This window comes from Mustelus asterias, unplaced genomic scaffold, assembly GCF_964213995.1.
Source record: "Mustelus asterias unplaced genomic scaffold, sMusAst1.hap1.1 HAP1_SCAFFOLD_1244, whole genome shotgun sequence".
NCBI classification, from domain to species: Eukaryota; Metazoa; Chordata; class Chondrichthyes; order Carcharhiniformes; family Triakidae; genus Mustelus; species Mustelus asterias.
The window spans coordinates 16,019-88,107 of NW_027591189.1; the positions used below are offsets into that span (position 1 = coordinate 16,019).

The window sequence follows — 72,089 nt, forward strand, 5'->3', positions numbered from 1 at the left end:
CACCCAATCTGGAAGATCCGCCTGCAGTTGCAGTCCTCACCCGCTGCTGTGGTGTTCCATTTCCAGAGTTGCTGGTGGCCTCCATCCCAAACTCTGGAGGTGGCCCAGGCATTGTTCGGGTGAGTCCCGACATCTTTGTTTCGGACATGTTTCTCACCGGCGTGTATTCCCGCTGACACCGCGGAGAATCGGGTGTGGGTGGTTGGACCTTCATCTGCACCCCATTAGCGGGATGGAAATGAGTTTCACGTCGGACTCCAGCGGATTTCCTCATTCGTTATGGCGGGGCACCAGTGGAAGATCCTGCTGTAAATTCACACTGACTTAAAACTGACTTTTGGGCCTTCTGCTGAATTCACCCCCTCTCCTGCCATTGGACCCAGAATTCCACCCAGGGTCAAAATGTGCAATCTGTTGTTCAAGGCTTGAGAGTCAGCTCCACATCTCTCCATTTTCCTTTTTGGTTTCTAAAGCTTTCATCTCTCATTCCGGTAGTATGTCCATTACATACTTTCTATGTTTCTGGGGAAGAATTCACATACTATCTAGCAAAGGTACACATACATGGTATATATAAACCATATGCTGTATACATATTGCTGGGCTATAACCCACTCAGCAGGATATATATACACAGTATATAACCAACTCAAACTCGACATAGTATGGAAAATAACCCATATACATTTACTTCAATGCACTGAATCACTGTTGGATCTATGATCTGAAGCCAGAAGTCCAGTTAGGCCTGGCAAAGCAATTTGCAGAAATGTAGCCCTGGGTCTCAGTTTTCAAGTGAAGCAGCTGCGATACTGTTCATTGTAAATATCAACACCATGGCAGCGCTTATTACATTTAATCTGACCAATCTAATCACTTTAAATCTGTTCTCATAATTTCTACTTGGAAAGTACATGAGTACATAGATATGGTTGACTGAAAAAAATGCCTGCATAAATCCTATTCATACCAATACCTGGGGGATGAAAACCAGAAGGCACATGCCCTGCGGAACAACTTGAGCTCTCAAGTGACAGCAAGCATGCCTCCTCTAAGAGATAAATGACAAATGCAGCCACTGCCACTCCTGTGAAAGAGGCTGATGTTTTTACAGAATGAAGGTGCAGCAATTCCTGTGCATTTAGTGTAGTGCATCATCGCTGCACTCAGAGATCCTCCGAAAATCCGAAAACTCCTTTTCGACAAAGCAAAGACATTTACTGGGCGTTTGAGAACATGAAAAACCCAAGAGATACGAACTGGAAGGATTGCATTCTGGTGTCCACACTTGGGACAAACCTCGCCACTGGTCCTCGTGCTCTTTGTACCTTAAAACAGCCAACGCCGAGGTCTCATGCAGTCTATACCAATGCCTTATTTTGAGTCATGTGCAGGGTTTAAAGAGTCTGCTCCTCATAGGCATCAATGGTGAAACAGGAGGATATTAACTCAGGGCACTTTTACAAGAAGATAACGACACAGTTCCACGTTACTGGGGTGAGGCCACATAGCAGCCACTGACTAGTGTCAAAGTGACACAGATGCTCAGATATGAAGGCCCCAATCCTGATCTTGGAAAAAGCCTTGACCTCTACAGTTCCTAGTTGCCTCCCACTGACTCAAAAAAAACAGACTTCTGCTTGGAATTCCTGTTTCTGGGCCTTGTTCCTTGAGCTGTGCCAGAAAGTGAACAGGTTTTTGTGGAATTTCTGTTTTTTAAAAAATTATTAACAATTTTTTCCTGATGGATGGTGTTGGGTCCTATGCTATGAGATGGGGGCACTAAACACACAGCTGGCAGTCCAGTACCGAGCTATGGATATCTGAGGGATGCCGGAAGATGTGCAAATGGCATCATTTTGCCCGCAATGCCACAGCTTCGGTATGCTTACCACTGCAACCTCAGCGTTACACAAGAAAGAGATTGTTGATCTATAACTCTAGTGTTGCAATAAACATTTTTTAAAAAGGCTCAATGTTTGGAAGATATGCTACAGTGAAACAATTGTCTAATATAGAACCTGCAGAGGCCGACTTTGGTCCCTCCATAGGAAGTTATAGTGTGGTTGTGCCTCTTTGCCACTCAGTATTGGGTGGGTGCTGGAGATCTCTGACTCACGGCCTGTACTTCTCATTGTATCTGTGGATTGTCACACAGCCGTGGTAAGAGATGGGCCTGGGCATGGCAGCCATTGCTGTGATGATTCCTGTGGCTGGGTCATAGCACGTGATGGTGTCAATAGCCTCTCCAGTTTCCCTTCTGCCGCCCAGGATGTAGACTTTGCCGTTACACACAGACATGCCGCAACTCTCCTGTGTGACACAGTAAAAAGGAACTTGCATCAAGAACAAGCATATAGTAGATTAGAACCTTTGCTATCGTCATTATCTATTACTGGGGTAACAGAGAATGCATCAACAGGCAACACTGACACTGCATAGTCTGGTTTTAACAGCATTTCCTATCATTCCTTGGAGCAGTAACTAACCCACACTGGAGTTCCTGAAGCAGACAGTGTCAGTAGAGATACAGGCAGTAACACAGGGTGCTGGGGGAGTGGGTACTGAGTGACAGTGTGAGGGAACTGGATTAACATCAGTAGAGCTACAGGCAGTAACACAGGGTGCTGGGGGAGATTAGTTACTGAGTGACAGAGTGAGGGAGCTGGATTAACATCAGTAGAGATATAGGCAGTAACACAGGGTGCTGGGGGAGAGGTGTTAGTGAGTGACAGTGTGAGGGAGCTGGGTTAACATCAGTAGAGATACAGTCAGTAACACAGGGTGCTGGGGGAGAGGGGTTACTGAGTGACTGTGTGAGGGAGCTGGGTTAACATCAGTACAGATACAGTCAGTAACACAGGGTGCTGGGGGAGAGGGGTTAGAGGGTGGAAATTTATAGCCCCTCCTGCTGCCTGGACCTTCCACTCCCGCCAAATGCAATGGAGTTTTGAATGTCTCACCCAATAATCTAGCCCACCCCCACTGTGACAGGATTTTAAAATTCCACCCACAAAGTTATTCAATCTCAGCAGCCTCGTCACAACACTCAAAATAAATATACTGTAAGAAAATTGAACCGAAAGAAAAATACAGAGCAGAGGTGCAAGCTTTAATAATTTATGCAGCTCTTCAGAAGGATTCAAAAGCTTCTAATGAAGGTATTCCTCAGTGTCTCTCTCTCTCTCTCTCTTTCCCTTTCTCTCTAACCAGCTGTTTGTCCATTACCCTCAGCCTGTCTGTTTCTCTGCCCATTTGTGTTTCAACCTTATCCAATCTTGTTCCCTGTACCCTTGCACAAATGTAACAGATAGACAGCCAATAGTGACCGACTGCTCGTCCAGGGCCTGGCCTGGTCTTCCCCATTCGCCTCCCTTAACACGGATCCCATTTTAACAGGGCCATGGCTGAACTTCTGCTCCCTAATCCTGGAATTCAGGCTGGGATTTTCTGTTTCACTGACACTGGGACAGATATAGGGAAGCTCTGGAATGTACATCCTTGATAGACAGATTTTTAATCAGTCAGGGGATCAAGGATTAATGGGATAAGGCAGGAAAATGGAGATGAGGATTATATCAGAACAGACATGATCTCATTTTATGCTTGAGCAGACATGATGGGCCGAATGGTCTACTTCTGCTTCCAATGTCTTATGGTCTGATGGATGTTCTCTGTGTTGAAAGGAATAGTAGGAAAAGCAAAGGCAGGAAATCCTAAATGTCTCACTTTATGAGGGTGATCCTCCCAGCCCGCTGCTCTGCTAAAAGCTGACCTGGAACCGGGTTGTACAGCATTTTGTTGTGTTATAATATGATCACCAGGATCTAAAATGGTGGGATAAGTATTACCAAGTGGCAGGACACTGCTCAGCCTTTTGGGAGATGAGGTAGAATTTGTGTTGTGGTTCCTCACTGCCAGCATTTGGAATCAAAAATAGTTGATTCACATGTGGCTCATCTGCTGCATGCATGGGGTGCACACACTTCTGGACCACCTCAGCTGACTGTTTTTTTGCTAAACTAGCTCAGGACATTGAAACAAAAATGACAATAAGCCTCTTCTCTTCCACACCCCTCTTTAAAAGGATTGTAGAATTCCATAGAATCCCGACAGTATAGAAGGAGGCCATTCAGCCCATTGAGTCTGCACCAACAACCCTACTGAGCATCTTACCCAGGCCCTCTGCCCACCATATCCCTGTGACCCCCACTAATCCCCTAACCTATACGCAGAGCTGACGGCGCTGGAATTCCGGCGCCCGGAGACTCACAGAGGCCTACACCCAGTGGGAAAACCCACTGGGTGCATGGCCTCTGCGAGTCTCCAGGCGCAGGATTTCCAGCGCCGTCAGCCCTGCGCCAAAAATTGGCATGGAGTTGTATAATTTGTTGAAATTAGGATTCCCATCGCATTAGGGGACCCAGGACTGAAATCTCTGGGCCTGCTAGAGTCTCCTCCCCGCTAGGAGTAGTTCACTCCAGCTGGAATGAAGGGGGCCAAAGAGACCCCCCAAGACGTCAGGGTAAGGTGGGGGTGCCCCCTTGGATTGCCAGTCTGGCACCCTGGCACTGCCCAAGGGGGCACCTTGGCACTACTTACCAGGCATTGGGCACTGCCAAAGGGGTGGTGCCTAATGGTGGCAGGGCATATGGGGGAGGGGATTGGTGGGAGTGGGGGGGTCCCACTGCCAGTCTGCAGTCAGGATCGATGACAGAGGGAGGGAGGCCAGCAATCGGAGTTGGCAGGTGGGGGGGGAGGGGTTTCGGGGCTGCATAGGGATTGGGGGCGGGGGAGGGAGGGGGGCGGTTCTGGGGCTGCATAGGGGTTGGGACTCAGGGTGGACTGGAGCTGGCGGGTGCGGGGGGCCGGGACTGCGGGGGAGGAGATTGGGACTGAGGGATGGGGAGGGGGAGATCGAGGCAGGCCAGGGGGGCGGGCAAGTCTGGTCCAAAACGTCCGGGGGGACCAGCAAATGGGCCATGGGGGAGGTCAGTAAGCCAACGATGCGGGATCGTGGGTCTGGCCAGCGATCAGGAGGCTGACATTGCAGGCCAACATCTCGGCAGATCGCCGCATGCGCAGTGGCCCACTCAGTGCTATATTGCCGGCCTCTCCAGCGGGAATAGGCTCCACCCATTGATTTTCAGTGTGATTCATGCGAGGGCAACTCTGTGATGCAGAATGTGGGAGATTCATTTTGAAAATCCTGCTGAAAAAACCAGCAGGATTGACTCCAGTTTTTACGCAAATTCAACACTTAGAATTTGTTTGGGAGAATCCCACCCTATGTTTCCCAGCATTCACCAGAAGCACGGCAGCAAGAAATGCCATTTATTGAACCTAGTTCAGTTGCTCTACTCTCAGCAGGCTGATATCAGCTCATTCAGCACAGAAGGACGCAGACTGAGAGCAAACACCCAGTACAGAGCATCTGTACTCACTTATTTCTGCTCATTTCAGAAACAGCAAGATCGGCTGACATCATATTATCATAGAATCCCTACAGTGCAGAAGGAGGCATTGAACCCATCGAGTCTGCACTGATCACAAATCCCACCCAGACCTCATTCCCGCAACCCCCATTTTTACCCTTCTAATCCCCTTGCTACTAGGGGTAATTTAGCATGGCCAAATCAACCTAACCCGCACATCTTTGGACTGTGGGACGAAGCCGGACCACCCGGAGGAAACCCATGCAGACACGAGGAGAACGTACAAACTCCACACAGACAGTGACCTGAGGCCGGAATTGAACCCGGGTCCCTGGCGCTGTGAGGCAGCAGTGCTAACCACTGTGCCACCATGCCGCCCACATGCTGGTCACTTTCATAGTGGAGGTGCTGAGGAGGGTTTGACATCGGTACCTGTCTGCTGAAGGTGTGCACCACGTGCATCCAGTAGTCTTCCACTGGGTCATAGCAGAAGATGGACTTGGTCAGACCCCCGGCCACATATATAAGGTTGTTCAGGGACACTGCAGTGATGCACCGTTTAGCAACGGGAATGGGCGCTCGCAACAGCCAAACATTCGTGGTTGGGTCATAACACTGAACCTGCCAGAGAGCAGTGGGAAAGTCAATTAGTAGATACGGTTACTGTAACAAACATGAAAATACATATAACATACAACAAGCACACGAGCATGTAACCAGCGTTCAAAATACATGGGGACAGCGGGTGAATTTGTCCCTGAAAGGCCCCAAATTACCCGGGAGAATTCAATGATGGAGATGACCAATTAGAGAAGCATCAACCCCATATGAAGAAATGACAGAGTCTGTCAGGAGTTGCTCCTCCAATCAAAGGCTGCTCCTCTCCCATGCTTGCTGCTGATAGGCTTGCTAGTGTTTCCTGCAATTTTGTCTATATGGCACCGGTTTGACCAACATTTGTTGCCCATTCCTAATTGCCCCAGAGAAACTGCTGGTGTGCCACTTTCTTGAATGCAGCCAAGTAGCTTGCTCAGAAATTTTTAGACCACGATACTGTAGACTTGGCGTCACATGTAGGCTGCACCAGCTAAGAAAAGCAGATTTCCTTCTCTAAAGAACAATAGTAAAGCAGATAGCTTAGCAATAATCGATGGTAGTTTCATAACCACCATTACTGAGACTAGCTTTATGCGGTGGCACAGTGGTTAGCGCTGCTGCCTCACAGTGCCAGTGGGTTCAATTCTGGCCTCGGGTGACTGTGTGGAGTTTGCACGTTCTCCCCGTGTCTGCATGGGCTTCCTCTGGGTGCTCTGAGTTTCCGCTCACAGTCCAAAGATTTGCAAGCCAGATAGATTGGCCATGGTAAATTGCCTCTTAGTGTCTCATGATGTGTAGGTTGGGGGATTAGCAGGGTAAATACATGGGGTTATGGGGATAGGGCCTTGGTAAAATGCTCTATTGGAGAGTCAGTGCAGACTCGATGGACTGAATGGCCTCCTTCTGCACTGTCGGGGGCTCTAAGATTCTATGATCCCAAATTACATACAAATTCCACCAGCTGCCATGGTGGGATTTGAACCCATGTCCCAGAGCATCAGCCTAGGTCTCTGGATTACTAGCCCTGTGATATTACCACTACTCCACTGTCTCCTTAGACGTATGCAAGTCAATATTTGGGCATGAGATTTAAAAGTATCAACAAAATGACGATATATCAAATGCCTAATACGTGAGAGGCAAGACTCTTGAAACAGAGCAATCTCCCTGGTTGGTGCATACCTTATCAGAGCATGTGTTGTCATCAGGCCCTCCACCAATCACAAAGAGCTTACTGACACAGCTGACGACTGCCGGTGAGCTAACTGCCTCTTTGAGTGGGGCAACCTCGACCCAGCGGTTGGAGAAAGAGTCGTAACACTCTACGCTGTTCAATCGATTCTGACCATCATAGCCTCCCACAGCATACACCTGGAGCAAGGGAAAGTCAAGAAAAATTGCTCAAGTCAATGGAGAATGTTTCAAAGTCATTTTCACAAAGGTCCTTGAAAAAATCAGGAATACCTCCCCATGCTTCTGCATCTCAAACCCCAACCCCTATTTCATGCAAGTATTTAAAAAGGTTCTTCAGATATTAAGTAAATAGGCTATTAGTAAATAGACCGCACTTACTGCTGGGTGCACTCAAACACTTAGGCAAGAGTTTTTCACAGCTACAATAGACAGCTCCCAATTTTCCAGTACTATGGGAGAAGGAGTTTGTCTTCCAATATTACAGATAAAGGTTCCTGTTCTAATACTGTTGGGGAGGAGATTTGTGTTCCAGCAGTTAGGGAGGAGACTTATGTCTTGGTACAGTTGTGGTGGGGGTTCCTGTTTCAGTACACATGGGGAGGGAACGTGTGTGCTGGTCTTGTTGGGGAGGGCTCTCATGATCTATGAACCTTAAAGATTTTACTCTTTGGGACTTTGGCTCTCTAGATTCTCATGGCACAGTTGGCAGATGAGGATGTTATCTTGTTACAGTTTAATCTGCTAACTTGTGCCTTTTCCCACTGGGAAAGTTGGAGCAGGTGTGAGCATATCATCTTTCCCCCATATTAGAGATAGCTGAGGAGGGGTGCTTCACAGAGTGGATGTATTATGGGGTGGGGAGTGATGTTGCCATGGCAATGCATGCAGCAGCACCATATGCTACATCATCACGTGACTACATCACTATAGTGTCAAATATCCAATTATTTTAATTAAAAAGAAAACACAACCACATATGTCAGTCCTCGTGGCTCAATCTTAGTGATATCTGCTTTTATATCCCAGTGGAAAAATTGGGAAAGGGCAGGACAAACAGATAGCTCCAACTGAAGAGCGGAATGGCCTCCATCTGTAGTGTAATTTCTTTTTGACAGAGGCTTCCAACAGGAAGAGCCAACAATACAGTCACTTTAATAAGTTTCTTTAATCTTCAAGGTAAAGAAGGTAAGGGTCCCTCTCCACTCAAACCCATTAAACATTCCCTGGCCAGGGACAGCAGGAGTTAGATACAGGGTAAAACTGCTGCTGCGCTGTCCCATTGCTCAAAATGCTCCATGTATGTCAGGAAGTAGCAAATACCACAGGGCTGAGAACAAAGACAGGATCAACAGGACATGAGGGGCTAAGCGACGTACAGAAGACAAAGACAATCTATTGCCAAAACAGTGAGGAAGGAGACAGTGGACTAGCTGACAAACAGCCAATGTTGTAAGGCAGGTAAGGATAAATGTATGCATGCTATTGTTTAAACGGTTGTTACCCCGGTACTCATAAATCTTTTTCTAAGCCATGGTAACTGGTTTGAACGAGTTGGTGTTTCAGGTTTACATAACCCGTGTCACAGAAAGAACCTAGAATATTCCAGGTGATTTGACACATACGATTGGCTGGTGCAGAAGCCTATCAGGGAGCTACTGGCATACCTGTTGCTAGGTGTTGGAAGTTTTCCTTTCAAACCTTAATTAGCTCCTGCCTCTTCACTTACTGAACCTGCAGCAGCCTGTTCATGACAACTTGCCAGAACTTCCCTGCTGATTTTTAAACTGGGTCAGCACAGGGAAGCAAGTTAACCAGGAGTGGCCTGGGAGCAGTGGACAAGATGTGGAGATGCCGGCATTGGACTGTCTGCTTTCTTGCATCTTTGTAGAAACTTGATGTCTGTATCAATATGCGCGATCTTCTTGGATAACGCTGGCAACGCCGGTATCTCCACATCATGACTACCATCGACACCGCAAACTGCTGGCTCCAAGTGGAGAGGATCTCCAAGATCGCGCATATTGACACAGACATCAAGTTTCTACAAAGATGCAAGAAAGCAGTGGACAAGGCAGAGCTACTAAATCTATGATCAGCTTCGGGCTCCTGCTTCCCAACTGTGGGTTTTAACCCCCTAATGTCCACTTGTTCTCCCCAATATTATTTTCCCAACAGGATCTGGAGAGGAAGGGGCTGGTTTTGCAAGCAGTACAAGCTGCCTTAGTTTAAGTGGTCAGTTAATGGCAGCAACACACCCGGGCTTTTTGAAGACAGTATTAGCCAGTTAACCAGATAGTCAGGAGTGGAGTTACATCTCTGCCAGCCCAAGGAGGGGCTGAAGGAAGGACATGAGTGAACCAGTTGGGTTTTAATGATGAAACAAAAGCTTTCCTGATCTCTTTTTCCTGGTGGCAGCCGTGAATGAGTAGATTTACTCTTAATTTCATAATTCTGCAGGGTGATATTTGAAGCATCATCTTAAACACCCATCATCCACCTACATCCTCCTACATGATGCAGTGCAGCAACTTTCCAAGAGATCTTTGACAGCACATCTCAAACCCATCACTTCCGTTGCCTGTAGGGAACACCACCGCCTCCACGTTTAGCTCCAAGTCACACACCGTCCTGGTCTGGGACTATATCAACGTTCCCTCATTGATTTGATTTGATTTATTATTGTCACATGTATCAGTATACAGTGAAAAGCATTGTTTCTTGTGCGCTATACAGACAAAGCATACTGTACACAGAGAAGGAAAGGAGAGGGTGCAGAATGTAGTGTTACAGTCATAGCTAGCGTGTAGAGAAAAATCAACTTATTGCGAGGTAGGTCCATTGAAAAGTCTGATGGCAGCAGGGAAGAAGCTGTTCTTGAGTCATTTGGTACGTGTCCTCAGACATTTGTATCTTTTTTCCCAATGGAAGAAGGTGGAAGAGAGAATGTCCGGGATGCATGGGGTCTTTAATTATGCTGGTTGCTTTTCAAGACAGTGGGAAGTGTAGACAGTGTCAATGGATGGGAGGCTGGTTTGAGTGATGGACTGGGCTTCATTCATAACCCTTTGTAGTTTCTTGCAGTCTTGGATAGAGCAGGAGCCATACCAAGCTGTGATACAACCAGAAAGAATGCTTTCTATGGTGCATCTGTAAAAATTGATGAGAGTTGTAGTGGACATGCCAAATTTCCTTAGTCTCCTGAGAAAATAGAGGCATTGGTGCGCTTTCATAACTATAGTGTTGGCATGGGAGGATGAGGACACATTGTTGGTGATCTGGACACCTAAAAACTTGAAGCTCTTGACCATTTCTACTTCGTGCTCATTGATGTAGACAGGGGCATGTCCTCCCCTATGCTTCCTGAAGTCAATGACTATCTCCTTTGTTTTGTTGACATTGAGGGAAAGATTATTGTCGTCACACCAGTTCACCAGATTTTCTACCTCTTTCTTGTACTCTGTCTCGTCATTGTTTTGTCACTGCATCAAAATCCTAGAACTCCCTCCCTAACAGCATTGTGAGAGCATCATCAGAATTGACAGGGTCAAAATGGCGGTGCACAGTTAATTTTGAAAAGTATTTGTTGCAATGTAAATGGACCTATTCCCCTCTCCATATGACTCCACATCCCACTCCAGGATCTGAGCACAAATGTCAAGGTTAACACTCCAGTGCAGTAATGAGGGAGCGCTGCCCTATCAGAGGTGTTGCCTTACTGGTGAAATTTTAAACCGAGGCCTTGGCCGCCTGATGCGCTTCTCAATCACGAGGCCAGATGCTCGGTAAATGAAAGGCTTTTATTTACTGTAATGAAGCAGCCAGTAATTATATACACTATCCCAGACTGAAGGGGTCCCGGCCCGAGCAGGGACTTTTATACCTCTCCCAGGAGGCGGAGCCCGACTGGGATGTACCACAACACTACAGTACAAAGGTGTAACAACCCCACCCTAACCCCAACAGCAACAAGGAGCACAACCCAACAGTAACATATGTACATCCTTGTAGTACTGGCCAGGCCCTGGCTCAGTCCTATCCAGTGGGAACCAACGATGGTTCACCACATTCACCCCTCCTTTGAGAACAAAGGCCGGCGGGGTACAAAAAAACAGAATAAAGTGTCAGCAGTCTATAAGTTCAGACGGTCAGGGGGACCGCACCGTCGTTGTGACCTCCTCAATACCGGCGGTGACACCGGAGTAGGCATTTGCGGTGGCGTTCTCCCCAAGGCGGCGTCCAGCTGTTCTTCCACGGACTCACAGGCCGGTTGACCCTGAGGTGACGGTAGTCCATGGGATCCTGACACACCCTGCAGTGGCGACCATCTTCTGGGCTCAGGCAAGCTGTACACGGGAGTAAAAGGGTTAAGCAATGGTCCCGATGCTGCCCGCGCCGTGTCCGGGGAAGAAACAAGAGTTAAAGGGTTTGTAACAGGGGTTGCTACGTCCCCTGCTGGCGCCAGGTCTCGGATCGAGACCGTGTCCTCTCGCCCGTCAGGGTATGCCACATAGGCATACTGAGGGTTGGCGTGGAGGAGATGGACCTGTTCGACCAACGGGTTGGACTTGCCGGCCCTTACATGTCGCCGCAGGAGGACGGGTCCTGAGTACGTCAACCAAGACGGTAATGAGGTCCCCGAGGAAGACTTCCGAGGGAATGAGAACATCCTCTCGTGGGGAGTAGCATTGGTTGCCGTACACAGGAGTGAGCGAATAGAATGGAGCGCATCAGGGAGCACCTCTTGCCAACGGGAGACTGGAAGACCTTTTGACTTCAACACCAGTAAGACAGCCTTCCAGACTGTAGCATTCTCACGTTCCACCTGTCCATTACCCCTAGGGTTGTAGCTCGTGGTCCTACTAGAGGCAATCCCGTATGAGAGCAGGAATTGCCTCAAGTCATCGCTCATGAACGACGAGCCCCTGTCACTGTGGATGTAGTCGGGGTACCCGAACAGGGTAAAGAGATCACGGAATGCCTTGATAACCGTGGCAGCGGATGTATCAGAGCAGGGAACAACAAAAGGGAACCGAGAGTACTCGTCAATGATATTGAGGAAGTACACATTCCGATCTGTTGAGGGAAGGGGGCCCTTAAAATCGACACTCAGTCTCTCGAAGGGACGAGTGGCCTTGACTAAATGTGCCCGGTCAGGTCGGTAAAAGTGGGGTTTGCATTCCGCGCAAACCTGACAGCTTCTTGTTACTGACCTGACGTCCTCCACCGAGTAAGGCAGGTTGCGGGCTTTTATAAAGTGGTAGAGCCGAGTGACCCCAGGATGGCATAGGTCATTATGGAGGGCCTGCAAACGGTCCTCCTGTATACTGGCGCATGTTCCACGCGAGAGGGCATCCGAGGGCTCATTGAGTTTCCCTGGACGGTACATGATGTCGTAGTTATAGGTGGAGAGTTCAATTCTCCACCGCAAGATCTTGTCATTCTTGATCTTGCCCCTCTGCGTGTTGTTAAACATGAACGCCACGGACCGCTGGTCCGTGATCAGGGTGAACTGTTTTCCCGCCAAGTAATGGCGCCAGTGCCTGACGGCCTCCACAATGGCCTGAGCCTCCTTTTCCACCGCTGAATGCCGAATTTCGGGGCCTTGGAGGGTGCGGGAAAAAAATGCGACGGGCCTTCCCGCCTGGTTAAGTGTGGCGGCCAGGACGAAATCAGATGCATCGCTCTCCACCTGAAAGGGGATGGACTCGTCAACAGCGTGCATCGTAGCTTTCGCGATGTCGGCTTTCAATTTATCGAAGGCCAATCGGGCCTCTGGCGTTTAGGGAAAAGTCGTGGACTTAATGAGCGGACGGGCTTTGTCCGCGTAGTTGGGAACCCACTGCGCATAATAAGAGAAGAAGCCTAAGCATCTTCTCAGTGCTTTTGCACTAGCAGGCAAGGGAAGTTCAGAAAGGGGGCGCATACGGTCTGGATCAGGACCAATGACCCCGTTTTCCACCACGTATCCTAGGATGGCTAAACGGCGCGTACGAAACACACACTTCTCCCTGTTGTAGGTCAAGTTCAGGTGAGATGCAGTGTGTAGGAAGTTCAGGAGATTCGTGTCGTGGTCCTGCTGGTCATGGCCGCAGATGGTGACATTATCCAGGTACGGGAAGGTAGCCCGCAGCCCGTTCTGGTCCACCATTCGGTCCATAGCACGCTGGAAGACCGAGACCCCATTGGTGACACCAAAGGGAACCCTGAGAAAGTGATACAAGCGACCATCCGCCTCAAAAGCTGTGTATTGTCGGTCCTCTGGGCGAATGGGGAGTTGGTGGTAGGCAGACTTGAGGTCTATGGTGGAGAACACCCGGTACTGCGCAATCTGATTGACCATATCAGATATGCGCGGGAGAGGATACGCATCCAGCTGCGTATATCGATTAATGGTCTGACTGTAGTCAATGACCATCCGGGGTTTGTTCCCGCTCTTGACCACCACGACCTGCGCTCTCCACGGACTAGCGCTGGGTTGTATGATCCTTTCTTTGAGTAGCCGCTGAACCTCAGATCTAATGAAGATCCGATCCTCAGCGCTGTAATGCCTACTTTTAGTCGCGATGGGCTTGCAGCCTGGCACAAGATTCTGAAACAAGGAGGGTGTGGTGATCTTCAGCGTCGAGAGGCTACAGGCGGGGCGCGTTGGGCAATTTGGAGGCTGCTGCTGTTTTCCCACTGCCAGTGAAGGGAGTGGCCCACCGTACTGTAGGATTACACTCCTCAAGTGGACCATGAAGTTTAGTCCGAGAAGTATTGGCGCGCAAAGATACGGTAACACTAGGAGCTTGAAACGCTCGTAAACTGTGCCTTGCACCTTCAAAGTTACCACGCAACTCCCTAGCACGGCGACAGACCGGGACCTTGATGCCATAGAGATTGTCTGTTTGGCAGGTTGAATCTGGAGTCCACACCGCTTCACAGTGTCTGGGTGGATAAAGCTCTCAGTGCTCCCGCTGTCAAACAGACAATAATTCACGTGGTCATTTACCTGGATATTCATCATAGATTTGTCAAGTCTATGAGGCTTGGCCTGGTCCAGGATGATCGACGCCACCGTTGTTTCATGAGTGCCACTGCAGGCAGCAGAAATCGATGAGGAGGACCCCTGCTGGTCGTTCGCGGTCAGTGTCGACCAACATGGCCGCTCCCATGACTTGCACGTGGGTGAGGGCGCCAAACTCAGCGACCCCTGGTGGTCACACACCTCCGACTCCGTCGACCGTAATGGCGTCGTCCTGGCCTCGCACGTGGACGAACCCCTCGATGACTTCGACGACGAAGACCCGAGCTCTGAAGAATCGCAGGCCGCACTGCCGTTCCTGGGTTTAGATCGGCACACTTTCGAATAGTGCCCTTTCTTACCGCATGCGGTGCACAACACAGCTTTAGCGGGACACCGTTGCCGAGTATGCTTCGCTCCCCCACAGAAGTAGCACCGCGGGCCGCCCGGGGCTGCTGCCGTCGTCTGGCCCGAGTGTGAGCACGCCATTACGCAGCATTTCGAACCTGAGGGACGAGGAGGGATTGGCGACTGCTCCTGCCACGTTGTCTCCACATGGTCCTCCGGATATAATACTAAGCTTTTGGATGCCGTCTCGAGCATCTCTGCTAGCTCGATGGCCTGGGTAAGATCAAGGTTACCCTTCTCCAACAGTTTAAGTCGAATGTACGACGATCCGACCCCGGCCACAAACGCATCTCGGGCGAGGTCGTTCATGCTCTGCTCAGCCGACACAGCTTTGCAGTTACAGCCCCTGGCTAGCTGTAGGAGCTCGTTCGCATATTCCTCCATCGTTTCGCCAGACTGCCGTCATCGAGTGGCTAGGAGGTAACGAGCGTGTATTTCATTGGGTGGTTTGATATAACGCTTCTTCAGAAGCTCGAGGGCCTTAGTATTATCGGTGGCCACACGGATCGCGAGGTAGACAGTGTCGCTTACCCTCGCATGGAGGACCTGGAGTCTGTCATCATCTGTGGTGACCGCTGCGGAGGCTGCCAGGTAGTCTTCGAAGCACCTCAGCCAGTGGTCGAAGGTGTTAGAAGCGCCCACCGCACGTGGATCTAGTGTAAGGCGTTCCGGCTTCAGGATCTGCTCCATACTCTCTTTTTTTTTCTTCGACGAGAGTTTAACAACAGTAAATAAAATTGATGCGCTTCTCAAACACGAGGCCAGATGCTCGGTAAATGAAAGGCTTTTATTTACTGTAATGAAGCAGCCAGTAATTATATACACTATCCCAGACTGAAGGGGTCCTGGCCCGAGCAGGGACTTTTATACCTCTCCCAGGAGGCGGAGCCCGACTGGGATGTACCACAACACTACAGTACAAAGGTGTAACAACCCCACCCTAACCCCAACAGCAACAAGTAGCACAACCCAACAGTAACATATGTACATCCTTGTAGTACTGGCCAGACCCTGGCTCAGTACTATCCAGTGGGAACCAACGATGGTTCACCACACCGCCCCTTCTGGTAAACCTCGGCACTATTGTGAAGAAGAGCAGGGGACTTATCCTCGCTGTCCTGGCTAATATTTATCCCACAACCAAAATCACGAAAACATATTATCGGGTCATTATTACATTGCTGTTTGTGATTGCCCATGTTTCCTACCAATAGTCACAACACTTCAAAAGAATTTCACTGTTTAAAATGCTTTGTGATATCCTGCAGTTGTGAAAGATGCTATAGAAATGTAATTCTTGCATGTCAGTTATAGTGTTAAGAGCTGATATAATGTTAGTGAGGAATCCAAGGAGTTTCCTGTCCAGGTGAGTATTTGTAAAGGTTGGTCAATCCTGTCCTTTTCTCTTCATAATTGATGTCTGGATCTGCGCTGCCACGGGAATCATTCCCTGACATAGTTTCTTCATTCACTCCATCCGGTCTATGAGCTCATGTCATACAGCTTTCACTTTTGCAGTATAAACTGGTCTTGAAGGTATCAGACAATTTTGGAATGTTCCAATATCCACTCTCCTACATTCAATAGGAATTAGGAAGTGGCGGGGAGGCGGGGGCGGGGGGGGGGGGGGGGGGGGGTGGCTATGTGATGTTGCTGGGTGACCAAAAACTTGGCTGAAAAGGTGGTTTTTGAGGCAAGTGAGGCATTTAGAGAAGGAATGCAGAGAATAGGCCTAGGTGGCTACAGACACTCCCATGATGTAGGACAGAGGCTGCAGAAGAGGCCAGAGTCAGTGGAATTGTGAGTTTGGAGGGAACAGAGGATGGTCACACTCGAGGAGGTAGTAAAGCTAATGGGTGGGGGGACAAGGCACAAACTGAAAACCAACAATGGATCATTTCATCTGTATTGTACTAGTTAGTGCACATCCCACATAGCCATCAAAGGAAATTGTTCAAAGTTGTTTTTAAAAGGGGCAGGTTCAATTAATTCTCATTCACTACAACATTAATTTCTTTGAATCATCATATATTTTGGATTAGCTCTTAACTTGTGTTTGAAAAGTGTTCTTTTATTTAGTGTTCAGCCAAGTTAGAGTTAAAAATTCTGGTTGGTTTAAACTTTTCTATTACCTTGCCAAGAAGGACAGCCATCTTGTGGCGCCATCTGCCTTTGTTTAAACATGCTACTCGCATCCAGATGTTCAGCTGGGAGTTGTACATCCACACGTCACGGCTGTTGATTCTGCCACCTGTTAAACACAAAGAACGAAACTGAACACCAGGCTTGAGGTTAGGCTAGAAATAGAGCTCATGCTCTGTTTTAACTGCCTTTAGACTTCAGATAAAAACTGACTATTCACTATCGTTAGCCTCAAGCCTTCATTTGACTAGAGATGGGCCATTAGCGGATTTTTAATGAGTCCATGGGCCTCATCTGAACTGCAGAAGAAACCTGTGTTAGGTCTTCATTATGCATGGAAGAGGTGAAGAAGATGATAAGAACCATTGTACAATCTTCAAGGATTATATTCAGTTGCAAGGCTAGGAGATTGACAGCTACATTGTCAGCAAAACATCAGGATTTTTTGGAAAAGACCATCAGTACACCGAACAAACAGCTTCACAACTTCCCTTAAGTACTCTGAAAATATTCCATTTGTTTTTACAGGCCTTGGTTTGATCAGTATGGGGTCTTTGTCAGAATTTCCCTTATGTTAGAAGACCAGCAAACGCTGACCAACAGCTGCAAAAAACTGACAACTCAAGGGGCCCCCTTTCTGACCCCATGAAAACAAGGAGTTACATAGGGCATAGATTCCTTCCCTTCTATGGTAGGTATACAACTCTAAACATATGATTGCTGAAGGGAAATTAAAGATTCAAATTTCACGGTACTTTCTGGTTAACATTTCCACTTTTATAATTCATGATTAATCACTTCTTCTCCATATTAGTTAAACAGCTACTCCTCATCCATTCTCCCTTCCTCATACTGTTAGTCACCTTCCTCACTCCTTCAGTTAATGTTAGCAATCTCTCTCTCTCTGCCACCCTAACACCCTACTCCTAGTCTCCCACCTCCTTCCAACAAATCATCGATCCCAGCTTCTGGTCCTTCCCCTTCACCCTTCCTATTATCCATGTGCTGGTTCCTATACCTATATCTATTTAGCCCTTATCTCTCTGTGGGATTTTCAGGCCCCAACACCAGTGCGCATTGTTGCGGGTGAGATGGGAAAATTTGAAGAGCTATTTAAAAGTTCATGGCTGTCCAAAGTTTTCCCTCCTGTCTGCCATGATGCCTGTCGTATCAGGGCCATAAAATCCTGGCCATTGTCATGGATTTCCTCCTTCCTTCTCCTTTGCATTTTCCTCTTTCACCTTCCCTTCACTGCTTTCCAACCCTGTCCCATTCCCTGTCATCTACTTTTCTTCCCCTCTACCTTTCAACCCCAAACAATGCATTATGTCTTTTCCCCTCCGATTCTGACCCTCCCCGTCACCTCGACAAGCATTCTCTTCCCTCCTCTTGACATTCACATTTTCTCGGCCACCCCCATCCATGTTTAGTAAGTTGAGGCACTAGACAGACCCCCAAAGTTCCTCTCGATATTCTTTTAGCCGGGATTCCCATCCTGATCATAGAGACAGAAGTCCAGGCTATTAGTGCATCAAGAGGAGTAGTACACCTGTCTATTAGTCAGTAAGTTCAGGATAGAGGGACTGGGTTGAGTGGGCCCTGGTTCCATTGACCTGTTCCACAAATGGTAAAGCACTCACCACCTCACTGCCACCCCCCACCCACCCAAATATCTGTTAAATGCTGAGGGTTAGCATCTCTTAAGGCCACTATTATTCAATATTAATGTGCCCAATCCCTCCTTTAATATCACCAAATGGTGATAATCATTCATGCATTTGCCATATGTAAAATCATGTTGAGTGCAAATTGACTGCTCTGTTTGTTTATAAACCAATAACTAGGTAACAGAATACTTCACTTACTGTAGTGCACTGTAAAGCTGTTCTAAGGATGTAAAAGGTGCTATTTAAATATAGCATTTCTCTCCAGATACTTAGACCTCAGACTGACTGGTCATGAGGCCTAGACTCCCAGGCCTCATGAGCTCAATCTGCTGCCACACTTTTACTTTACCACATTGCTCTTTTTCCAAGCCCATTGTGGTGGTGCTGATTCTTATAGTGATTCCGGTCCTGAGATAAAAACACCAAGTGGGATTTGCAACTTTTTTTTTGCTTGATTTCTAAATGTTTCCTGCTTGTGGAAGGTAACATACCCTCCCCCAATGTGAACCACTGGTATCATGTCAGGATCTGATTCAAGTTCAGAGATACATGGTTCATATTCCATTATAACCTTTCAGAATGATTGGTACCTGACTGTTCTTGTAAACAATAATAGTTTTAATACATCAGTATTGAGACCTTACGTATATCACTATTCAACAGACATACTGTTTCATCAATTCTATCTATTCAAAGTTGTGTAACTAGCTTTTTCCCCTGCTCTTTGTCATCGTCACTCTCTCCTCATAAAACTCACTCAGTCCTTGCAAACAAACTGTCCCATTACCAACCTCCCTTCAGCTCCCTTGGGCCTAAGCTCTGGGATTCCTTCCGTAATCTTTTTGCCTGTCAGTATCTCTTTCTTCCTTTAAGACATTCCTTAAAACCCACCTCTTTGACCAGCTTTTGGTCATCTGCTCTAATATCTCGCTCAGCGACACATTTTATTTCATAACACATCTGAGAAGTGCCTTGGTATGTGTTAGGATATTAAAAGCGCTACATAAATGCAATTTATTGTTGGTCTGAAAACAGCAAGGAGAAAATTAAAACAAAATGAATGACACTTGCTCAGAGGAAACATTTGGAAAACTCCTGCTGTTCTGTTCTAATCCCAGAAGAACCCCCTAGGCAAATTCATGTTGTGACTTCAAAGTTCTCAAAAACTGTCATGCAAATCAACTGCTAAAAAAGTCAAAAATCTCCCTTCAGAACCAGAACCGCTTCCAACTCCAGAAACACTGATCCATTCTGAAACTGTGGTCTGAATTCACCCATAAACACATAAAAATGGTCTGACACAACGTGTATCCCTGAAAAGAGTGACATGCTTTTGAAGCTTTGCATCGTGTGCTCATCAGGACAAATGCAAGAATGCCAAATTTCAAAGGGAACAACAACTTGCACTGCATGAGAAAAGGGGTGCTGATTGGTTGGCAAGTGGCCTCTGATTGGTAGAGGCATTGCCATGGAGAAGGAAGTGGCTGTTCTTAGCATCGTTGTGTCATTGGTGGATCCCCTTGAAATCAGAGCACCAGGGACTGCGGGTAACAGCAACCAGAGATAACGGGTTTTTAATGAGAATTGGGATTGAAACTCAAGGCTCCATGATGGTGTCAAAACACTGCTTGACCGTAAAGTGTCCTTACAAAAATTGAAGGAAGCAGCTCACAAAAGGGATTTAAAATAATATTTTGTTTTAAAACATTCATGTTCTGCTTTGTGAATCAATTTGCATCTACAATAAGCTCATCCTCTCTGGATTGCCTCTTCTTGCCCCAGCTCCAGTTCCATTTTGTATCTGCCCTCGTTGGGCTCCCCGGGCCGTTGGCCAAACTTCTTGCTTTCTCTGAGCAGTTCACTGATACAATGCAGATGAGGCACTGCCACTAAACTGTTTCAGCCCCCCAACCACCTCCAGTGGGTGGCCAGCGGACTCACTCCACCCGCTGGAAATGGTCATCTGCAAATCTGCAAATTTAATCTTGGAAATGAAGGTTCTCGATGTTATACCGTGAGTCTCTTCAGTTATTGTTAAGGACATGTGTGTATGGGAGGGAGGGAAGGAATGGGAGGATAAGAGGAAGTGGAGGTCAGCGAGGGTGGAGAAGAGGGAGAGTGAACAGTACAGAAACTGAGGGGAAGAGAAACAAAAAGCAGAAAGAGAGAGAGACAAAGGTAGCGAGTGGTAGAGAGATAGCAAGTGTCATCTCAGAGAGCGAGTAGAAAAGGTGTTAATTGAGAGGGTGAAAATAAGTTAAAATAGAAGTAAAGAGGTTGAAAAGAAGTCCCACCCAGTCCCAGAGTGTGAAAGGACAGTGTCTGACCCACTGTCCCACCCAGTCCCAGAGTGTGAAAGGACAGTGTCTGACCCACTGTCCCACCCAGTCCCAGAGTGTGAAAAGACAGTGTCTGACCCACTGTCCCACCCAGTCCCAGAGTGTGAAAGGACAGTGTCTGACCCAGTCCCAGAGTGTGAAAGGACAGTGTCTGACCCACTGTCCCACCCAGTCCCAGAGTGTGAAAGGACAGTGTCTGACCCACTGTCCCACCCAGTCCCAGAGTGTGAAAGGACAGTGTCTGACCCACTGTCCCACCCAGTCCCAGAGTGTGAAAGGACAGTGTCTGACCCACTGTCCCACCCAGTCCCAGAGTGTGAAAGGACAGTGTCTGACCCACTGTCCCACCCAGTCCCAGAGTGTGAAAGGACAGTGTCTGACCCACTGTCCCACCCAGTCCCAGAGTGTGAAAGGACAGTGTCTGACCCACTGTCCCACCCAGTCCCAGAGTGTGAAAGGACAGTGTCTGACCCACTGTCCCACCCAGTCCCAGAGTGTGAAAGGACAGTGTCTGACCCACTGTCCCACCCAGTCCCAGAGTGGGAAAGGACAGTGTCCGATCCACTGTCCCACCCAGTCCCAGAGTGTGAAAGGACAGTGTCTGACCCACTGTCCCACCCAGTCCCAGAGTGTGAAAGGACAGTGTCTGACCCACTGTCCCACCCAGTCCCAGAGTGGGAAAGGACAGTGTCCGATCCACTGTCCCACCCAGTCCCAGAGTGTGAAAGGACAGTGTCTGACCCACTGTCCCACCCAGTCCCAGAGTGGGAAAGGACAGTGTCCGATCCACTGTCCCACCCAGTCCCAGAGTGGGAAAGGACAGTGTCTGACCTACTCAATCTCCCCGTGCATGGATTTCCTTACCTGACACGAGAATGTCATTCCTCAGGGCACACACGGCATACTCAGATTTGGTGAACTCTGGGAGTTTGGCCAGCGACTTCCACTCTCCTGTCATCGGGTCATAGCATTCAGTGTAAGGCAGATTGAAGCCTCCCACTCGCTCACAGCCTCCGACCACCACAATAACCTCGGAGTAACCTGTGGACCTGTGGGGAGGGGAGGTAAAAGTAGAAATTTAGGATGGGTTCTCGCACAGGATAGCAAAATACTACAAAACACCTACAGGCCAAGTGTGGCCATGTACCTGCTGCCATGTATTGGATCAGTGTCTGCTCCATTCCCACTATGAAGTCTTCTCAACATTTTCAGTCCAATTGCAATCTGAACCCCCCTATTCACCAGCTATACGTCATTTAGACCGAGTTACCAAATTGCAGCCAATCAATAAGAGTGGACCTGATTTAGATGGGTCCATGTGTCATGACCTGGACTGATATGGTCTAACCACATATATCACAGCTCTGCCTCAGCTCACCACAGTTACCCATTATAATACTTTTTACCCTGTTCCCCACCTAACAAGTGGCTACCCAAGTATTTCTGCCATGGTTCGACCTCCAGCCAGCCTATCACAGAGCATAAGGGCGGCACGGTAGCACAGTGGTTAGCACTGCTGCTTCACAGCTCCAGGGTCCCGGGTTCGATTCCCGGCTCGGGTCACTGTCTGTGTGGAGTTTGCACATTCTCCTCGTGTCTGCGTGGGTTTCCTCCGGGTGCTCCGGTTTCCTCCCACAGTCCAAAGATGTGCGGGTTAGGTTGATTGGCCAGGTTAAAAAAAAAATTGCCCCTTAGAGTCCTGGGATGCGTAGGTTAGAGGGATTAGCGGGTAAATTAGCGGGTAAAAAAAAAAAGGGATTAGCGGGTAGGGCCTGGGTGGGATTGTGGTCGGTGCAGACTCGATGGGCCGAATGGCCTCCTTCTGCACTGTAGGGTTTCTATGATTCATAGTGAGTCTTGGGCCATTTCAAACAAGAAGATCAGGTTTTTGTTCTCATCCCCTCACCTGCGAGGCCTTGTCCGTGGTGACATCATCTCGTTGCCAAGTACATGGTACCTCCGAGCCTCATGCAGGAGTTGGTAGCACTCCGGAGAATTCTGGATCAGCTGGTTCCCTTCCACTGTTTGCACAAAGTAATTGGGGTGCAGGAGAGGGAGCCTGACGTGAGTTAGCAGCTCCTTCATCATGGGCCTCCTGCGGTCAATGTCATGATAGATCCAACGCATCACCGACTCGTACGCCATTTCCTCCTTGCTGATGACCAGATCGTCACTGGAGACATAGTCAATCAGCTCATCCTTCTCCAGTCCCAGGAACTCCTCGTGCAGGGCAACCTCAGAGAAGGTCTGCAGGCCAAAGCATCTGCACTTGGAGTGCAGTGACTTCAGGGAGTGGGTGTCTGCAAATTTCTGGATGCCCAGGCAGTTGCAGGGGTCAAGCTGCTCCTCCAAGAACTTGGCACAGGCATCTCGTATGGCGCTGATCTGAAAGAGGCTGGAGGTCTCAAAGAGGTACTGCACATTGTCCGTGGTGATCCTCACCTTTCCTGTGTAGACATACTGGAGGAATTGGTCCATGGCATTGGCAAAGATTCCATTGATCTCCACCAGCATCTCCCTGCTCTCGCGGTGGTCATTGCAGAACATAGCCCTGAAGTAGCTGCTGCAGGAGGAGAGGATGGCTCGGTGGCAGGGGAACTCACGGCCCTCCACACAGATAACCACATCAGTGAAGAGGCGGCTATCCCTGAACTCATTCAGCATCGCCAGAATGCTCTCGGCATGGGATGGGCCTGAGCAGAAATCAAAAATGTCTTGGTTCACCATGGGCTTCTGGTCCACTTCAAAGACTTTGCGTTTGGTGACAGGTGAGTCACGGAAATGGGTATCGTCCCTGTTAATGCGTCGCCCCAAGATCAACACCATGGCTTTATCCAATCACTCACTGCAACAAGAGACTCCTATATTATCCTGAAAGTAGAGAGAGACAAATTCAATTAAAATTTCAATGATAATATTTACACATTATACAGTAAGGATATTATTTCACCACTTCTTGTGTACTAAATACAGTAGTAGTTATCAGGAGCAAAGGGGTATTAATACAATTATACAAGGGAAGTGTTATCAGGAATAATGGGGTAGTATAATCTTTGTTGTATGCAGTACACAGGCAACATGGACACTGATGCAATGATTTCCCCAAGAAAGACCTGTTAAAAGGACAAGAACATTGCATTTGTTCAGGTGTATCATTTAACACCTCCGTCAGATGGCACCAAAGTTTCCTTTGAACCTTACTGAAACTGAATGAATATTCAGAATATTCACAATTTTCATTTCATACAATTGTTTGCTGAAAAATGTCACCTTGCTTCTTGTCCATCAGTTTCAGCCTATCCTTTACATTTTGATTCCCAATTCATCTACAGTCCAGGGATCTAATTCTCCATTGGTTACAGAAATGGGGGAATTGATTCTCCATTGGGTACAGCACGAGAGAACTGATTCTCCATTGGGTACAGTACTGGGGATAGACTCTCCATTGGGTACAGTACTGGAGAACTGATTCTCCAGTGTGTACAGTACTGGGGGAACTGATTCTCCATTGGGTACAGTACTGGAGAACTGATTCACCATTGGGTACAGTACTGGAGAACTGATTCTCCATTGGGTACAGTACTGGAGAACTGATTCTCCATTGGGTACAGTACTGGTGAACTGATTCTCCATTGGGTACAGTACGGGGGAACTGATTCTCCATTGGGTAGAGTACTGGGAAACTGATTCTCCATTGGGTACAGTACTGGAGAACTGATTGTCCATTGGGTACAGTATTGGGGAACTGATTCTCCACTGTGTACAGTACTGTGGTACTGATTCTTCATTGGGTACAGTCCTGGGGGAACGGATTCTTCGTTGCATACTGTACTGGAGAACAAATACTCCATTGGGTACAGTACTGTAGAACTGATGCTCCATTGCGTACAGTACTGGGGGAACTGATTCTCAATTGGCTACAGTACTGGGGAACTGATTCTCCATTGGGTACAGTACTGGGGGAACTGATTCTCCACTGTGTACAGTACTGTGGTACTGATTCTTCATTGGTTACAGTCCTGGGGGAACGGATTCTTCGTTGCGTACAGTACTGGAGAACAAATACTCCATTGGGTACAGTACTGAGGAACTGATTCTCCATTGCCTACAGTACTGGAGAACTGATTCTCCATTGGGTACAGTACTGGGGGAACTGATTCTCCATTGGGTACAGTACTGGAGAACTGATTCTCCATTGGATACAGTACTGGGGAACTGATTCTCCATTGCCTACAGTACTGGAGAACTGATGCTCCATTGTGTACAGTACTGGGGCAACTGATTCTCCATTGGGTAAGTACTGGGAAACTGATTCTCCATTGGGTACAGTCTTGCGAACTGATTCTCCATTGGGTACAGTCCTGCGAACTGATTCTCCATTGGGTACAGTCCTGCGAACTGATTCTCCATTGGGTACAGTACTGGGGGAACTGATTCTCCATTGTGTAAAGTACTGGGGGAACTGATTCGCAACTGGTTACAGTACTGGGGAACTGATTGTCCATTGGGTACAGTCTTGCGAACTGATTCTCCATTGGGTACAGTCCTGCGAACTGATTCTCCATTGGGTACAGTCCTGCGAACTGATTCTCCATTGGGTACAGTACTGGGGGAACTGATTCTCCATTGTGTAAAGTACTGGGGGAACTGATTCGCAACTGGTTACAGTACTGGGGAACTGATTGTCCATTGGGTACAGTACTGGGGGAACTGATTCTTCATTGCGAACAGTACTGGAGAACTGATTCTCCATTGGGTACTGTACTGGGGAACTGATTCTCCATTGGGTGCAGTACTGGGGAACTGATTCTCCATTGGGTACAGTCCTGGGGAACTGATTCTCCATTGGGTACAGTCCTGGGGAACTGATTCTCCATTGGGTACAGTCCTGGGGAACTGATTCTCCATTGGGTACGGACCTGCAAACTGATTCTCCATTGGGTAGAGTACTGGTAAACTGACTCTCCATTGGATACTGTACTGGTGGGACTGATTCTCCATTGGATACAGTCCTGCGAACCAATTCGCCATTGGGTCGAGTATTGGGGAACTGATTCCCAATTGGGTACAGTACTGCGAACTGATTCTCCATTGGGTACAGTACTGGGGGAACAGATTCTCCATTAGGTACAGTACTGGGGGAACAGATTCTCCATTAGGTACAGTACTGGGGAACTGATTCTCCATTGGGTACAGTACTGGAGAACTGATTCTCCATTGGGTACAGTACTGGAGAACTGATTCTCCATTGGGTACAGTACTGGGGGAACTGATTCTCCATTGGGTACAGTACTGGGGGAACAGATTCTCCATTGGGTACAGTACTGGAGAACTGATTCTCCATTGGGTACAGTACTGGAGAACTGATTCTCCATTGGATACAGTACTGGGGAACTGATTCTCCATTGGGTACAGTATTGGGGAACTGATTCTCCAGCGTGTACAGTACTGGAGAACTGATTCTCCATTGGGTACAGTACTGAGGGAACTAATTCTCCATTGGATAGAGTACTGGAGAACTGATTCTCCATTGGGTACAGTACTGGGGAACTGATTCTCCATTGGGTACAGTACTGGAGAACTGATTCTCCATTGGGTACAGTACTGGTGAACTGATTCTCCATTGGGTACAGTACGGGGGAACTGATTCTCCATTGGGTAGAGTACTGGGAAACTGATTCTCCACTGGGTACAGTACTGGAGAACTGATTGTCCATTGGGTACAGTACTGGGGGAACTGACTCTCAATTGATTACCGTACCTGGGAACGGATTCTCCATTGGGTACATTATTGGGGAACTGATTCTCCATTGGGTACAGTACGGGGGAACTGATTCTCCATTGGGTACAGTACTGGGGAACTGATTGTCCATTGGGTACAGTATTGGGGAACTGATTGTCCATTGGGTACAGTATTGGGGAACTGATGCTCCATTGCGGACAGTACTGGGGGAACTGGCTCTCAATTGATTACCGTACCTGGGAACGGATTCTCCATTGGGTACAGTACTGGGGAACTGATTCTCCATTGGGTACAGTACTGGGGAACTGATTGTCCATTGGGTACAGTATTGGGGAACTGATGCTCCATTGCGGACAGTACTGTAGAACTGATGCTCCATTGCGGACAGTACTGGGGGAACTGATTCTCAATTGGCTACAGTACTGGGGAACTGATTGTCCATTGGGTACAGTACTGGGGGAACTGACTCTCAATTGATTACAGTACCTGGGAACTGATCTCCATTGGGTACACTATTGGGGAACTGATTCTCCACTGTGTACAGTACTGTGGTACTGATTCTTCATTGGGTACAGTCCTGGGGGAACAGATTCTTCGTTGCATACTGTACTGGAGAACAAATACTCCATTGGGTACAGTACTGTAGAACTGATGCTCCATTGCGTACAGTACTGGGGGAACTGATTCTCCACTTGGTAGAGTACTGGGGAACTGATTCTCCATTGGGTAGAGTACTGGGGGAACTGATTCTTCATTGGGTACAGTACTGGGGAACTGATTCTCCATTTGGTACAGTACTGGGGAACTGATTCTCCCTTGGGTACAGTACTGGGGGAACTGATTCTCCATTGGGTACAGTACTGGGGGAACTGATTCTTTGTTGCGAACAGCACTGGAGAATTGATTCTCCATTGGGTAAGTACTGGGAAACTGATTCTCCATTGGGTACTGTATTGGGGGAACTGATTCTCCATTGGGTACAGTACTGGGGGAACTGATTCTTCGTTGCGAACAGCACTGGAGAATTGATTCTCCATTGGGTAAGTACTGGGAAACTGATTCTCCATTGGGTACAGTACTGGGGAACTGATTCTCCATTGGGTACAGTACTGGGGGAACTGATTCTTCGTTGCGAACAGCACTGGTGAATTGATTCTCCATTGGGTACAGTGCTGGGGGAACTGACTCTCAATTGATTACAGTACTGGGGAACTGATTCTCCATTGGGTACAGTACTGGGGAACAGATTCTGCATTAGGTACAGTACTGGGGGAACTGGTTCTTCATTGCATAAAGTACTGGAGAACTGATTCTCCATTGGGTACAGTACTGGGGAACTGATTCTCCATTGTGTACAGTACTGGGGAACTGATTCTCCATTGGGTACGGACCTGCAAACTGATTCTCCATTGGGTAGAGTACTGGTGAACTGACTCTCCATTGGATACTCTACTGGTGGAACTGATTCTCCATTGGAAACAGTCCTGCGAACCAATTCGCCATTGGGTCGAGTACTGGGGAACAGATTCTCCATTAGGTACAGTACTGGGGAACTGATTCCCCATTGGGTACAGTACTCGAGAACTGATTTTCCATCGGGTAGAGTGCTGGAGAACTGATTCTCCATTGGGTACGGTCCTGCGAACTGAATCTCCATTGGGTACAGTACTGGGGAACTGATTCTCCATTGGATGCAGTACTGGGGAACTGATTCTCCATTGGGTACAGTACTGGGGAACTGATTCTCCATTGGATGCAATACTGGGGAACTGATTCTCCATTGGGTACAGTACTGGGGGAACTGATTCTTCATTGCGAACAGTACTGGAGAACTGATTCTCCATTGTGTACAGTACTGGAGAACTGATTCTCCATTGGGTACAGTGCTGGGGGAACTGACTCTCATTTGATTACAGTACCTGGAAACTGATTCTCCATTGGGTACAGTACTGGGGAACTGATTCTACATTGGGTACAGTACTGGGGGAACTGATTCTTCATTGCATAAAGTACTGGAGAACTGATTCTCCATGGTGTACATACCTGCGAACTGATTCTCCATTGGGTAGAGTACTGGCGGACAGGCTCTCCATTGGATACAGTACTGGTGGAAATGATTCTCCATTGGATACAGTCCTGCGAACCAATTTGCCATTGGGTCGAGTACTGGGGAACTGATTCCCAATTGGGTACAGTACTGGGGGAGCTGATTCTCCATTGGGTACAGTACTGCAGAACTGATTCTCCATTGGGTACAGTACTGGGGATCTGATTCTCCATTGGGTACAGTACTGGAGAACTAATTCTCCATTGGGTACAGTACTGGGGAACTGATTCTTCATTGACTACAGTACTGGGGAACTGATTCTCCATTGGGTACAGTACTGGGGAACTGATTCTCCATTGGGTACAGTACTGGAGAACTGATTCTCCATTGGGTACAGTACTGGGGAACTGATTCTTCATTGACTACAGTACTGGGGAAGTGATTCTCCATTGGGTACAGTACTGGGGAACTGATTCTTCATTGACTACTGTACTGGAGAACTGATTCTCCATTGGGTACAGTCCTGGGGGAACTGATTCTCCATTGGGTACAGTACTGGGGAACTGATTCGCCATTGGGTACAGTACTGGGGGAACTGATTGTCCATTGGGTACAGTACTGGAGAACTGATTTTCCATTGGGTAAAGTACTGGGGAACTGATTCTCCATTGGGTACAGTACTGGAGAGCTGATTCTCCATTGGGTACAGTCCTGGGGGAACTGATTCGCCATTGGGTACAGTACTGGCGAACTGATTCTCCATTGGGTACAGTACTGGGGAACTGATTGTCCATTGGGTACAGTACTGTGGGAACTGATTCTTCATTGCGAACAGTACTGGAGAACTGATTCTCCATTGGGTACAGTATTGGGGAACTGATTCTCCATTGGGTACAGTACTGGAGAACTGATTGTCCATTGGTACAGAATTGGTGAACTGATTCTCCATTGTGTACAGTACTGGAGAAGTGATTGTCCATTGGATGCAGTACTGGGGGAACTGATTCTCAATTGGTTACAGTACTGGGGAATTGATTCTCCATTGGGTACAGACCTGCGAACTGATTCTTCATTGGATAGAGTACTGGGGAACTGATTGTCCATTGGGTAGGATGGACGTAGGGAAGTTGTTTCCATTAACAGGGGAGACTAGGACGCGGGGGCACAGCCTTAGAATAAAAGGGAGTCACTTTAGAACAGAGATGAGGAGAAATTTCTTCAGCCAGAGAGTGGTGGGTCTGTGGAATTCATTGCCACAGAGGGCTGTGGAGGCCGAGACGTTGAGCGTCTTCAAGACAGAAATTGATAAATTCTTGATTTCTCGAGGAATTAAGGGCTATGGGGAGAGAGCGGGTAAATGGAGTTGAAATCAACCATGATTGAATGGTGGAGTGGACTCGATGGGCCGAATGGCCTTACTTCCGCTCCTATGTCTTATGGTCTTATGGTCTTATAGTACTGGGGGAACTGATTCTTTGTTGCGAACAGCACTGGAGAATTGATTCTCCATTGGGTAAGTACTGGGAAACTGATTCTCCATTGGGTACTGTATTGGGGGAACTGATTCTCCATTGGGTACAGTACTGGGGGAACTGATTCTTCGTTGCGAACAGCACTGGAGAATTGATTCTCCATTGGGTAAGTACTGGGAAACTGATTCTCCATTGGGTACAGTACTGGGGAACTGATTCTCCATTGGGTACAGTACTGGGGGAACTGATTCTTTGTTGCGAACAGCACTGGTGAATTGATTCTCCATTGGGTACAGTGCTGGGGGAACTGACTCTCAATTGATTACAGTACTGGGGAACTGATTCTCCATTGGGTACAGTACTGGGGAACAGATTCTGCATTAGGTACAGTACTGGGGGAACTGGTTCTTCATTGCATAAAGTACTGGAGAACTGATTCTCCATTGGGTACAGTACTGGGGAACTGATTCTCCATTGTGTACAGTACTGGGGAACTGATTCTCCATTGGGTACGGACCTGCAAACTGATTCTCCATTGGGTAGAGTACTGGTGAACTGACTCTCCATTGGATACTCTACTGGTGGAACTGATTCTCCATTGGAAACAGTCCTGCGAACCAATTCGCCATTGGGTCGAGTACTGGGGAACAGATTCTCCATTAGGTACAGTACTGGGGAACTGATTCCCCATTGGGTACAGTACTCGAGAACTGATTTTCCATCGGGTAGAGTGCTGGAGAACTGATTCTCCATTGGGTACGGTCCTGCGAACTGAATCTCCATTGGGTACAGTACTGGGGAACTGATTCTCCATTGGATGCAGTACTGGGGAACTGATTCTCCATTGGGTACAGTACTGGGGAACTGATTCTCCATTGGATGCAATACTGGGGAACTGATTCTCCATTGGGTACAGTACTGGGGGAACTGATTCTTCATTGCGAACAGTACTGGAGAACTGATTCTCCATTGTGTACAGTACTGGAGAACTGATTCTCCATTGGGTACAGTGCTGGGGGAACTGACTCTCATTTGATTACAGTACCTGGAAACTGATTCTCCATTGGGTACAGTACTGGGGAACTGATTCTACATTGGGTACAGTACTGGGGGAACTGATTCTTCATTGCATAAAGTACTGGAGAACTGATTCTCCATGGTGTACATACCTGCGAACTGATTCTCCATTGGGTAGAGTACTGGCGGACAGGCTCTCCATTGGATACAGTACTGGTGGAAATGATTCTCCATTGGATACAGTCCTGCGAACCAATTTGCCATTGGGTCGAGTACTGGGGAACTGATTCCCAATTGGGTACAGTACTGGGGGAGCTGATTCTCCATTGGGTACAGTACTGCAGAACTGATTCTCCATTGGGTACAGTACTGGGGATCTGATTCTCCATTGGGTACAGTACTGGAGAACTAATTCTCCATTGGGTACAGTACTGGGGAACTGATTCTTCATTGACTACAGTACTGGGGAACTGATTCTCCATTGGGTACAGTACTGGGGAACTGATTCTCCATTGGGTACAGTACTGGAGAACTGATTCTCCATTGGGTACAGTACTGGGGAACTGATTCTTCATTGACTACAGTACTGGGGAAGTGATTCTCCATTGGGTACAGTACTGGGGAACTGATTCTTCATTGACTACTGTACTGGAGAACTGATTCTCCATTGGGTACAGTCCTGGGGGAACTGATTCTCCATTGGGTACAGTACTGGGGAACTGATTCGCCATTGGGTACAGTACTGGGGGAACTGATTGTCCATTGGGTACAGTACTGGAGAACTGATTTTCCATTGGGTAAAGTACTGGGGAACTGATTCTCCATTGGGTACAGTACTGGAGAGCTGATTCTCCATTGGGTACAGTCCTGGGGGAACTGATTCGCCATTGGGTACAGTACTGGCGAACTGATTCTCCATTGGGTACAGTACTGGGGAACTGATTGTCCATTGGGTACAGTACTGTGGGAACTGATTCTTCATTGCGAACAGTACTGGAGAACTGATTCTCCATTGGGTACAGTATTGGGGAACTGATTCTCCATTGGGTACAGTACTGGAGAACTGATTGTCCATTGGTACAGAATTGGTGAACTGATTCTCCATTGTGTACAGTACTGGAGAAGTGATTGTCCATTGGATGCAGTACTGGGGGAACTGATTCTCAATTGGTTACAGTACTGGGGAATTGATTCTCCATTGGGTACAGACCTGCGAACTGATTCTTCATTGGATAGAGTACTGGGGAACTGATTGTCCATTGGGTACAGTACTGTGGGAACTGATTCTTCATTGCGAACAGTACTGGAGAACTGATTCTCCATTGGGTACAGTATTGGGGAACTGATTCTCCATTGGGTACAGTACTGGAGAACTGATTGTCCATTGGTACAGAATTGGTGAACTGATTCTCCATTGGGTACAGTACTGGAGAAGTGATTGTCCATTGGATGCAGTACTGGGGGAACTGATTCTCAATTGGTTACAGTACTGGGGAATTGATTCTCCATTGGGTACAGACCTGCGAACTGATTCTTCATTGGATAGAGTACTGGGGAACTGATTCTCCATTGGGTACAGTACCGGGGGAACTGATTCTCCATTGTGTACACTCCTGCGAACTGACTCTCCACAGGATACAGTACTGGGGGAACTGATTCTCCATTGGATACAGTCCTGAGAACCAATTCGCCATTGGGTCGAGTACTGGGGAACTGATTCCCAATTGGATACAGTACTGCGAACTGATTCTCCATTGGGTGCAGTACAGGGGAACTGATTTGCCATTGGGTACAGTACTGGAGGAACTGATTCTCCATTGGATACAGTCCTGTGAACCAATTCGCCATTGGGTCGAGTACTGGGGAACTGATTCCCAATTGAGTACAGTACTGCGAACTGATTCTCCATTGGGTACACTCCCGCGAACTGACTCTCCATTGGATACAGTACTGGGGAACTGATTCTCCATTGGGTACAGTACTGAGGGAACTGATTCTCCATTGGGTACAGTACTGGGGGAACTGATTCTCCATTGGGTACAGTACTGGAGAACTGATTTTCCATTGGGTACAGTACTGGAGAGCTGATTCTCCATTGGGTACAGTACTTTGGAACTGATTCTCCATTGGGTACAGTACTGGGGAACTGATTCTCCATTGGGTACAATACTGGAGAACTGATTCTCCATTGGGTACAGTACTGGAGAGCTGATTCTCCATTGGGTACAGTACTGGGGAACTGATTCTCCATTGGGTACAGTACTGGAGAACTGATTCTCCATTGGGTACAGTACTGGTGAACTGATTCTCCATTGGGTACAGTACTGGAGAACTGATTCTCCATTGGGTACAGTACTGGGGAACTGATTTTCCATTGGGTACAGTACTGGAGAGCTGATTCTCCTTTGGGTACAGTACTGGAGAGCTGATTCTCCATTGGGTACAGTACTATGGAACTGATTCTCCATTGGGTCAAGTACTGGGGAACTGATTCTGCATTGGGTACAGTACTGGGAACTGATTCTCCATTGGTACAGTGCTGGGGGAACTGTTTCTCAATTGGTTACAGTACTTTAGAGCTGATTCTCCATTGGGTAGAATACTAGGGAACTGATTCTCCATTGGGTACAGTACCGGGGGAACTGATCCTCCATTGGGTACAGTACTGGGGATCTGATTCTCCATTGAGGTACCGGGGGAACTGATTCTCCATTGTGTACACTCCCGCGAACTGACTCTCCATTGGATACAGTACTGGAGAACTGATTTTCCATTGGGTACAGTACTGGAGAACTGATTCTCCATTGGGTACAGTACTGGAGAACTGATTCTCCATTGGGTACAGTACTGGGGGAACTGACTCTCCATTGGGTACAGTACTGGGGAACTGATTCTCAATTGATTCGCCATTGGGCGGCACGGTAGCACAGTAGTTAGCACTGCTGCTTCTCAGCTCCAGGGACCTGGGTTCGATTCCCGGCCTGGGTCACTGTCTCTGTGGAGTTTGCACATTCTGCTCGTGTCTGCGTGAGTTTCCCTCGGGTGCTCCGGTTTCCTCCCACTGTCCAAAGATGTGCGGGTTGGGTTGATTGGCCATGCAAAAAATATTGCTCCTTAGTGTCCTGAGATGTGTAGGTTAGAGGGATTAGTGGGTAAAATATGTATGGATATGGGGATAGGGCCTGGGTGGGATTGTGGTCGGTCCAGACTAGATGGGCTGAATGGCCTCTTTCTGTACTGTAGGGTTTCTATGATTCTATGATTTCTATGGTTACAGTACTGGGGGAACTGATTCTTCATTGGGTACAGTACTGGGGAACTGATTCTCCATTGGGTACAGACCTGCGAACTGACTCTCCATTGGATACAGTACTGGGGGAACTGATTCTCCATTGGATACAGTCCTGCGAACCAATTCACCATTGGGTAGAGTACTGGGGAACTGATTCCCAATTGGGTACAGTACTGCGAACTGATTCTCCATTGGGTACAGTACTGGGGAACTGATTCTCCATTGGGTACAGTACTGGGGAACTGATTCTCCATTGGGTACAGGACTGGGGAACTGATTCTCCATTGGGTACAGTACTGGGGAACTGATTCTCCATTGGGTACAGTACTGGGGAACTGATTCTCCATTGGGTACAGTACTGGAGAACTGATTTTCCATTGGGTACAGTCCTGGGGGAACTGATTCTCCATTGGGTACAGTACTGGAGGAACTTATTCTCCATTTTGTACAGTCCTGCGGGAACTGGTTCTCCATTGGGTCGCATTCGAGGTGCTGATGTTCCATTGAGAACAGTACTCCCTGTTCTTTTAGAAGTCAGCTTAGCTCAGTTGGCTGGTTGTTAATGCAGAGCGATGCCAACAGCATGGGTTCAATTCCCATACCAGCTGAGGTTATTCATGATTGCCCTGCCTTCTCAACCTTGCCCCTTGCCTGAGGTATGGTGATTCTCAGGTTAAATCACCACCAGTCAGCTCTCCTCCTCAAAGGAGAGACTGGCCTATGGTCATCTGGGACAATACAGACTTTACCTTTAGTGATGTGTTGATTTTCCTCATCATAGCACTGTTACTCAGAGAGCAGTCATCTGGGTGAGCCAAGCAGACGGTTGCTGCATGAACCATTCCACCCATAACCTAATACTATGCCTGTAACTGGACCTTCGTTCACTGAGAATGTATTCCAACAGTGATTGATAGATTCATGAGACAATGTTAGAATCATAGAAATCATAGAAACCCTACAGTGCAGAAGGAGGCCATTCGGCCCATCGAGTCTGCACCGACCACAATCCCACCCAGGCCCCACCCCCACATATTTACCCACTAATCCACGCATCCCAGGACTCTAAGGGGCAATTTTTAACCTGGCCAATCAACCTAACCCGCACATCCTTGGACTGTGGGAGGAAACCAGAGCACCCGGAGGAAACCCACGCAGACACGAGGAGAATGTGCAAACTCCACACAGACAGTGACCCGAGCCGGGAATCGAACCTGGGACCCTGGAGCTGTGAAGCAGCAGTGCTAACCACTGTGCTACCGTGGTTCCCCCAGTACTTCCATACTTATGGGTGGATTATCATTCTGAGGTCAAGGACCCAATACCCAAAACATTTCCAGGTCCTGACCCTGCATCGTGTCATCGACAGTGATACAACTTAGTTTTCAAAGTGGCAACCACTAATTGGTCCAGATGTGAAATCAGTGCCTAATTAGGGACATTGGGTGGGGTTGGGAGACAGACATGGAAGGATAATCGAAACAATCAATTGGATCCATAACTGGGCTTGCCACTGTCTTTGGAAATGGATCAGCAGGGAGAGCAGATGACCAGCAATGGTTTGGGCAGCTCCACGTTTTTCTAATTCCTCCCTTGAGGCCCTGATTAGGACTGTGGTGGACAGGAGAGCTCTAATCCCCCTGCTGGGGAAAGGTCAGAGCTCAGCGAGCCATTCCAAGCAGGCATGGCTGGAGGTGGCCATGGATGCCAGCAGCCTCGTGCTCATCTCTGGAATCCAACACTCTCCTTACCAAACCAAACCTCTCAGCTCTAGTGATGGTATCTCTGAGCTCATTGTACGAGCAACTGAGTTTCACTCTTCCCTTTTATACAACTTTTTCACACTGTGGTTATAAGCACAAATGGCGATGCTCAAAGTTGCCCCAGTGCCTCCATTTCCCCATGCTGGTGAATTCAAAATTGTTGCTTTCCATCCAGCTTAACAAGCTTAACAAACAATTAATTGTAGCATGGGGTTTGCTGGTTCTTCCCACCCCATAGAAAATCTAATTGTGCGACTGAGGCATCAGTGACAGCTTCCAAGTGTGCAATTCTCCAGGCCTGTTCACACATTAACTCAATCCCAGGGGTGACTGAAAATTCAGCCCATTGTGGTGCAGAAGGTGGTAATGAAGACCATGCCAGCTCCAGAGCAATCCCATCTGTCCCATTTCCAGAAGATTTCAGTGGTAACTGATTAAAGGCTGGTGGTCTGGCCTATTTTCTCTCCTAACTTACAGCATTGAGGACACTTTGTGTCACTCCCAGCTGAGATCAGTTTTGGTTGGAAGAATGAGGAGTGGTAGAAAGGCTGGTAACCAGAGGACACAAATTTAAGGTATTCGGCTAAAGAATCAGAGGTGAGCATGAGGAAATATTTTTTATGCAGCGAGTTGTTATGACCTGGAGGGCACTGCCTGAAAGGGAGATAATAAGAGAATTGGGTAAATACTTGAAGGGAAACAATTTACAGGGCTAAAGTAAAGTTTATTTATTAGTCACAAGTAGGCTTACATTAACACTGCAATGAAGTTACTATGAAAATCTCATAGTTGCCACACTCTGGGCCTGTTCGGGTACACTGAGGGAGAATTTAGCATGGCCAATACACCAAACCAGTACACCTTTCAGACTGAGAGGGGAAACCGGAACACCTGGAGGAAACCCATGCAGACACGGGGAGAATGTACAGGCTTCGCACAGACAATGACCCAAGCAGGGAATCGAACCTGGGTCTCTGGCACTGTAAGGCATGGGGAAAGCTTGGGGTAGGTGGTGGGATTAAGTTGATTGCTCTACCAAAGAGCTGAGGAGCTGAATTACCTCTTTCTGTGCTGTACCATTCCTCGATTCTATGAATTAATTCAGTATTGCCCAGTACTGTATCCTTTTGATATACAGTGTTCAATAATATCAACCAATCAGTGAGAGGGATCTGTGACCTTACTGAATGAAGCTGTAAGTTTGTGCAATAGTTTGTCCTTGTTTATCCAGGTAGACTACCTATAGATATTAAATTATTTAATAGGAATGTACGTATCTGTATTGGAGGTGAGGTTTATAGTGCTGTAAAATGTAAATCAGTCCACAAAAATATGAAAATAACAAGGGTGTTACGAAACAGGAAACTGTTAAATAATCTTCCAAACAATGAACCATAACGCGAGGTTTCAGGAGAACTCTCGTGATGGCATTTATGTTGCTTAATTGCAAAGGTGTGACATTAAACTCAGGGTCTGCAAAGGTGAGATTTATAGATTGGCAACACTTCCACTGTTTCAGTTAAAATTCTAGTCATATTATAGGTGAGTGTGCTATATGATGGCCATAAGCTTCACTGCCGACTTGCAGTGATCAAAGTGTTAATCACAGCATCAGACAAACCAACAACTGATCATGTGGTGTATGCATAGACATAATTACACACAGAATGACGCACACAGAGAACTACACATAAACATAGCTCGATACACAGAACTACACACAAACATAGCTCTGTACACAGAACTACACACAAACATAGCTCTGTACACAGAACTACACACAAACATAGCTCTATACACAGAACTGCACACAAACATAGCTCTGTACACAGAACTACACACAAGCATAGCTCTATACACAGAACTACACACAAACATAGCTCTATACACAGAACTACACACAAGCATAGCTCTATACACAGAACTGCACACAAACATAGCTCTGTACACAGAACTGCACACAAACATAGCTCTATACACAGAACTACACACAGGCATAGCTCTATACACAGAACTACACACAAACATAGCTCTATACACAGAACTACACACAAACATAGCTCTATACACAGAACTGCACACAAACATAGCTCTATACACAGAACTGCACACAAACATAGCTCTATACACAGAACTACACACAAACATAATAAAAGCAAATTACTGTGAATGCTGGAATCTGAAACCAAAAGAGAAAATGCTGGAAAATCTCAGCAAGTCTGGCAGCATCTATAAGGAGAGAAAAGAGCTGATGTTTCGAGTCCAGATGGCCCTTTGCCGAAGCTAAAAGACATCGAAAGTGGGAGATATTTATACTGCAGGGTGAGAGATTGAAAGATGAGTCATAGCCACAAAAAAAGGGGAAGGGCTGCTAATGGCAGTCCATAGAGAGAATAGAATGTGTGAAAGGCCAAACGGCAGAGAAGCTGAAATTGGAGGGTAAACTGTGACAGATGAAGATGTGGGAGCATGGGTGGGAGAGAGCTAAAATTGAGAAAAAGGGGGAAAGGGGAAGAAAAGGGGTGAAAAGCTAAGGAAAGGAGGATAAAATAGGGGGAAAAAGTGGGGAGAAAAAGAAAAATAAAGAAAGACAATAAAGAAATAAAAGGTAGAGAACAGTTAAAAATAAAATAATGTGAAAAACAAAGGGGTTGAGATGGGGTAGAGCTAATCATCTGAAGGTGTTGAATTCAATGTTGAGACCGGAAGGCTGTAAAGCCAGAAGATGAGATGCTGTTCCTCCAGTTTGCGTTGAGCTTCACTGGAACATTGCAGCAAGACAAGGACAGACATGTGGGCATGGGAGCAGGATTGTGTGTTAAAATGGCAAGCAATGGGAAGGTCAGAGTCCTGATTGTGCACAGACCGAAGGTGCTGAGCAAAGTGACCGCCCAGTCTACGCTTGGTCTCTCTGACATAGAGGTGACCACATTGGGAGCAGCGAATGCAATAGACCAAATTGAAAGAGGTGCAAGGGAAACACTGCTTAACCTGGAATGAGTGTTTTGGACCTTGGATGGTAAGAATGGAAGAGGTAAAGGGGCAGGTGTTGCATCTTCTGTGATTGCATGGGAGTGATGGGAGAGGTGTTAGGGATAGGGGAGGAGTGGACTAGGTTATCCCAGAGGGAATGGGTTCTGTGGAATGCTGACAGAGGGAGTGCAGGGGAGATGTGGTGGCATCATGCTAGAGTTGGCGAAAATGCTTTGCATGGTGGGGGTGAAATGTGAGAACAAGGGGGACTCTGGGTGGGAGGGGAGGGGGTGAGGGTCGTGGCGCGGGAGATGGACCGCACGCTGTTGGGGGCCCTGTCAACAACTGTAGGTGGGAAACCACATTTGAGGAAAAAGGAGCACATATTAGAAGCACCACTTTGGAAAGCGGCATCATCGGAACAAGTGCGATGGAGGCGAAGGAGCTGAGAGAAAGGGATGGAGTCCTTACAGGATGTAGGGTGTGAAAAGCTGTAGTCCAGATAGCTGTGGGAGTCAGTGAGCTTGTAATGGATATTGGTAGATAGTTTATTGCCAGAAATGGGGACAGAAAGGTCAAGGAAGGGAAGGGGCGTGTCTGAGATGGACCAGGTGAAGGTGTTGGAGGGGTGGAAACTGGAAGCGAAGTTGGTGAATTTTTCCAGATCCGGACGAGAGCGTGAAGCAGCACCGAAATAGTCATTGATGTACCAGTAAAGGAGTTGTGCGATGGGATACAGGTAGGCCTGGAACAAGGAATGTTCTGCATACCCCATAAGAAGACAAGAGTAGCTTGGACCCATTGCTACATCTTTAATTTGGAGAAAGTGGGATGAATTAAAGGAGAAGTTGTTGAGAGATAGAACGAGTTCAGCCAGGTGGAGGAGAGTGATGGTGTTTGGGAATTATTCAGGCCTCTTTTTTACACACAAACATAGCTCTATACACAGAACTACACACCAACATAGCCCGATACACAGAACTACACACAATCATGATGACATACAGAACTGTGCATTCAGAATTATATATAGAACTACACACTAACAACCCATACACAGAACTACAAGGCCACGGACCAAGTGCTGGAAAATGGGGTTAGAATAAATAGGGGCTTGATGGCCAGCACAGACAGGATGGGCTGAAGGGCCTCTTTCTGTACCGTAAATGTCTGATTCTACCCACAATAGTCACACACAGAACTACACACAGCGATGTAGATATAACTATTATAAACATACACAAACAGAACTACACATTCGGAACTGCATTCAAACATAATTCCACACACAATTAGACTTGCGCAACATTTGACAGACACGCACGTCAGGCAGCGTCCCCTAAAATGTTTACCAAAATAAAGAGAAGCGATCGTGTATTGCACCACCTATACCCCAGGAAGCCGCAATCTCCCAGACATCAGCAACAGCCAGGAGAACGATGCTCCGGCTCCAACACGGAAGAAACGATTCCGAAATAGCGCCTCTCCCTCACATTCAGACTTAGCCATGTTTTAACTTTTACCCAGTCGGGACAGGCGCTGCGCCTGGCTAATGGCCCGGTGCCGAGTTCTTGGGGAGGGGGCAAAAATATTCGTTTCGCTTAAATGTCCCTCAACACCGGGTCAGCGCATCAGAACCGAACTGCCCACAATTGGTTTCAGGGAGAAAGGAGGCGAGTCCGGGGGTTGGGTGGACACGACACTGGGACATGGAAACTCGGCTGATGCCAGGCTGGAAGAAGCTCTCAGCTGTTTGGGACTTGGGAAAGTTCGAGTCAGCAAAGGACATGAACAAAAAGCCCATCATTTCCGCCTGGAAGCTGAGCGTCAGCTGGTAAACAGAGTCATGTCAGTTTCAGCGGAGATTACTCGCCCTCTCTTGATCATTCCGGGAATGGCACCAGGAAAACATTGCTTTGTTTATTTTAACAAAAATACCGAGTTTATACATATTAATGTTATTATTTTTAGAAGTGGATCAAAGTAGACCATTGCAGTGAAGATCCGCGCCCCTGAGTGTTTGCGATTCCCCCTTTAGTCTAATCTATTTTCATTTTTTCAAAAACGTGTTCCTAATACATAATGTAAACAAAACTCTCTTTCACCCGGATCACATGGAAGGAACAATAACATTCGGCGTCAGCACCATCTTTACTTTGCTGTGCCTGTTCTGCTGGTCTCTGGGCTGCTAAAATATTCCCCACCGATCCCCAAATCCCCACACTTACTGACACAGCTCCCCACACAGCTGGACAGTCATCTCCAAGCTTTAAAGAATCAGATTTTTCTCTCTATCTCCATCCCCGCCTCCACAAAATAGAAGAAAACCGGGAATCAATCCAAACAGGATTAACATTCTTTAAACCGGCCATCCGGTAAACCGTTCACAAGTTCACTTTTGTTTTTCTTTTCTTGTTGTAAAGACTTGGAGAGGAGCGAGATAGAAAAAAAAATCCTTTTCTTTCTTCATATCCCCGGTTTCACATCAAATCCACGTACAAAAATCTGCCGGTGTGTTTTTAAACAGTTTATACTCTTGTGGAGAGCACATATTTCCAATGATAACCAATTCTTACCGATAAAGAGCTTCCTTCTCCTCCACAAACGGCTCTCCCCAGCAATGATAAATTTTCTCTTAATTTCCTGGTGCTTTGTTTGTTGATTTCTAGATTAACGGAAATTTGAATCCGCTTTGCTCACGGATAATGCCACTATATACAATTATGTTTTCTTTTATAGATATAGAGACAGATGTGATGTTGGCACGGTTTGTTTACATCTGTTTACACTGTTGCAGCCACTCTTTACTCAATTCTTCTTTCCCATTCCCGGCTCTCACTGAGTCGGAACAAAGAGCATCAACATCAGCACCTACACATTGCATCAGCAAGAGCAAGCCGGGAACTGTAGTTCCCAACTGGAGAACCGCCCCCCGACACCGCTTCATCTCCGGCAAGAGGCGGCCAGAGACTACAATTCCCAGATGAGTCTGCACGCACCTCCCCCTCCAACACAGAGCACAGGTTTCCCCACATACAGGTGTCAGGCGAAAGGCAGGACTCCCAGGAACCCTTAACCACCAATCCCGCCACAGACCTGGGGCGTGAATTCCAACTGCTAAACTAAAAACAAAATACCGCGGATGCTGGAAATCTGAAATCAAAGAAATAGAAGATGCTGGATATACTCAGCAGGTCTGGCAGAATCTGTGGACATGATGTGGAGATGCCGGCGTTGGACTGGAGTAAACACAGTAAGAAGTCTCACAACACCAGGTTAAAGTCCAACAGGTTTATTTGGTAGCAAAAACCACTAGCTTTTGAAGCGCTGCTCCTTCGTCAGGTAAGTGGGAGTTCTGTTCACAAACAGGGCATATAAAGACACAAACTCAATTTACAAAATAATGATTGGAATGTGAGTCTTTACAGGTAATCAAGTCTTAAAGGTACAGACAATGTGAGTGGAGAGAGGGTTAAGTACAGGTTAAAGAGATGCATATTGTCTCCAGCCGGGACAGTTAGTGAGAGTTTGCAAGTCCAGGCAAGCTGTGGGGGGTTACAGATAGTGTGACATGAACTCAAGATCCCAGTTGAGGCCGTCCTCATGTGTGCGGAACTTGGCTATCAGTCTCTGCTCAGCGACTCTGCGCTGTCGTGTGTCATGAAGGCTGCCTTGGAGAACGCTTACCCGGAGATCAGAGGCCGAATGCCCGTGACCGATGAAGTGTTCCCCAACAGGAAGAGAATCTGGGCGACCTGGTTCTCCAAGGCAGCCTTCATGCTTCTGTAACCCCCATGACTTGCCTGAGATTGCAAAATCTCACTAACTGTCCTGTCTGGAGACAATACACATCTCTTTAACCTGTGCTTAACCATCTCTCCACTCACATTGTCTGTACCTTTAAGACTTGGGGTGGCATGGTAGCACAGTGGTTAGCACTGCTGCTTCACAGCTCCAGGGACCTGGGTTCGATTCCCGGCTTGGGTCACTGTCTGTGTGGAGTTTGCACATTCTTCCTGTGTCTGCGTGGGTTTCCTCCGGGTGCTCCGGTTTCCTCCCACAGTCCAAAGATGTGCGGATTAGGTTAATTGGCCATGCTAAATTGCCCCTTAGTGTCCCGGGATGCATAGAATTAGCGGGTAAATATGTAGGGATATGGAGATAGGGCCTGGGTGGGATCGTGGTCGGTGCAGACTCGATGGGCCGAATGGCCTCTTTCTGCACTGTAGGGTTTCTATGATTTCTACTTGATTACCTGTAAAGACTCGCATTCCAACCATTATTTTGTAAATTGAGTTTGTGTCTTTATATGCCCTGTTTGTGAACAGTACTCCCACTTACCTGACGAAGGAGCAATGCTCCGAAAGCTAGTGGTTTTTGCTACCAAATAAACCTGTTGGAAATTAACCTGGTGTTGTGAGACTTCTTACAGAATCTGTGGACACAGATGCATGTTGCATGTTTCTATGACATGCTGTGTCTCTTTTGAAAAAATAATTTTGAGAGGTGACCTAATAGAGGTCTTTAAAATGATGAAAGGTTTTGGCAGATTGGATATAGAGAGAATGTTTCTTTTTGTGGGGAAGAGGAAAACTAGAGGCCATCACTGTAAGATAATCATCAAGAAATCCAATAGAGAATTCAAAGGAAACTTTTTTTACCCAGCGAGTGATGAGAATGTAGAACATGTCACCACTGGGAGTGATGGAAGTAAATAATATAGATGCATTTATGGGTAAACTAGACAAGGGTATGAGGGGAAATGGAATAAAGGCAATAGAAAGTTGGTAGATTTAAATGGAAAAAGATAGGAGGAGGGATGAAATTCACGGTGGTACAGTGGTTAGCACTGCTGCCTCACAGCGCCAAGGTCCCAGGTTCAATTCTGGCCTCGGGTCACTGTCTGTGTGGAGTTTGCATATTCCCTGTATCTGCGTGGGTTTCGTCCGGGTGCCCCGGTTTCCTCCAGTCCAAAGATGTGCAGGTTAGGTTGATTGGCTATGCTAAATTGACCCTAGTGTCAGGGGATTAGCAGGGTAAATATGTGGGGTTGTAGGAATAAGGCCTGGGTGGGATTGTAGTCGGTACAGACTCGATGGGCCGAATGGCCTCCTCCTGTACTGTAGGGATTCTATGATTCACCCCTTGTCACATGTAAAGGGCCACACCCAGTGACCCTTTCTCAAACTCATTACTTACATGATAGTAGCTGGGTGCAGGGAATTTTTCATTGTAACCTGCTCTACTGCATAAGAGGTCATCATGGGAGAAACACAAAATTAGAAAAAAGGAGAGCAATTGCAACACAGCCCAAGTAACTATGTTGGAAAGGAAAGCCAAACATAGCACTTTTCAGCATGGTTATCCCGGGGGAAGAGGAAAAGAAAAGTTGCCTACACTGCCCTCAAATATTCAGCACTTTGAACTTCCAAAGAATGCTGAGGAATAATGGAAGAGCTAATTGAAGGCTGGGATGAATAATTCGAACAATGGACTATATAGCTGCTATATATACTCAGCTCAGATCTCAATTAGAATCAAAACGCTTGAAAGTGGGTGCTGGATCCCTGCAATTCAGGGCCATTGTCCTGTAAAAATCACTTAAAAATTTTACTCAACTAACTACAGCTGAAAAAGAAATCCTGTTGTTTCTGTGACAGGGGCTGCCCAATATGTGAAACTCAACCAGCGTGAAAATAGAAGTGGCATTCCTTTCCCACTTCAAGATAGACATCTTTTACATCTGAGGCAGGGAGGGACCCAGAGGACTGGAAAGTAACTAATGTAACATCACTGTTTAAGAAGGGAGGGGAGGCAGCAGATGGGAAATGATAGGCCAGTTAGCCTGACTTTGGTCATTGGCAAGATTTAGGCGTCCATTATTAAAGATGAGATCGTGGAATACTTGGAAGTGCATGATAAAATAGGACTGAGTAAGCACGGCTTCGTCAAGGGGAGGTCATGTCTGTTAGAGTTTTTTGAGGAGGTAACGAGGAAGTTAGATAAAGGAGGACCAAGTGGACATGATTTATTTAGATTTCCAGAAGGCCTTTGACAAGGTGCTGCATAGGAGATTGTTAAATAAGTTAAGAGCCCATGGTGTTAAGGGTAAGATCCTGGCATGGATAGAGGCTTGGCTGACTGGCAGAAGGCAAAGAGTGGGGATAAAGGGGTCTTTTTCAGGATGGCAGCCAGTGACTAGTGGTGTGCCTCAGGGATCGGTGCTGGGACCACAACGTTTCACAATATAAGGATTTGGAAGAAGGAAACTGAAGGCACTGTTACTAAGTTTGCAGATGATACAAAGATATGTAGAGGGACAGATAGTATTGAGGAAGCAGAGGGGCTGCAGAAGGACTTGGACAGGCTAGGAGAGTGGGCAAAGTGGCAGATGGAATACAATGTGGAAAAGTGAGAGGTTATGCACTTTGGAAGGAGGAATGGAGACATGAGACTATTTTCTAAATGGGGAAATGCTTAGGAAATCAGAAGCACAAAGGGACTTGGGAGTCCTTGTTCAAGATTCTCTTAAGGTTAACGTGCAGGTTCAGTTGTCAGTTAGGAAGGCAAATGCAATGTTGGCATTCATGTCGAGAGGGCTAGAATATAAGAGCAGGGATGTACTTATGAGGCTGTATAAGGCTTTGGTCAGACCCCATTTGGAGTCTTGTGAGCAATTTTGGGCCCTGTATCTAAGGAAGAATGTGCTGGCCTTGGAAAGGGTCCAGAGGAGGTTTACAAGAATGATCCCTGGAATGAAGAGCTTGTCGTATGATGAACAGTTGAGGACTCTGGGTCTGTACTCGTTGGAGTTTAGGAGGATGAGGGGGGATCTTATTGAAACGTACAGGATACTGCGAGGCCTGTATAGAGTGGACGTGGAGAGAAACTAAACTCAGAGGGCACAAACTCAGACTAAAGGGATGATCCTTTAAAACAGAGATGAGGAGGAATTTCTTCAGCCAGAGAGTGGTGAATCTGTGGAACTCTTTGCCACAGAAGGCTGTGGAGGCCAGGTCATTCTCTGTCTTTAAGACAGAGATAGATAGGTTCTTGATTAATAAGGGGATCAGGGGTTATGGGGAAAAGGCAGGAGAATGGGGATGAGAAAAATATCAGCCATGGTTAAATGGCGGAGCAGACTCGATAGGCCAAGTGGCCTAATTCTGCTCCTATGTCTTATAGTCTTATGGGGATGGATTTGCTACACAACAGGCTAGGCTTTTTGGTCTGTAAATTAAGCAGGTTTACTCTAAGTGCTCATCAAATTCTACAAAGCCTGAACATTGATAGATGTATGAGATCTGGATGATTTGGTAGTGTCTGCGTGTTAAGCAGTTTTATGTACATGGTGCTCCAAAGATGTGTGGGTTAGATTGATTGGTTATGCTAAATTGACCCCGAGTGTCTTGGGATGTGTAGTTAGAGGGATTAGTGGGGTAAATGTGTGGGGTAGCGGGGATAGCCCTTGTATTTACACAAGATATTTGGGTGCCCCAAAGTCTATAAGTGTCTTCCATAGAGCATCATGCAGAACCGTGTCGAAAGCTTCAGTGATAGGGGGATGTTTCTATTGGAGTTTGTAACATGATTATTTTGTAATGTTCCTGTCTTATTGCAGTCTTTAGATCTTGGTGAGATAACATTTTTGAAAGAAATCCTGGCATCAGTTAAGATGTGAAGCCTATCTGAATGTCTCCACTGTCTGATGGGAAGTTAGTTCATGTGAAAACCAAAAAGAGAAGATAAGCAGCAAACAGAAAACAAGATATAAAGAAGTATTAGCAACATCAAGTTCCAAGTACTCACACTGGAACTGGTGGAGATCTTATCTGAAAGTTTGCCTGTTGCAAAATATGTGAATGGTTTTTCAGAGAAATCACTTTGTATTGCATGCAGCTTTTAATTTCCTCATCAGGTGGCTGCTTACTGACAGATTAGGGAGTCTTTGAAATTTTATAACCAATGGTATTTGTTTGTTATCCTCATACACCAATATGCTCAAGCCCGTGTGTTTTAACTTTAATTGGTAAGGTTGCAATGGCATCTGTCTATTTTTCCATTCAATCTTTTCCTGTCTTCCAGGTGCCAATCGCTGCTATGATATTGTTGCACTGGCATCAATACCTCATTCCACATGAGCCCAGGCGATGGGCATCAGCAAGTTGTTGAAATTTCAGCCAAACTTGCTCCTCACCCAACAGAACTCGCCACATCTTCCTTCCTCTGGAATAAACACAACCATTTACACACAGCACTGCAACTAGTCACAAACAACACACAGGGATGTTGCGCAACATCCACGGAACTCTTTTGGTTGAAAGCATAAGGTGTGATAATAGTAGGAGGGTTGTAATTATGGATCATTGTGTTTATAGTTTCTGTTAACAAAGGTCAATTGCAGGGATAAAGAACGCTGCAAGAATTAATTCAAATCAAATATGTTATTGAAGCAACAATTTGGAAAGTAATTGAAACATATCACACACTCTGGAGGCCTTGGAGCAGAAGGCAGACAGTACGGAGGAGGTCCTCATTCTTCAGTGGCCTGGAAGCCCTTCAGATATGTACTCAGAAAGCAGTAGGAGCATGTGGGTAAAGCTTAGTTCCTGCACTCCAGCCCTGAAGACTTCAATGCAGTGCATAAAGAAGTTCAGTGACCTCACGTGAATGGTCAAGGTCAGCGAATATGGCCTTACATGCTATATCTTACCAACTGCACCACCAGTCTCACCCAATTCATCACAACCTCATCACCCACCTTCAACATTCACTGTCAACCATTCATATGCTCCAGCTCACCCTCACACACATAACACTACTGGAAGCCGCTCAACCATAGTTCACAGCTTGCATGCACTGCCACCTATTCAACCATGGCAGGTACATCACACTAACACATTCTGCCATTCTCATTGACAACATAAGTTGTCAATGAGTCAACATGGGTTTCCTCCGGGTGCATTTCCTCCCACAGTCCAAAGATGTGCGGGTTAGGTGCATTGGCCATGCCAAATTGTCCATTAGTGTCCAGGGATGTGTAAATTAGAGGGATTAGCAAGGTAAATATGTGGGGTTATGGGAATAGCGCCTGGGTGGGATTGTGATCGGTGCAGACTTGATGGGCTGAATGACCTCCTTCTGCACTGTAGGGATTCTATGGTTCTATGATAGGTGGCAGCACCACAGAGAAGATGGTGCTGGAAATAATTGAAGCAGCCATCACTGAGGACTTAGTCAACAAGGTGGCTGAAACCATTGTGGGTGATGGTATGTTCCTGTCTAATTCACCTTCTCAATTTCTATTTCACTTTCATCCTGTAATCTTATGATTTACAAGCTGCAGATGGTGATACCATGCATCTCTTGCTTTCCCCCAATCCCACATCTAGCCCTGCCGTTGTGCGCTTATGCTTCAAGGACTATCATCTGGCCAGCCAGTGATGCAGGATCGAGGCTGAAGGCCCAGATGAATAAGAGACCGAGGAGGAAGAAACACCATCACTTGATGTGACACTTGCCACCACCAATTCAGATATCGGCATTGCCTGTAATTTAGAGGGTGGTACAGAGGTGGGATCAGCACACGGTGAGTCAGCAGACTCACCCAGGCCAGGCAGAATAGCTTGTGATTTTGCCAACACACAAGATGTTGAGGTTTCAGATGAGTTCTGCTGCAGAGGATTCAGATGAGGACTTCAGTGGGGTTGCATATGGAAAACGGCCAACAGGCACGCTTGGTACATTGGAAGGACTGTCACATTGTCTTCTGTCACTGGCAAAGAGTATATTGCCAACTTGGCACAGGGCCTCATGCAGAACTTGAAGATCATCTTTTCTAGCATGGAGGGTGTGGTTCGCTCCATGACAGCACTTCCCGATTATGATGCCACGTATGATGGCCAATGTCCCAGCTTCCATTGCAACACAAACACAAGTCACTCAACTGCTGAATGCTGCAGGAAGCTCAAACTGAGGCCAGGAAATCTCGGCTTGTTGCAATGAAAGCCCAGCTTGGTGCCATGTAGGCTCAACTAGGGTTGTGGATGGGGCTTTAAACTAAATAGCAGAGGGGAGGGTTCAGTTGCATGGAAAATTAGAAAATCAAAATTAAAGGAGATGGTTCGTGATGAGGTGGATTGTTACCAGAAAATGAAAGGGAAGGGATAGAATATGGGAATGTCATTTTACGACAAGGAATTATACAAGTGTAGGGAAATTTGATAATAGAACAACATTTAAACGCTTTACATGTCTGAACGCATAAAACATTTGGCACAAAATGAGTTAACAGTGCAAATAGAGATAGAGGGATATGATTCTGTGGTGATTCCTGAGACATGGTTACAAGGAGACCAGGTATGGGAATTGAAGGATAGACAGAGAGGAAAAAGAGGTGGTGTAGTTTTGTTAGTGAAGGAAAGGGTCAGTGCTGTAGTGAGAAATGATATGAGCACTGGAAATCAAGATGTGGAATCAGTCTGGGTAGAAACAAGAAATAACTAAGGAAAGAAGTCTCTCGTGGGAGTAATCTATAGATCCTCAAACAATTGTTCCACATTGGGGCACTAGATAAACCACAAAATACTGAGGGTTTGTAAGAAAGGTACAGCAATAATCGTGGGTGGTGTTAATCTGCACATTGACTAGATTAATCAAATTGGCAAAAGTAGCCTCGATGGAGAGTTCATTGAATGTATTAGTGATTATTTCTTGGAATAATATGTTGTGGAACCAACCTGGGAGCAGGCTTTCTGCATTTGGTGTTGTGAAATGAGCAGGGATTAATTAATAATGTCATAGTTAAGAATCCCCGAGGGAAGTGTGATCAAAATTAATTTTGTGGCTGAGAAACTGGAGTCCCATACTCACATTCCGGAGTTAAACCAAAGTAATTACATAGGTACAAGGACAGACTTTGCCCTACAGGACTGGGCTGGAAGGCTAAAAGGTAGGACCGTTGATGAGTAGTGGCAGTCGTTTAGGGAGATATTCAATTCCTCCCAGATAAAATATATTCCAGAGAGGAAGAAAGTTGTAAGAGGGGGAAAACATCCATGGCTATCCAAGGACATTAAAGACAACATCAAGACAAAAACTAAGGCATACCATAGGGCAAAGGTCAGTGGCAGGCTGGAAGAATGGGAAACTTTTAAAGATCAACAAAGGGTTACTAAAAAGTAATAAAAAGAGGAAAGAGAATTTATAAAAAAAAACTAGCACAAAATATAAAAATGGATAAGTTAGGTGAATGGGTCAAAATGTTGCAGACAGAATTTAATGTGAATAAGTGTGAGGTAATCCATTTTGGACAGAAAAATGGAAAGGTAATTATTTAAATGGAAAGAGACTTTGGGCTGCTTTGGTGCAGAGGGGTCTGGGTGTCCTCATGCATGAGTCACAGAAAGCTGGTATGCAGGTACAGCAGGTAATGAGGAAAGCAAATGGAATTTTGCATTGATAGCTAAAAGAATAGAGTATAAAAGTAAGAAAGTGTTGCTGCAACTAATCAAGGCATTGGTGAGAGTGCACCTGAAGTACTGTGTACAGTTTTGGTCCCCTTATTTGAGGAAAGATGTGGTGCCATTAGTTGCACTTCAGAGGATGTTCACTAGATTGATTCCAGAGATGAGGGGTTTGTCTTATGAAGAGAGATTGAGCAGGTTCGGCCTATACTCTCTGGAGTTTAGAAGAATGAGGGGAGATCTAATTAAGACATATAAGATGATAAAAGGTATTGACCTAGTAGACGTAGAGTGGATGCTTCCTCTTGTTGGACAATCTAGAACAAGAGGTCATAGTTTTAGGATAAAGGATAGCAGATTTAAAACAGAGATGAGGAGAAACTACTTCTCTCAAAGGGTGGTGAATTTGTGGAATTCACTCCCCCAGAGTGTGGTGGATGCTGGGACATTGTGCAAGTTTAGGGAGGAGATAGACAGATTTTTAATTAGTAATGGATTGAAAGGTTATGGAGAATGGGCAGGTAAGAAGAGTTGAGGCTGAGATGTGATCAGCCAGCAGGCTCGAAGAGCTGAATTGCCCACTCTTGCTCCTAGTTCTTATGTTCTTAAATTCAGACTGCTGTTACCCTGGCTTTGAATGGCAGTGCTCAAAGGAGCTTGCAGGGTCTTACAGCAGCCCAGCAATTTATGCTCTTGCAGATTATTAGGATTGCTGAGGTGTCACCCTAGGTGAGTGGCATTGGCTCCATGGAGCATGAACCCACTATCGTCTCTCAGGATGACAGCATTCATGCTCCCCTCACTGCCATTCCACCAATTCCTTTGCAGGTGAAACCTGGCCATCCAGCAGACTGCTGCTACCAATGCTGGTGGTCTGAAGCTGCGCTTTCTGGGCCTAGAACTGCTTGAGAGCATCCGGCAAGGCCATCTCCAGTATACCCACTGCCAGTTAGCAGCGTTCTATCAGATGAGCTGAAGGCACTGGGGCAGCACTGTGTAAGGACAGTAGGACTGGCAAAGGCACTCTCAAGACACTTTGTTGAGTATTGTATGGGATGTTGGAGGTTTTGTTGAATAAAGTTGGTATGGAATGGTTGTTTTGTGGTGGCTAGTATTTCAGGATTGTGATGACGTAGGTGTGGAACTGCTGAACAATGGGGAATCGGAGTCAAACCATTAATTCTTTGAGAGTTTCTGCATCTTTCTCCTCCTCCTGAGGTGTTTGCTGAATCCGTGGTGACAGGACTGAACCCTCATGATGGCCAGGTTATAGAGGATGGAACAGATCACCATGCATTGGGACATCCATTCTGGTGAGTGTTAGAGGACTGCTCCAGAGCAGTCATTGCTTCAGCACCCTAATGGTAAGCTCTGTGATATTCCGAGTAGCAGCTTATATTATATGAGTGCTGGCCACAAGTGTTTGATTTACACAGTGGAATCATCAGCCTCATGTACAGTAGATTGTCCCTTTAAATAGTGCTAGTGAGGGTTTCCTCCTGCTGTTGAACACATGTTCAGCTGTTCCCATTCAAGAGACAATGTTAAGTAGAGTGGTGAGGACAGGTTGGCTCTTGTCGCAATCTGCCTCTCTGCACACATCTGGGGTTTATTTATGTAACGCCCACACTGATGCCCTCACTAAGATGGCGTTCAGTGCTAACCATGCTGAAATGGACAGAAGCAACACAGGCACTATATTGGGTGGGATTATACAGCCTCGCTCGAGCGAGACCGGAAGTTCCCGCCTGTGGTCAACGGACATTTCCATTGTCCGATCCTCGCCCGCTCTGATTCCGTGGCGGGAGGGGCGGTAGAATTCTGGCAAATTTCTCTACTAACCTGACATCTGTCGTGCGGAAATGACCAGCCCTATGGAGCCGAATTCTACGATTTGAAAATCATCCAAATCTGTTTCATTAGAACCCAGCCCTAATCCTGTGAATTTGCTATCTTAAATATACCAACCAAATTCTTTTGATTAGAGTGAAATTCTGTAACATATTCCCAGGTATCTGTCATTTCATATTTAAATATTGGCCCTTCAATTAAATTCCAAGCTGTAACTCGCTCCCTTACGTCCTTAACGATATCGAAAAACCAGGCAAATTCCTGTGTTATATTTTTTATATATATACAATTCATGTTAAAGAAGGCTCCACTGGCTGAAGTAAATAAGTTAAATCTACCGCTCTATTTTAATTGTTACCCCGCCAGCCCTAGCTTGGTTTCTGCTGGACAATTGCACCCCATGGGCCCGGGTTTGCAGATAAGTCACCCACACCATTCAATCAGATACCAGTCTGTAACTCACTCCTAGCTGTCCATGATAATATTGAAGATCCACTCAAATTCCTGTGTTAGATTTCAGTCTTTCACTCACTGCTGTGTATTACCTGAACGCTCAGTATGATTCTAGCTGGAGCATCTCCCTCAGGTATCCATTATTCTGTACATAAATCATCGAAGCCATTAATTAGATCCCTACCACTGACTCATTCCTTGATACATATTATTTCATGTATAATTAATGTAAATCACATGGTTACAATCCGGTTTGCAACTCACTTCAAGGATCCATTGTTTTTCATACGATCCCAACTTTAATCCTTTAATTTTCGTACACTCACTGCCAATGAGAAATGGGTACAGGGTACTGGGTGAGCAGCACTTTAGCTAGGTGGGGCTGGAAATAAAATTAAGGAACATTTCTTTCCCGTTTCTTGTAGAGATAATGGAGGTTTGGAGGAAGGCAGAAATATATAGAGTCTCTCAGAATGCATTGAAGGTTTTGGTGCAAGGCATGCAGTAAAGGAGTATGATTCCCCTCGGTGGGGATGACTACCTTCAAATCAAAGCTTTTTTTTTCATTCATGGGATATGGAGTGGGGTGGGGAAAGGGAGAGGGGGGGAGGTGGGGGGGGAGGTGGGGGGGCAGCGGGTTCCAAGCTGGGTCAGCATTTGTTGTCCTTCCCTGAATGGCTAAGTATTTTCAGAGAGCATTGCTGTTGATCTGGAGTCATATGTAGTCCAGACCAGGTAAGGACAGCAGATTTCCTGATTTCCAGATGGGTTTTATGATAAGTGACACTGGTTTCATGGTCCTCATTAGACTTTTAATTCTGATTTTTTTTATTGAATTCAAACTTCACCATCTGCTGTGATGGGATTTTAACCCAGATTACTAGTCCAGTGACAATACCACTATGTCACCAACTCCAACCGCCACCCCCACCTCCACCTCCATCCCCCCACCCGCCATTCAGATTAAAGTCAGGGAAAGGGGGAATGGATCTCCAAGGTCCAGAGAATTGAGAAAACAAAACAAATGAGAAAGAGACCTTGTGGTATCAGAAGGAGTTCCAAATGTCTTTGAATTCAAAGATATTGGGGGCGATTCTCAGATCTTGCCATGCCGCTAGTAGATTGCGCTGGTCCCAGAGAATAGTGTGCAGGATTAAAAATCTGTTTCGCACCTGGCACCAAACAGTTTGTGAATCTCCTGGTTCCTTCCTAATGACAAGAACTGGTTCATGTCCAGAAAGGACGAGTCCAATCAGTATATTTAAAGTAGCATTTAAATATGCATAGTCCTTTCAAATCCCAGCGCACGGAATTCTCTGGTCTTTGGACATGGTGCAATAATGGTGAGAGCATGGCTGGGTAGTGCCCATTGGGCAGCTACCAGTTGGCAAGGGCACACAGTACGCTGGGAGAGCCCCTCCCTTCCCCCACGGACATCGGGATGCCTCCCCCTCATTGGTGGCATGTTCCTCCACCCCCTCCCCAACATGGGTTGCAGGCATTGGGGCATCAGGACCCTCTTGATGGGTCCCCCTGCCTGACCACTGACATCCCTCGCCATCAAGGCCACCGACATGCCCCGCCATCAAGACCCTTGACATGCCGAGCCATCAAGACTATCAACATGCTCTGCCATTAAGACCACCTTAACGATGTACCCCTGCATGATACGCCCCCCCCCCCCCTCATCAGACTCTATCCCCACCACATAGCCCCCCCCCCCCCAAATCATAGCCCCCATTCAGACCCCACACTCTCGGCATTGCCCATGGCACATTGGCAGTGCCCACCTGACACACTGGCGGTACATAACTGGCACATCCGGGCTGTCCAATGGCCACTGCCAGACACCGCCGCTGTGCCAGCTGGGCATCGCCAGTGTATCAGGTGGGCCTGATATGAACTGTGTCACTCTAGCCAGCAGTAGGTCAAAGGGATTGAATTAAATTTTTGCAAAACCTTTACATATACATAAATGATGGAAAATGACGACAACATTCCCTGTAGCTGACTGGGTAGAACTGAATGGGTTAAAGAGAAAGAGCAGGGAATTGTCTATCATTAACCACAAGATTTGCAGGCTCATGTTATCGTACAGATTAGTTTATAATTTAGGGCATTTATACTGATGATTGTGAAACTATAAGAATTAACATAATTAAAAACACTGAGGGGTGGCACGGTAGCACAGTGGTTAGCACTACTGCCTCACAGCGCCAGGGACCTGGGTTTGATTCCCGGCGTGGGTCACTGTCTGTGTGGAGTTTGCATGTTCTCCCCGTGTCTGCGTGGGTTTCCTCCGGGTGTTCTGGTTTCCTCCCACAGCCTGAAAAATGTGTTGGTTAGATGGATTGGCCATGCTAAATTCTCCCTCAGTGTGCCGGAGTGTGGCGACTCGGGGATTTTCACAGTAACTTCATTGCAGTGTTAATGTAAGCCTACTTGTGACTAATAAATAAACTACTTTAAAATAAACTATTTTAGTTAACAGTAAGCAATTTAGTCTGGGGTTAATGCAGGAATTACTGAAGAAAAGCACCTTAAGTCTGCTAGGTACGAATAATTACATATACTCGATTTTCCCCTGCTTAGTTCATGGTGCTGTTGTCAGCTATATCATCCATCTTGCTGTTTCAACTGATCTCAAACCACTCAACATAAGTGGGCTGCTCAGTACCGCCCCACATAACACAGTTACCAATTAACCCTCCACTGTGTTTCACCAGTGCGTTGTCAAATAAGAAAATATTAGAACAGTTGATCAAATGCAGGGGCCAGAGGTTAGATTTAATGAGTGTCTTACAAGTGGAGAGGGAGGTAGGAAGGGTTGGAGAGGGAATTCTAGAGCTTTGGACCTGAGTATGCTAGGTACTGTATTCTTGTAAATCACAGACGAGAGAAGACTTGGCTTCTAATTCTAACATCCTCCCAAAACTCTGCGGGGAATACAAAGAAAAATCAGGTGCGTATATGGATCACTGCAGGATATAGAGAGTGGGGGCCACCTGGTGAAGGGTGTGCAGCTTGAATTTTGTATACTAAAGATCATCCTCAGGGAGTCTAAGGTTCCATATGTTTCACAGGCGCATTGTCACATAAGGAGATATTGGAACAGTTGACCAAATGCACGGGCCAGAGGTTAGATTTGAAGATTGTGTTACAGATGGAGAGGGAGGTAGAGAGGCTTAGAGAGGGAATTCTAGAGCTTTGGACCCAAGTAGCTGAAGGGACAGCAACCAAAGATACAGCAAATAAGATTGGGGCAAAAGGCTGAACTGGAGGAGTGCAGAGATCTCAAAGGGTTGTAGGATTGGACCAATTTACAAACCTAGAGAGGGGCAAGGCCATGGAGAGATTTGAAGACAAGAATGGATATTGTAAATTTGAGCCATTGCTGGACTGAGAGTCATTGTAGGTCAGTGGGCTCTGAGGTGATGAGTCAACAAGAGCGAGTTAGGATATGGAAAATAGAATTTGGGTGGGTTTAATTTATGCAGGGGGAAGATGGGAGGCTAGGCAGGAGAGTCAATAGAATAGTCAAGGGTTGAGGTAACAAATGCATTGCTGGGTGTTTCAGCAGCAGATGGGCTGAGGTTGGAGTGGAGTAGGACGGAGTTATGGAGTGGACGTCATTGGTCTTGGTGATGGAGTGAATATGTGGTTGGAAGCTCGCTTTGCAACACTAAGTTTGTGAACATTTTGGTTCAGCCTCAGACAGTTGACAAACTGTCAGGGATAAACAAAGATCATTAGACCCAACAGGTTCATCGCTTTTTCATCGATCTCTTGACCATTATCTTACCAGATGCTTCAGTCCTGTCCTTCTCCATTAACACATATAACTAAAATTTGACCCCCATTCATACTGTCCAACTCACTTGTCAACTTGGACTACAAAAACCCCTTGACTTTCCTTCTTATTCCTAGCCTCCTCCTTCAGTACATGTTCAATTCACTTCCCGAACAATTTACCTGGATCATTTTTGTCAATTTTCCCTTTATAATCCTGAAAAGTCTGGTGTGTGCTCTTCCTATTGTCATCAGGAACAATTAAATCCTTTGTATGTGTGGCAGTAAAAGGGTGCGACTTTAATTCCATACCATAGAGCTAGTTTCAAGTCAGGAGGAGCCCTGACTGGAAACAATGCTGGAGGCTAGTGCTATACGTAAACCCCATTGTCTTCATTTGAATCACTTCTGTTTGTCGTGTATATACTGTTCTGCAGTGCAGGAAGTGCTCTAATGATGCCTGACGCATAGAGAGAAACATGAGTGAAATCCTTCAATGTTCGAGTTCCACAAATTAACAACACAAAGAACTAAACAGAATTAGTCATCCCACTAAGAAAGCAAAATATTTTCAAAGCCATTGCATCCTTGTGTTCCTATTGTGAAAAACAATTCCTTTTGGGCTGGAGGCAGGTTGGGAATAATTTGCACCAGAATTTCCTCTCCACTCAGTTTAGCCAGGAAGTTGATTCGAACAAACGTGAAGGTTGATCTTATGGAATTGTATCCCCTGTGTGGAAGCTCGGCCGGCTGGGAACATGCTTTGGGAAATTGGCCTCTGGTGTATTGTCAGAAAATGCTAGTGGGCAATTTGTCACTGGTTAACACGGCACCAACATTCTTATCCCTTTGTAAACAAGTTAATCAATAATCATGAAAACAAGGAAAAAAAAGTATATTTTGTGTTTATTAAGACCTTGTTAGCCCCACTAATGACAAACTAGTTCAAGATTCTGTGACTGCCCAATGACATTGAACAGGGAGTTTTGTTTTGCTAAACTCAGATATCCCAAATATTGCCAATGGTGCAGAGACCTTCTCTCCCCAATATTCTGGGAGTAAATGATAGCAAAGTCAGTGATTTAGACATGGTAGAGGAATCGGACCTGAAGGTGCTCAGGTTCATGTGGGAGACTGTGAGTGAGATGCGCCTCTTTGTCATAAAAACTTGCAGAAGTGGGCAACCACGTGGAATGCTACCAATGGCTGTAAAGATCACCACTGCCCTCAACTGTTGCTTCACAGGGACAGCCCAGGAGTTACCCATTTTGTTTGGCTCTTGAACAACTGATATTTTCTGCATAATAAAAGAATGACAGACTATCAAATATATTCAAAATTAATATTAATTCCATTGGGTTTATGGTGCACACGCTTCATGTGCTTACTCATATGTCAACTCGTATATGTTGTGAGTTCCTCCCCGTTGGCTGAGTGTATGCTGCATATGGTTCTCTATTTGAGAGAATCACACGAGTGGGTAGCTCCCTTGTTAACTACTGATCTCCAGGGTCATTTGCTACATTTGTGACTGAATCTGCCCCAAGAGATCCCACTCCTGGATGTGTCTCCATCTGCTCCCTCACTATCTAAAGAAAAAGCAGTGGCTACTTATAGCGAATAAACCTGCTGTTCTTATCATGTCGTGGATGAATCAGAATTTTATCCAATTCAATGCTGGCTGGATTGAAAAAATCCTGTTTATTTTTTCTACGCTACAACTCTTTGCCTCCAACCCTATTCCCCTGCTGCCTAGTCAGTTCAGCTAGCTAAGGCCTTCAGTGCATAACCTTCATGTCCTCTTTGACTCTGTTTCAAATCCCCACTCATGTCCATTACTAAGATTGCCTTTCTGTATCTTAATTATACCACAGGTGTCGAGCTCTATCTAACCATCACCATTGAAATCCTTGTTCACTCCCTTGTGGTCATTGGGTGCCGGCAGTGGCTTTGTATCTCCAATTTATCTAGGACTCCACAGTCCTCATTCTATCAGCAGCTAAGTTCTAGTCACTGCGTACTCCAGTTCATTGATTTCAAATTGCTCATTCCGATTTATAAATCCCTCTATGGTGCCATTTAAACGTACACCTGCAATCTCATCCAGTTCTAATACTCAACTCTTCCAGCACTAGTTTACTATCTGTTGACTCCTTTGTTGTCCAACTGTGGTGGCAGAGTCATCAACTGTTATCTCTCTACCATTATGGAACTGTCTCTCGAAACCCCTCCACTCTATCCTCTGCTGGCTTTCAAAACCAAACTCAGCTTCCACCATGCTCTCAATTACCCCTCACAATTCTTTCCCAACTTTTCTCAGTCTGAAGTGATAATGGGATGTTTCAGATGAAAAGGCGCGTTGCTATTCCTTCACTGAATGCGCAGAACGATCATTGGCTGAATCCAATGCAAGCCATTAACTCTATTGCTGCAGAATCATCTGATCACTGAATACAAGCTTCACTTCATAGAATCATTATGGCACAGAAACTGTCGCTGGCTGGGCCAGCATTTATCCCTAGTTACCCTTCATTTTAAGAGTCAGCCACATTGCTGGGATTTGGAGTCACATGTAAGCCAGCTAAGGAGAGCAGATTTCACTCCCTAAACAACATTAGTGAACCAGATGGGATTTTACAACAAACAACAAATTAAACTGTGAATTCCAGATTTTTTTAAAATTGAATTCAAATTCCACCATTCGAACCCAGGTTTCCAGATTACTAATGCCGTGACAATACCACTGCGTCACCAAATACTTGCTGGCTCACCCCAAGGCAAACCTATCAGTCCAATCAGATTAGAAGAGTAAGAGGCAACTTGATTGAAACATATAAGATCCTGAAGATGGAGGTGGAGAGGATGTTTCCTCTTGTGGAAGAGTCTAGAAATAGGGAGTCACTGTTTCACCATTCAATAAGATCATGGTTGATCTGATAGTGGGTTCAGTTCCAGTTACCCACCCGCTCCCCATAACCCTTAATTCCCTTATCGGCTAAAAACCTATCTATCTGTGACTTAAACACATTTAATGAGGTAGCCTCTACCGCTTCATTGGGCAGAGAATTCCAAAGATTCACTACCCTCTGGGAGAAGAAGTTCCTCCTCAACTCTGTTCTAAATTGACTCCCCTGTATTTTGAGGCTATGCCCCCTAGTTCTTGTTTCCATTGTAAGTGGAAACAATCTCAATGTTTCTACCCTGTCTAGCCCCTTCATTATCTTATATGTCTCTATAAGATCTCCCCTCAACCTTCTAACCTCCAAGGAGTACAGGCCCAGTCTGCTCAGTCTCTCCTCATAAGCCAACCCCCTCATCTCCGGAATCAACCTGGTGAACCTTCTCTGCACCCCTTCCAAAGCCAATACATCCTTTCTTAAATAAGGGGACCAAAACTGTACACAGTACTCTAGGTGCGGCCTCACCAGGACCTTGTACAGTTGCAGCATAACCTCCCTGCTTTTATACTCCATCCCCTTCGCGATAAAGGCCAACATTCCATTTGCCTTCTTGATTACCTGCTGCACCTGCAAACTGTGTTCTTGTGATTCATGCACAAGGACCCCCAGATCCCTCTGCACAGTAGCATGTTGTAATTTTTCACCGTTTAAATAATAGTCCCTTTTCCTATTGTTCCTTCCAAAGTGGATAACCTCACACTTACCAACGTTATACTCCATCTGCCAGATCCTCGCCCACTCACTTAGCCTATCCAAATCTCTCTGCAGACTCTCTGTGTCTTCCACGCAATTTGCTTTCCCACCCATCTTAGTGTCATCCGCAAACTTTGTTACCCTACACTTGGTTCCCTCCTCCAGATCATCTATGTATATGGTAAATAGTTGAGGCCCCAGCACCGATCCCTGCGGCACGCCACTAGTCACGGATTGCCAACCAGAAAAGCACCCATTTATACCTACTCACTGTTTTCTGTTAGATCGCCAATCTTCAATCCACGCTAACACTTTACCCCCAACTCCGTGCACCTTTATCTTTTGCAGTAACCTTTTGTGAGGCACCTTATCGAAAGCCTTCTGGAAATCTAAAAACACCACATCCACCGGTTCCCCTCTGTCAACCGCACTCGTCACCTCCTCAAAAAACTCCAGTAAATTAGTCAAACATGACTTTCCCTTCCTGAATCCATGCTGCATCTGCTTGATTGAACCATTCTTATCCAGGTGTCCTGCTATTTCTTCCTTTATGATAGATTCCAGCATTTTCCCAACTACGGACGTTAAGCTAACCGGCCTATAATTACCCACCTTTTGTCTGCCTCCTTTTTTAAACAGTGGTGTTATATTAGCTGTTTTCCAATCAGCTGGCACCTCCCCAGAGTCCAGTGAATTTTGATAGATTACAACTAATGCATTTGCTATTGCCTCTGCCGTTTCTTTTAGTACCCTGGGATGGATTCCATCCGGACCAGGGTACTTGTCTACCTTTAGTCCCATTAGCCTACCCAGCACTACCTCTTTAGTAATAGTGATCGTTTTAAGGTCCTCATCCCCTACAGTCCCATGACCGTCTATTTTTGGTATGCTATTTGTGTCCTCCACTGTGAAGACCGACACACAAAACTTGTTTAAGGCCTCAGCCATTTCCTCATTTCCCATTATTAAAGTCCCCTTCTCATCTTCGAAGGGACCAACGTTTACTTTAGCCAATCTTTTCCTTTTTATATATTTGTAAAAACTCTTACTATCAGTTTTTATATTTTGTGCTAGTTTACTTTCATAATCTATCTTTCTTTTCTTTATCGCTTTCTTAGTAGTTCTTTGTTGCTTTTTAAAGCCTTCCCAATCCTCTAATTCCCCACTAATCTTGGCTACTCTATATGCATTGGTTTTTAATTTGATACTCTCCTTTATCTCCTTAGTTATCCATGGCTGGTTATCCCTTTTCTTACATCCCTTCTTTTTCACTGGAATATATTTTTCCTGAGTACTGAGAAAAATCTCCCTAAAAAGCCTCCACTGTTCCTCAACTGTCCCACCAATTAGTCTGTGTTCCCAGTCTACATTAGCCAACTCTGCCCTCATCCTATTGTAATCCCCCTTGTTCAAGCAGAGGACACTGGTTTGGGACCCTACTTTCTCACCCTCCATCTGTATTAGAAATTCAACCATATTGTGATCACTCATTCCAAGAGGATCCCTCACAAGGAGATCATTTATTTTACCTGCCTCATTACACAGGACCAGATCCAGGATAGCTTGCTCCCTCGTAGGTTCTGTAACATACTGTTCGAGGAAACTATCCTGACAGCATTCTAAGAACTCTTCCTCAAGTGCACCGCGTCCGACTTGAATTGACCAATCAATGTGGAGGTTAAAATCCCCCATGATTATTGCTGTTCCATTTCTACATGCATCTGTTATTTGTTTGTTTATGGCCCGCCTCACCTCGAAGTTATTATTTGGGGGCCTATAGACTACTCCCACCAGTGACTTTTTCCCCTTACTATTCCTTATCTCCACCCACATTGATTCCACATTTTACTCCTTAGAGCCTATATCGTCTCTCATTACCGCCCTGATGCTATCCTTAATTAACAGAGCTACCCCACCTCCTTTTCCATCCTGTCTATCCTTCCGAATTGTCTGATACCCGTGGATATTTAGTTCCCAGTCCTGGTCACCCTGCAACCATGTTTCTGTAATGGCCACTAGATCATACCCATATGTACTAATTTGTGCCGTCAACTCATTCATTTTGTTTTGAATGCTACGTGCATTCAGGTAAAGTGTCTTTACGTTAGTCTTTCCTACCTGGACCCAATTTGTTAGTGCATTCCTTAGTTTGCATGCTCTGTCCCTTCCTATCACAGACTGGTTTTTCTTCCCCAGACCATCTCCTTGCACTGTGTTGACCACCTCCCTTCTCATACTTGTCACCTTTTTTGCTCTGCCTGAGGTTAGACTCCTGCCATCCTCTATACTCCCTGTTCTAATACATGGTATGGAAACTTTACTAACCTCTCCTGAGCTCTCGTCTCCTTTAACTAATTGAAAGTCCTCATTACTAACCTGCACTCCTACCCTCTCCTTTACCTTTGATTTTCTAATTCTCCATACCACTGAACCCTCCCCCCCACTATTTAGTTTACAGCCCTATCTACAGCCCTAGTTATATGATTCGCCAGGACTCTGGTCCCAGCACGATTCAGATGAAGACCATCCTGTCGGTACAGGTCCCATCTTCCCCAATACTGGTGCCAATGTCCCATGAATTCAAACCCCTTCCTTCCACACCAATCTTTGAGCCACGCATTTACCTCCTTAATCTTCTTAACCCTGTGCCAATTCGCTCATGGCTCAGGTAGTAATCCAGAGATTATTACCTTTTTTGTTCTGCTTTTCAATTTAGATCCTAGCTTTTCATATTCCCTCAGCAGAACCTCAGTTCCTGTTCTTCCTATATCGTTGGCACCTACGTGGACCACGACAGCTGGATCTTTACCCTCCCACTCCAAGTTCCTCTGCAGCCCAGATGAGATATCCTGAACCCGAGCACCAGGCAGGCAACACAACCTTCGGGATTCTCGATCCTGTTCACAGAGAACAGTGTCAATGCCCCTAACTACACTATCCCCAATTACCACTACATTTCTTTTTTCTCCCCCCACTTGAACGGCTCCCTGTACCATGGTGCTGTGGTCAGTTTGCTCGTCCTCCCTGCATTCCCTGTTCCCGTCCACACAGGGAACAAGAATCTCGAACCTGTTGGACAGGCTCAGGGACTGAGGCTCCGGTAACACTACTCCCTGGATCCCTCTACCTGCCTCACTCGCAGCCACACCCTCTTGTCCCTGACCACTGTCTGAATTCAAGGTAGTTTTTCTAAAGGGTGTGACTGCCTCCTGAAACACAGCGTCCAGGTAACTCTCCCCCTCCCTGATGTATCACAGTGTCCGGAGCTCACAGTCCAGCTCATCCACCCTGAGCCGGAGTTCCTCAAGTAGCCAACACTTACTGCAGACATGCTCACTGGAAACCACAGTGGGGTCCACCAGCTCCCACATCATGCAGAAACAACACATCACATGACCCTCCATCCTTATTGTATATGCTTAGTTTTTACAGGAAAAAACTTATAAACAAAGAACTAAACCAACCCCGCCTCACCCGTTTCTGCCTAAGCCCGTTGAGCCAAAGCCCTTCAGTCCTCACTCAGCTCCCTGCTCACTCCGCTGCCCACTAACGACGTTGCCCGCTGGATAGTGCGGCCTGCTTTTTAAACCTCCCGCGCGCTTAATAAAGTTTTCTTCTTTTTCCCAGGTCACCCCGCGCCCGGCCTACTTCTGCTTTTCCCTTAAACTTGTAAAAGAGAAACCCCGTGATAACGTAATGAAAATAAAGTTATTCCCTTACATGCTGTGGATATGCTCAAGCCTACTTCATGGTGTCCAAAGCAGGATTCTTCACATACTCTTGTCTCAATACATACGCCATCATGTGCTTCTGTATGACCAATACTGGGGACATGTGAAAGAGCGTTTCATGCAAATAATACATCATGAATATGATTTACACCAGTTGTTTTGAACACCCACCCAAAGTTCCAATGCCTTTCAAATTATCCCTCCCAAATAATTCAACAATTGATTCCTCATGCTGTCATACCTGGGCTCGTAATCTCTTACTGGGGTACAGAATTATACAGACCAAGAGATTCCAAAGTTCAATTCTTGGTCTGTGCTGGGTGAGCTGATCCCAGATGGGGGGATAATAGAACCAATGCAATTTTCCTGTGTGCCTCTAGGCTTGAAAGGAAAGTACTCATCTATGGACATTGTAGTAGGGTCTTGGTACATACAGAGTTAATGTGGGATTAAGTACTGTATTGCCCACACAGCGATGTGATGTGACTCCTTTTTTATTGCCTATTAACTGTTGCTCAGTTGGTAGCACTCTTGCCACTGAGTTCGAGTCCCATGGATGTGACTGCATATTCTAGACTGGCACATAATACTGAAAGGAGTCTAACAACACCAGGTTAAAGTCCAACAGGTTTATTTGATAGCAAACGCCACTAGCTTTCGGAGAGCTGCTCCTTCGTCAGGTGAGTGGGAGATCTGCTCATAAACAGCAAACAGGACATATAAAGACACAAACTCAATTTACAGAATAATTAATAATGATTGGAATGCGAGTCTTTACAGCTAATCAAGTCTTAAAGGTAAAGACAATGTGAGTGGAGAGAGGCTTAGCACAGGTTAAAGAGATGTGTATTGTCTCCAGACAGGACAGCCAGTGAGACTTTGCAAGTCCAGGCAAGTTGTGGGGGTTACAGATAGTGTGACATGAACCCAAGATCCCGGTTGAGGCCGTCCTCATGTGTGTGGAACCTGGCTATCAGTCTCTGCTCAGTGACTCTGCGTTGTCGTGTGTTGTGAAGGCCGCCTTGGAGAACACTTACCCGAATATCAGAGGCCGAATGCCCGTGACCGCTGAAGTGCTCTCCAACAGGAAGAGAACAGTCTTGCCTGGTGACTGTCGAGCGGTGTTCATTCATCCGTTGTCGTAGTGTCTGCATGGTTTCCCCAATGTACCATGCCTCGGGACATCCTTTCCTGCAGCGTATCAGGTAGACAATGTTAGCCAAGTTGCAAGAGTATGTAACGTGTACCTGGTGGATGGTGTTCTCACGTGAGATGATGGCATCCATGTCAATGATCCGGCACGTCTTGCAGCGGTTGCTGTGGCAGGGTTGTGTGGTGTCGTGGTCACTGTTCTCCTGAAGGCTGGGTAGTTTGCTGCAGACAATGGTCTGTTTGAGGTTGTGCGGTTGTTTGAAGGCAAGAAGTGGGGGTGTGGGGATGGCCTTGGCGAGATGTTCGTCTTCATCAATGACATGTTGAAGGCTCCGGAGGAGATGTTGTAGCTTCTCCATTCCGGGGAAGTACTGGACAACGAAGGGTACTCTGTCCACTGTGTCCCGTGTTTGTCTTCTGAGGTCAGTCGGTGCAGTTTTTCACTGTGGCGCGTCGGAACTGTTGATCAATGAGTCTAGCGCCATATCCTGTTCTTATGAGGGCATCTTTCAGCATCTGGAGGTGTCTGTTGCAATCCTCCTCATCCGAGCAGATCCTGTGTATACGGAGGGCTTGTCCGTAGGGGATGGCTTCTTTAACGTGTTTAGGGTGGAAGCTGGAGAAGTGGAGATCGTGAGGTTATCTGTGGGCTTGCGGTACAGTGAGGTGCTGAGGTGACCGTCCTTAATGGAGACGCGTGTGTCCAAGAATGCAACCGATTCCGGAGAGTAGTCCATGGTGAGTCTGATGGTGGGATGGAACTTGTTGATGTCATCATAGAGTTGTTTCAGTGATTGTTCACCATGAGTCCAAAGGAAGAAAATGTCATTGATGTATCTAGTGTATAGCATTGGTTGAAGGTCCTGTGCAGTGAAGAAGTCTTGTTCGAACCTGTGCATGAAGATGTTGGCATATTGAGGTGCGAAATTGGCCCCCATGGCTGTTCCGTGTGTCTGAATGAAGAACTGGTTGTTGAAAGTGAAGACATTGTGGTCCAGGATGAAGCGGATGAGTTGTAAAATTGCATCTGGAAACTGGCAGTTGTCAGCGTTGAGTACTGAGGCAGTTGCAGCAATGCCATCATCGTGGGGGATGCTGGTGTAGAGTGCCGAGAGTGCTAATGCTCTCTCCACTCACATTGGTCTGTACCTTTAAGACTTGATTAGCTGTAAAGACTCGCATTCCAATCATTATTAATTATTCTGTAAATTGAGTTTGTGTCTTTATATGCCCTGTTTGCTGTTTATGAGCAGATCTCCCACTCACCTGACGAAGGAGCAGCTCTCCGAAAGCTAGTGGCGTTTGCTACCAAATAAACCTGTTGGACTTTAACCTGGTGTTGTTAGACTCCTTACTGTGTTTATCCCAGTCCAACGCCGGCATCTCCACATCATGACATAATACTGACACAGTACTTGATGGAATGATGTACTGCTGCAGCTGCTGTGTGTGAGATGCGACATTAAACTTGCTTAATGGGTGTATTCTGACACAGTTCAACTAAGAAGAGGGGAGTCCTGATGCTAAAATGGACGATCATTTATTTCATTGCTGTTTGTGGGAACTTGCTGTGCACAAAATTGGCTGCAATATTTACTATGTTACAGCAGTGACTGCTCTTCAGGACCATCAAGTAACATTCCACACTATCACAGAGGAGACATGAGGATACATGTTTTAAAAAAATAAAAGCTTTGTCAAAAGCATTTTCACAAAGATTGTGCTCGTAATCCTCACTTCCAATCCCTCCTCCCCCACCTAGCTCAATGAAGAACAGGAATTGTCTGTTATTTCCTGAGATTCCATAATTGGCTTTCCTTCCAACTGGGTCAGAATGTGTTTTAAAATGTCCCATTAAAAAAGACATGGCTGAGGGGAAAGGCACAAAACTCGAAGTGAGACAGGATATCTATGATAGTCGGCAGACTGTTTCAATGGAACAGATGCTTCTGCAGAACAATAGAGGCCTAATTTCAGTACAGTGGAGTCCAAAGGTTAAAGTGAACTTCCTCTGAGGCAGGGTGGCTATTACAATCCAACAATCTGGATAACAGCCAAAATATAATTTTAAGCGACTCTAAGCAGATTGCTAGGTTGAACCAATTGTGTGGCTCTGTATTGAAAATTTGCCTGATCCTTCAGAATATATAGGAACAGTATTAATTTGGAGGGAAAAAAGATACAATTTTGAATAGGCCACATTGCTTAGGACCTGAGGTCTCCCTTGCTGCAAGTGATGTTGACTAGACCATTGATCATGGCTGGTCTGTACCTTAAACCCATTGAACCCATCTTTGTTTCATATTCCTTTGTTGTAGGGAAAAATCCCTTGTACCAGTGCATTCAAGGAAGTCGAGTCGCAAGGCAAAGTTCAAAGCGTTTTTCTTTATTGTACAATTACTGGGTACCCAGGGAGACCCCTGTAGCCAGCTTAGAAACAGTGCTTGGCCACGTTGATCTCAATAGTTATACATTTGCTCTGGATATTTATAGGAATCCAAATTCGAGCGGGAACATTTGCTCATACATTTTTACAATACTTATAAAGTGGCCTGTCTGGTCAGGAAGTTCCCTGAGAGACTTGTCAATTTGCATCTGTATGGTGTGTGTCCGTGTTAATGGGACTGCCTGTTCTTGCCCCGGTGTTTTAATGTGTTTCCCATTATCCTCTCGATGTGTCCCCTTATCTAAATCGATCTCTACTGTTTTGTGTCTGTATTCTATGCTTGCGAGATTAGGTGTTAATGTCATTTTGTCCTGCTGTGTGTAGGGGGGTTTAATCTAACCTTTTATTCTTTTTATCCTAGTTTATTAAGTTTCTCTGCCTGCCTTGACCATTTTATTCCTGTAATATTTTATTGACAGTCCGGTTATGCCATATAACCCACTCCAGGTCTTAACTCGCAGATATCCCGATCTTTTAGCCAAAGGCCGGTTTAAAATGCAGCTTCGTGCTGTTGCTGGGCAGAATAAGGATCTTTTGTCGGCTTTGAAATTAAAGGTCTCTCAGCTGTGCAGAGGGTGATTTAAACGAATGTCCATTCGGGTGTTCCCCTCTGCATTGTGGGCACGTTATGAATGGTGCCAATCAGTCCAATAAATGAATATGTTTAATGAGGTGAATATTGATGAGATAATAAAAATATAGCTTTTGGAAAATGGCCTACTTCACCTTAATACCCAAAAACCTATCATTCCCAGTCTTGAAAATTTCAGTTGACGCAACATTCACTGTCTTTTGTGACAGAGATGACCAACACTATGAGGAAATAAAATCCAAGTTTAGGCAAACTATCCTCATAATATAATCCCTTAAGACCTGATATCATTCCGCTGTTTCCGCATCGCAATAAGGTCAATATATCCTTCCTGAGGTGCAGGAAGGATATATTAAAGTGCCCCAAGACTGAGCACAATAACCCCAATGGGGTCTGCCCAAGGGTCTGTGTAACTGCTGCAATATTCTTTCTCAATTTTATATTCCAACTTGCTTGAGATGAACCAGACTGCTTCTCTGTCATCTGCACACAAAATAAAATGCAAAGAACGTGTAAACACTCACTGCTGTTGCCCATTCATCAAACCCGCTGCAAACAATTACCGCCAAAACGTATGTGGCATCATGGAAATGCTCTAATGAATGAACAGAAACTGAAATAACCAATGCAAATCAGCTGCCGCATATCATTAAACACTGTCCTTTCACTCCAGAACCTAAATGTCAACCAGGCTGATGTGATGCAGGTCTGTGTCCGCTTTATGGGTTTCATCCGCACTGTGTTTGGACAGCTAATACCCAGTTCTTAGGGACCAGAGCAAGTAATTGTTCACATTAGCACAAATTGAGGGAGAATGTTAGATTAAAGGCCCCTGGTTTAATCCTGAATTTTGTGTTCTCCTCTGATAGCTTAGCTGGTAGAGGACTGGAGATGTCTAAAACTGGCATCCTTAGGTTGCTGGTTCAATTCTAGCTTGAAGGAAGCCCCCTTTGTGTTTATTGGGAGTTGGTGGCGCAGTGATGTTGTCACTGGAGTTGTTGCAGGTTGTTGCTCTGGTTTTTGAGCCCGGGTAACTCATTCAATAGAAAATGAGGCTTTTAATCTGAGGGTTCAGGGTTCTAGTCCCTGTCTGGATGCTGCTTAAACTTGCGCTGCACACTGTGTGAACGCAACTCACTCATGGGACAGTTTAAAAACTAAAAGGAAAGTCTTACCGAAAAAAACCAACAACCTCCCTTGGGGAAGTCATGAGGATAGACTAATGCAGTAGGAAGTGCTCTTCTGAGACTCAAAAAGTTGGGTTGAGGTAGAATTGTTGGGGTAAAATATCTAATCATGACTTGCTACTGTTTTTCAGAACAATGTAGAGTGAGCTTTACTCTCTATCCAACCTATGCTGTGCCTCACCTGGGCAGTTTTTGATGGAATACAGTCATTAAGTCATTTATGACACAGAAAGAGACTATTCAGCCCATCATGTCCATCCTGGCACCCTGTAGAATTATCTAGTAAGTCCCATTCTCCCACTTGGTCTCCATAACTCTGCAAGTTTATTTCCTTCAAATGCCCATTGTACTTTTATACAATTTGTACTCTGTATCAAACTGTGTTGTGTGTGATCTGATACTGCTTCAGGGGACAGTAGAGGGTCAGCTTTACTCTGCCTTTAACCCGTTCTGTACCTATCATGACACAACTGGATGGGGCAGGGTAGAGGGAGCTTTCCTCTATATCACATCATTGCTGTGCCTGTCCTGGGAGTGTTTGGTGAGACAGTGTAAAAGAGATGTACCCTGTATTTAACGTTGCTTTGGAATGTTTGTTGGTACATTAGGAGGAAGTTTTACTCAACATTTAACCCGCCCAATTCTTGACTCAGGAGAGCTTGATGGAGCACAGGTACAAAAAGGGGAGAAATATCACATTTGAGCAGATATCCCTCAACCCAGGAGGTATTACTTGTTGGTAAGTTTTGCCTCACTTCATCGCTGTGACTGAATGCTGTCTGAGACGCTGGTAGTCTTGATGTTCTTGGAGACTCTAACATTGCACTGAGGCTGCACACAGCAACAATACTTAGCATGTCCAGGGTTCAGAGTTTCTGTGATTCACCACCAATCAGCCTGGTGACTGCATTTCACTGGAATCCATTGCCTACTTGTCACACTGGATCGCACTGTCCTGTAGTTACACAGCTTGGCACTCGTGTTGAACTTGTCAACTCACAGAGTGAGGCAGCATTAGCACCTTGCAACCCAATGGATGAACTGTCTGCAGCCTAAGGGACCAAAGTCAACAGGTATCATTGTCCTTGCAAGAGGTGGGAGGAAAAAAAGGAATTGTATAGTGGAAGATCATTGCTATTTGGTTGTGGAAGAGCTTGATCATTAAGCACTCTGCCAAGGGAAGAACATCCTTAGGACAGGAACTGGCCGCAACATGGTTTGAGGATTCAGATCAGACATTCTTGATCTGCAGTCTCATGGTCTTTAACGTCATTCAAGTCCTGCTTTGACTTTAACACACAACGCCCACCCAGTATAGAGTGCTGCTTCCTTATTCTACCAGAGCTATATCCGCATGTTACATCCAATTCTTTTTAACACTAAAAAAACACGATTAAGTTGAGAAGTGTTTATTTATTATCATTCAGTGGACTAACTAAACTCCATGAAAGAAAGGCAGGTTAGGGGTGGAATTGGGGGTGGGGGGGGGGGGTGCGTGGAGAAAAAAATGAGAAAGTGCAGCTCTTCCTGTTCTGTATGTGTGTTGGTCTCTGATAAGAAGCGAGTCATGAGCAGGAAATCCGTCAAAGGGCAACATTACAACTGACTTTGAAACCTCAAAACGCTGCTACGGACAGTGGAGTGTGGAGCAATCAGACAGTAGCATGCGAAATGGCAGATGTGGTGGAGAGTAGCAGCGACCAGTCCCTGAGCAGCCAGACAGGGACACACTCCTGGGGTGTCGAGGGGCTGACCGAGTGCTCGTCCGATGGGAGGATGGCCTTCGACGACGCTGGCTTCTCATCTGTCCTCCAGGGTGGCCTGGAGGACCTCCGCCTGGAGAGATCCCTGATAGATGTCGTACTGTGTGTGGATGACAGGGAGTTCTCCTGCCATCGAGTGGTCCTGGCAGCTGCTAGCAGCTACTTCAGGTAGGCAAAATCGAGCAACTTTTCTTTGTTCGCATGCTGAGAACGTTTGATATTTCCTTCACCTTGCTATTGGTGACTTTGCCTTTAGCTGTTTAGGCCCTAAGTTCCTCCCTAAACTCCCTGGATTCTTCACATCTCTCCTTTGGGAAGCTCCTTTAGACCTGTCTTTGACCAAGCTTGTGATCACTTAACCTATTATCTTCTTTTGTGGCTCAGTGTTAAATTTATGTGTGATAATCCTCCTGTGAATAGCTTTGGGAAATTTGACCTCTGTTGGAGGCGCTAGATAAATGCAAATTGTTGATATTCAGTTGAGTTAAGCTGTTCTGCAGGTGTTCCATAGCAGACCCTTCTTTGAGCTGGAGTCTGCTGACTGAAAAACAGATAAACGAATATTCAGTAACAATCCTCCAGATCCTCACCACTGTATAACCAATTCTTTCACTCAATGAAACTCTGTACCCATCCTGCTGTCCATTGTTTCGTTGCCACTGCGGATAAATAAGGATAGCGTCAGCTGGTTCTTCCTGATGCCTCTAAGTGGTTTCCTCTTGTTGTCTGTTATCATTACGGCAGAACTTTGGGGAGAAGCGAGGAATGAGCAAGCACGGCTAATCTCCGATGAAAAATCATCGGGCTATTAATAAGAATAACTTATTTTATTTTCTTTGTTCATTTACTTCCATTTATCTGCTGTAGAAATATTGAAAATGTAAAGTAAAGCTGTTTGGTTACAGCGATTGGGAA

At 46.1% G+C, this 72,089-nt stretch overlaps 1 protein-coding gene across 1 annotated transcript; it reads right to left on the bottom strand.

Annotated features, from left to right (window-relative positions):
- Positions 1-1,726: 1,726 nt before the first annotated feature.
- On the bottom strand, positions 1,727-41,942 carry klhl24a (kelch-like family member 24a). The gene is made up of 7 exons (XM_078206078.1): positions 41,669-41,942; positions 22,692-23,656; positions 21,650-21,834; positions 16,770-16,888; positions 7,215-7,403; positions 5,868-6,056; positions 1,727-2,313 (listed from the first exon to the last, which is right to left on the bottom strand). The coding sequence occupies exons 2-7, from the start codon at positions 23,609-23,611 to the stop codon at positions 2,116-2,118; spliced, it is 1,800 nt and encodes a 599-aa protein (XP_078062204.1). The 5' UTR covers positions 23,612-23,656; positions 41,669-41,942; the 3' UTR covers positions 1,727-2,115.
- Positions 41,943-72,089: the final 30,147 nt, after the last annotated feature.

What these genes read in the sequence shown, in the direction of transcription:
- klhl24a (XM_078206078.1), bottom strand. Translation starts at nt 23,611, where the DNA reads ATGGTGTTGATCTTGGGGCGACGCATTAACAGGGACGATACCCATTTC. An exon ending in CCACGGACAAGGCCTCGCAG is followed by an intron (nt 21,835 to 22,691) that starts GTGAGGGGATGA and finishes CCCTCCCCACAG; the next exon opens with GTCCACAGGTTACTCCGAGG. An exon ending in TGGCTGTCCTTCTTGGCAAG is followed by an intron (nt 7,404 to 16,769) that starts GTAATAGAAAAG and finishes CCCTTGCTCCAG; the next exon opens with GTGTATGCTGTGGGAGGCTA.